The following is a 71,531-nucleotide window of genomic DNA, read 5'->3' as shown; positions in this document are numbered from 1 at the left end:
AGCAAACACTTTGTGACAATCTGGAAATTTCTAACTTACCATTTTTTAGCTCAAATATTAGGTCTCATAAGTGCTTTAAGAGCATTAACATCAGCACTTGTTTGACAGCCTGGTGGGAATTTCTAAAAAAAACTAACTCTTCAATGACACCATGTCGGCTCACCCCTATATGGAACAATCCCGATATCTTACTAAACAAAAATATGATTAATTTTACCCAGTGGAAAAATAAACGAATTAAACACTTAGAGCATTTAATTCATAATAGCAACTTTTTACCTTTACAAATACTCTCTTCACAGTACGGGATTAGCAGTAACAGATATCTAGAATATCAACAAATCAAATCCATAATAAGTACAAAATTTCCCCTCAATCAATCCAGCCTGGAACTTCCACAAAGTTTCACAGAATTCAGTAGTATTGGTGCTCCAAAGCTATTATCAAAAATATATAGATTAATTTCCAAAATAGATGACTCAATTTCCCTACCAACAGGAAAATGGGAGTCAGATCTACACATTAATCCCAATAACCAGTTCTGGTCAGAAATACTCTTAATCAACTTTAATATGACCAACAGCCTAAATCTGCAACTTATACAATACAAAATCCTCCATAGAACTCATTATACAGGTCAAAGGATGTTCAAGATGGGTCTTAACCAATCAAATATCTGCACGCAGTGCACAAGTAACTTACCAGATAACTACATACATGCTCTGTGGCTCTGTGACCCTGTTAAAAAATTCTGGATCAAGGTTTGTGAGGACTTATCAACATGGCTTAAGTGTAACATACCCACCTGCCCCAAACTATGCATCCTAGGTGATCTAAGTGACATCGATATAGAGATTAACAAGGCCCACATGGTCCTCACCACATTATCCATAGCGAAGAAAACTATCCTCTTGAACTGGAAGACTAAAAACAATCTAAGTATCAACCATTTTAAAAATCTCCTGTCGGATCATATCAGTATGGAGTCCATGTCCGCATGTAACAAATTCCAATCGGCTGACTTCTACTCTCTCTGGGCCCCGCTGATTAACTACGTCACCTAGCAGAAGGGGGGATGTGCGTTCTGCCCTGCTGGGGGCTGTGGGGGTCTGCGGTTGGGCCCCCCTGTTTGCTGTGGCGGGCGCGCTGCTGGTGGGGCCATGATCGGGACGGTCATCGGCCTCGACTGGGTGGCCGGGCTGACCTGGGCGGGGCGAGGGGGGCCTTGGGCCCCGTGGTTCGGGGGTGGCTCCCCTTCCCTTCCTGGGCGGGGGGCTTATCCGGGGCTTGGGGGGCGGGGCTGGCCCGGTCGTGCGGCGTCCGGGGTGGGCCGGCGCACGCCCGTGTGTCCGGTCACTGCCCCGGGACCCAGACCGCACCCAGAAGGGGGGGGATTGGGGGGGGGGGGGGGGGGGGGGGGAGTGCTATGTCGGGTGCATGGGGATTGGTGTGCGAGAGCTGTGTATGTGTGCGTGTTTGGGGGGGGCGGGGGGTGAATGAGGTGTGTGCATGTTTGGGGGGGGCGGGGGTGTATGAGGTGTATTTTGGGATTGGTGTGCGAGAGCTATGTGTGCGTGTGGGCATGTGTGCGTTTGGGGGGGCTGCATGAGGTGTAGGCGGATAGGTGGGCGAGAGTTAGGTGTGTGTGTTTGGGGGGGCTGCATGAGGTGTATGTGGATAGGTGGGCGAGAGCTAGGTGGGTGTGTGTGGGTGTGTGGGTGTGTTTGGGTGGGGGCTGTGTGAGGCTCAGGTGGGTTGGTGTGCAAGATGTAGATATGTATGTACAGGCTGATTAGAGGGGGGAGCGTGTGTTTAGGGTAGTATGGTGTGTGTGCTTCGGGGTGGGGGGGTGGGGGGGGCGCTGCCTTGTCCCGCTGGTGCCGGTCGGGTGGGCGACGGGGGCTCCCCTGGCCCTGGCGGGGCCCCGTGCCCCGATCCTCCTCCCGGTTTGGGTCTCTTGGCCGATGTGCTGCTGCTGTGGTTGGGCTGGGTTGCTTTGGGGGGTGTTGAGGTATGGGGCTGACGGGGGCAGAAGCCCACTGGGACGGTTCAGGGCCCTCTAGCTGCAGTCGGTGTGGGCTCTGGTCGTGGGGGTGGCCGCTCCTGTCCCGTGCCGGCCTCCGGGAACAGGGGAACCTTAAGGCCGGTAGCGGCTCGTCTTCTGGGGGAGGTCATCTGACCCCAGACACACATCCCCGGACCCCTCCCCTCCTCCAGCTGCCGGGGTCCCTGGGCGTGTGGCTTGGGCGCGGGGGCAGGTGCTGGCCCATCCCGGGCGGCCGTCTGGGGCGGCCTGGTCCTTGTGGGCGTCGGCTGGGCCTCGTGTCTGGTGGGGGTGGGGGGGTGCTGCCCTCGGGCTTGTGGGGCCGTGGACCCTGCTCCGTGCCTGTCCCGGGCGGCCGGTTGCCCGGGGAGGTCGGTGGCTGCCTTTCTTGGGCCGCCGGGGCCTGCTCGCCGCAGCTGAGGGGGGGGGTTCTGGCCAGGGGCCTCCTATGCCACCATCTGGATGGAGGCATGTCCCTCTGAGGTGTGGTGGTGGGGACACGCACCCTGGGGTTGCTGCTGGTGGTCGGGGTCCTGGGGCTTCCTGTCTATCCTCTGCTCTCCTTGGGGGAACGGTTGCACCATCACAGCCATCTTTAATGCACCATCACAGCCATCTTTAAGTCATCTTTAAAAACTCTTCACCCTCATTCTGCATGGTGACACAGTCACTGCATCCTCTGGTGAACATTTAAACCGTGTATACAAACCGTGAACATTAAGGACTACTGTGGTTTAGTTATCTGCTGTGTTATACAAACATGTATGTGTAGACTTAAACACGAGTGTATGAAACTTTTGTGCCATGGTTGTTGTCTACTCCAATGTAATCTTTCTCTGTAATCTTTCTCTTTTGTGTGCCTTTCAGTATTGTCAGCTTACTCTCCGGCCGGGCGATGATCATTGTTGTGGTACTCAACAGGTGTAGCAGTTGCTGCGTGGCGTATCCCTCTTTTTCTCTCCATCCCCCCCCCCCCCATCTTCTCTTCACTTTCTCTCTCCTTGTCAGGTTCGGCAATATTATGTAAAGGTCCATTCATCAACATGTATAAATAATAAAATTAAATTTAAATATGTTTAACTTAGATTATCAACAGGAGCCTTATCACCCATAAAGCTCCCCTTGGCAAAACAAAATTTGCTCAGCACAATATAATGAACAGACCATTATTCTGCTTGTTTCGATGCTGGACAGGACAAAAAAAAAAAGAAAAAAAAAGGAAGTCAAATATTACAAGTGTTGAGTTAGCTTGGCATAGCATAGCATTGACAGTCACATTTATCCGTTCTCATTCTCCAGATGAGATGAAATCTCTCGGTCGACTGATGTGATGAAGGTGACCAGTAGGGGGCGTGGTTTATCTACCTACAGACTGCATCTGTTGGTTCATGGCTCATTTTGACCAGAATGAATTCAGAGAGACATGGACGTGTGAACAGACTTTAAAATAGTCGTAACTGTTTCTCAGCAGAGTTTATGAAGAATTAAACCAACGTCAGACGATGTGAGATCACAGGCATCCTGTGGAGTGGTGGACAAGAGGACTCTGAACAAACTGTTATCAATCATGGATAACCCTGACCACCCTCTCCACCAGATAAGAGACAGACAACGGAGCAACGTCTCCAGAAGGCTCAGACAATTTGGTTGTCTCAAAGAACGCTACAGGAAATCTTTCCTGCCCCAAGCCATCAGTCTGTACAACTCCTCATCTGTGTGTGACACATGACTCTCTGGACTTGGGTTACTGCACATTTGTACATGGTTGCTTGGTTATAGGTTGTAAATTCATTACTTTTAATATTCACAAATCCATCTATCTATCCATTAAATTAATTAGCATTTAGCATTAAAGCAAAATAGTTTAACATCAGAGACAGTAGACAAGTCTGTTCATAGACCTCTACCAACTCTGATCAACCAATCAGAGCTCCAGTATTCTCCCTCACAGGAAGTTCTACTGATCAATACCAGTGATGTCATAAATCAGCTGTTTTAGACTCCTGGTGGGGACTTCCTCGTGTCTCCACTGGGGGGCACCACTGTTCCTTCACTTTACTGCAGCTGTTGTACAGGGACACTTGTCTCCTAGCAACTGATGAGTCATGAGCAGCGGGTGCTGTGATTGGCTGCTGAAGCCTGAAGGTGATTTCTGTTCATTCACTTTAGGCGTGTTGGACTTCATGCAGATCTGACTTGACGTGATGCATGCTGGGTTGAACAAGTTCATTTTAACCAATCATATTCGAGATCTATGAGCATGAACAACCCAGCATGCATCACGTCAAGTCAGATCTGCATGAAGTCCAACACGCCTACTCACACAAACAATCATTGAACTCTGCACCAGGAACTAAATACTTTAACTCAGGTTCTAGTGAAAGACACATTAATGTAACAGTTAGACTGATGCTCTACACAGTATTTATACTCTAACTAGTATACTCTAACAGAGTATTTATAATCTAATCTGGAGTATTTCTATTCCAATGCAGTAATTCTACTCTAACACTATTTATTGTCTAACACAATAATTACACTCTAATAGTATATATACTCTAACACAGTATTTCTACTCTATCAGAGTATTTTTACTGTACCAGTTTTCTGGAGGTAAATGCTCAGATGTACTTTAAACTCAGCTGATTAGCTTCAAGTCTGTCTCCTTGGTAACTGATGACTCGTCATCAGCTCTGTTTCTGATTGGCTGTCCTGATTGTATTTACACTGCCTGGCCAAAAACAAAGTCTCCACCTGGATTTAACTAATCAAACAGGTATTCACCTCCTATTGGATAATTACTGCATGGGTGATTATCTCTCAGCTGACAACAAGTTATTTAAGCCCAACTGACGCAATGAGTAGCTTCTCATTTCTTCAACAACCATGTCTAAAGACACATCCTGTGGTCGTCTGTTTGAGAAGGGTCAAATCATTGGCATGCATCAAGCAGAGAAAACATCTAAGGAGATTGTAGAAACTACTAAAACTGGGTTAAGAACTGTCCAAGGCATTATTAAAAACTGGAAGGATAGTGGAGAAGCATCAGGGTAAGAAGAGAGGCAGATGAAGTGATGCACCCATCATGCCTAGTGTCTACTGTACAAGCCTGTGGGGGCAGTGCTATGATCTGGGGTTGCTGCAGTTGCTCAGGTCTAGGTTCAGCAACATTATGAGGTCAGCTGACTACCTGAATATACTGAATGACCAGGTTATTCCATCAATGGATCATATTCCAAGATGAGGATGCCAGGATTCATGGGGCTCAGATTGGGAAAGAGTGGTTCAGGGAGCATGAGACATCATGTCCACACATGGATTGGCCACCACAGAGTCCAGACCTGAACCCCATTGAGAATCTTTGGGATGTGCTGGAGAAGGCTTTGTGCAGTGGTCAGACTCTCCCATCATCAATACAATGAATGAAACACTGGATGGAAATAAATGTTATGTTCTCATCTGTTCTAGTGAATCTGTCCAAAGAACCAGGGTCCAAACACCTGGATGTGTTCTGGCCCCGCCCCTTTAACATTAGCAGGTAATTAGTGTGCACTTGCTACAGCCAGGTATCCCAGAATGCATTTCGGTTCCAGGGTGACTGTCCTCCAGAGTCCAACTTCGTTCTAGGTGTTGATAATCTCCCAGAGTTCTCTCCTGAGTTCTTACCTGGTCAGGTGTTACTGTGTGCTCCTGTAGGGGGCGTCTGTTGATTAGCTTCAAGTCTGTCTCCTTGGTAACTGATGACTCACCATCAGCTCTTTTTCTGATTGGCTGTCCAGATTCCTGTTTTAGGGGGTGAGCTATGTGGGCGTGGTTATGATGTCACCTGTCCAGGTGGAGCTTCATGTTATTAAATAAAACCAGAGCTGGTGTTACTGTGAGGTGCTGTAGGGGGCGTCTGTCTCCTCCTCTCAGCTGCTGCTCAGCTTCGAGGTGTTCTCCTTGGTAACAGGTGACACGTCAGCAGCTCTGCTTCTGATTGGCTGACTGAACAGGAAGTGAAAGTAAAGAGTCGGGACTTTCCAGAGACGCTGTTTTCATGTGACTGAGAGAAAACTAAAACCATAAAGCTGTGGTGTTGACATCAGGTGACCCAGAGACTCAGACTAAGGGCTTTGGATGGAAGGAGGAGTTGAAGTTAAACCTGGAGTAAACTGATCTCTCTGGTTGATTACTGCAGCATTTTGAAGAGTGTGTGGAGGCAGACAGTAATGATGACAGTAATCCTCCCTGGAAGACACTAAAGCATCAACTAGTGTTTCACTCTGAGACAGGATGTCCCTGATGTTGACCTAGCTGATGCAGGAGAAAGAGGACAGTCCTGGTCTCTTTATGGGACAATTAAAGGACATGTCCTGGTTTCTCTCAGTAGGACTGGAGACCAAGGTGAAGACATCCAGAGAAACTAAGTCATTAGATAATGAATCTCTAATAATAATAATAATAATGCATTTTATTTATAGGCGCCTTTCTTGGCACTCAAGGACACCTTACATTCATAAAAGAAACAGTAGAGAATAAAATATAAAGAAAAAAAAAGGCAGAGTAATTGTCATCAAGTGGAGTAGGCAGTTTTAAACAGATATGTTTTGAGTTGAGATTTGAAATGGGGAAATGAATCAATATTTCTGAGTTGGGGTGGTAGTGAATTCCAGAGACGGGGAGCAGAGCGGCTGAATGCTCTGCTCCCCATGGTGGTAAGATGGGCAGTAGGGACAGACAGATGTACGGAGGAAGATGATCGTAGAGAGCGGGAGGGAGTGGGAACATGGAGGAGATCAGACAAATATGGGGGGGTGAGGTTGTGAATGGCCTTGAAAGTAAGCAGGAGGACTTTAAATTGGATACGAGATTGAACTGGGAGCCAGTGAAGCTCTTGAAGGACAGGAGTGATGTGGTGAATGGAGGGGGTTCGAGTTATGATGCGGGCAGCTGAATTCTGGACTAGTTGAAGTTTATGGAGAGATTTGTGTGGAAGGCCAAAGAGGAGAGAGTTGCAATAATCCAGACGGGAAGTGACAAGACTGTGAACAAGGATGGCGGCTGGGTGGGACGGAGGCGATTAATGTTACGTAGGTGGAAGTAGGCAGACCGAGTAATGTTATTGATGTGGGATTGAAAGGATAGTGTGCTGTCAAGGATGACACCCAGACTCTTAACCTGGGGGGAGGGTGAAATGGAGGAGTTGTCAATGCTAAGAGAAAAGCTGTCGATTTTGGATAGAATGGATTTGGTGCCAATGAGGAGGACCTCAGTTTTGTTACTGTTTAGTTTAAGGAAGTTTTGGGTGAACCAGGTTTTTATTTCAGAGATGCAATCAGTAAGGGAGGTGGGTGGGAGAGTGGACGAAGGTTTGCTGGAAAGGTAGAGCTGGGTGTCATCTGCATAACAGTGGAAGTGAATTTGTGGAAGATATTGCCGACGGGTCCACGAGGTTGACAGGTGTAAACAAACCCACTAGGAGTGGATTCATTCAGCTGTGAAAAGTCATTGGGCTGTTGCCATGTCTCGGTTAGACAGAGAAAGTCAAGCTTACGATCAACAATGAGGTCCTGGATGAGATGTCCCTTGCTTGTCAGTGAGCGGATGTTGAGCAGAGCGAAGTTGAGTGAGGTGTTGTCACAGCTGGTGGTGGTGCGAGCCGACCGAGCTAGGCGGGCTAGCACGCTATGGTCAACAGCCCGGCTGGTGGAGCGTGGAGGGCGACGAGAGCTGGACCAGATGGACTTTATAGCTGTTGAACTGTTGTGGAGGAAATGCCGGCGGGATCCTCGGTGGATATGATGTCCAAATCAAAAATATGCTTTAAACTTGTTAAAACAACATGTTAGATGTTTGTTTAAATGTATAGTTTGCATTTCTGTTGGTGTCATAGTATTTATGACATTTCTAACATTTTTAACCAATTAAAGAATCACAGTGCCATTAAATTGTCAAATGGTGTAACCACAAAAGCATGACAAGTATTAAATAATTCACCCCCCTAGAAGTTATGCAAGTGTACTGATGAAAATAAGTTATTTATTATGAAATATCATCTCAAAGTATATTTAAAATATCTTATTTCTAAACTTAGATAATATGGGTTTTTGTTGTACTGAGCAAGTCAGTATGCCGTAGACATTAATGTTTTCTCTCTATTCTTGGGTCAATTGGTTTAAAAACATTTTAAATTTCATTTTTACAGTGTAGTAGACTGCTAAAATCATATTCATAGTAACTTTTTTGCGCAATATCAGATTTTTATGAGAAACATTGGTTACACCAATTGACATTTATCGGTTACACCAACTGACCATACTATCAACGACAACCAATTGACACATGAAATTGAATAAAAAGTCATGGAGTAAAATGATTTAGGTATTTTAATAAATGTGATGTACACTCTAATAGATTTTTAACATTTTTAACATAAAAAGGGCAGTATCTGAGGAACTGTCGATAGGAGACTGCATGGTGTTTTAGGGCAGTTGTATTGTAGTTGGAGTGGAGGTTTTTCAGAGAATGAAGAAGTACTCTTCTTTGGTGTTTTATTTTATTTTTTGTAATTGTGTCTTTCTTACCCGACAGCATGCGGCTATTCTCGTCTCTACAGAGAAAGCTGACAACCCTCTCCTTTTTCTCCTCTGCAATTTTCTTTGTGTCTCTCTTTTTGTTTCTCACACTTACTTCCTTTCCTTTCTTTGCTTTGAGCTTATCAACTTTCCTTTGCAGCTTTTTTGCCTTCATTCTTTCACTCTTAAGCCCAAGTTATGCTTCTGCGTTGACACAGCGCGAGGGGGCGTACGGACCTATTACGTCCTTGCGGACCCCCGTACGTCCTACGCAAGGGCCAGACGTGCACCTCCCAAAAAGCAGCAACGCAGCAGCAACGCAGCAGCAACGCAGCAGCAACGCAGCGGCATTGGCTGTGATTGGTCCGCTAACTACATCCGCTGGAGACCGCTTTTCCGGTTTCCACTCATAAACACCGCCATTTTTAAAAAGTCTTCAGTTTGGTTGGTCTTTGAGAATGGACAACAGTCTCTCTGTCTCGGTGTCCATCGTTCACTGTGACTACGACAAAAGCCGGAAGGTAAATAACTATACGAGGCGAGATACGTCACAAGAGTCTCGGTCGGTCAGTCACAAAAAATCATAGCGCCCTCTACCGGTGTGGCATCGAATTGCATTTCGACACGTAAACCCCACGCAGAACCATCACGGTCTCACGACTGCGTCCAAGCAACTGCGTGGCCATTGCCTCTGATACTGCTTCCACTTTTCCCTCATCTGCACCTGTTTTTCCCTAGGCAAAAAAAAACTGTTAGCCTTATGTCCAGAGCCTTAATTCATCTTCCATTTTTTAGTTCTTTTTAGAATACATTTCAAGCTGCACATTATAGTATATTATCATTTTAATAACAGGCTAACAACAATCATGTTAATAATTGTATTGTTATTATTATTATTATTATTAGTGATGCAGTGCCTGCAATGCAAACTATTGACTCCCATAGCAAAGCTATGGGAGTCAATAGTTTGCAGTGCTACGCAATGCAAACTATTGACCCTCATAGCAAAGCTATTTGGTGAAATTTGGGGAAAAAAATTAAAAATCCCTCCCTCTGAGCCTCACTCTAACTTCAGAGTTTCGGTGATATTCTGAAAAAAAAAGGTTCAATCTCATGTGGTGGCCACAGTTTTTGAGGTACAGAGATAAAAAATACATAAAAACGTAGGGATTTTTGTTGGCTTTAAGATGGTGTTGGTTTGATTTGTGTGGGACGTACGGTTTGGACTGGAGGCTCCTCTGAGCGAGGAGTGCGGCGCCAGCTTTTCGAATTTTTCCCCATGTGTGTGTATGTGGAAATCGAGAGGGATTTCTCGACGATTTTCGTGTCGCATACTTTCTTTCCAAAACGACTACGGCCACAATTTTGGCAGTACGCGCGTGGCGACAACACTAAATTGTAGAAAACCCTTGGCTGACGCTCACGATGTGTTTGTTTTCTCGATAGCACTTGTAGTTTTTGAGATACAAGCATTTGTTCGGAGGGCAAATCCTAGTTTGCACTTTCCCTCTGACTCAGGCAGAGGTGAGAGGGAGACTTCAGCAGCAGTTGACCCTGGTAGCCATGACAACCAGACCCCAACCAGCTTACACACGCAGCAGAAGGGGACCAGAGGCGGGAAAAGAGCTCTCAGTGGAAAACATGATCTGCCAAAACATTAAAACCCCCCAAACCATTACTGCAGTACTGTAGGGGGCCAGAACCTGACATTATGACCTTTTCCTTTATTTTAAACACAAATTATATCTGGCTGCTTTGCTGAAACTCCTGACACAACATCCCTGACCCGTTTCCTTCATCTTATTAGGTCAGTGAATAGCTCAACTGGTAACAGACGCTAACTACTAGCCGCCCAGTGATTTAGCCGCCGACTAGCCTTCCAGCATAGCTCATGTATGTTAGCAAGCTAGCGGAGCTAACGGAGCTAGCTAGCCGCTAGCTAACCGCCGCGGACTCAACCGCGGAGTTAGCCTCGAGCTAACCGCGAGCTAGCCTCGAGCTAACCGCTAGCTAACCGGGATTTAACCGCGGACCCGCGGGAGTTAAACACGAATTAGCCGCGGCAGTTAGCCGTGAGCTAACGCGGAGGCTAGTGGGGTTAGCCGCCGGCTAATTCGCCGCCTTGCTAGCGGGTGCTTATCACAGTAATAATGTTGAAGTTTTACAATTTAAAGGGAAGATATTTTTAAATTAAACTGTGTCAAACTGAAAAATATATTATTCCACCACATAAAGTAGGAAACATTTATGGCTTGCAACAACATTAATGACAGTATATATATATAATTGGAGTAATTTAATATAATATGATGTTTTTAATTAAATAAATAATGAGCTGTTGAACACTCATAAGAGTTATATTAAATATGTTACATAACATTATTTGACATGTCTATTTGTCTGCCTATAGTTTTCCTCCAGCTGATCCAGACAGACTGCAGTGACGTCCAACATGAGACGAAGAGCTGGACTCGCAAGACAATTTGAAGGTCTTCACTTAATCGCTGATTCCTTGTTACAGCCTGGATGTGTTAAGTTTAATATTATTGTTTATCTAACTGTAAGACTGTGCCGTAAACTGTTAAACTATTGCTCAGGTAGGAGTAATGAGTTTTATTGTTAAAATTATTATGATTAACGATCAATTGTTACGATTTGCTCGTTCTTTGTCTGGGGATCCTAGTGAGATCCCTCCCACTCTCTTCCTTATTTGATGCTGGCTTTCAGGTGGAGCTGGGAGGGGTCTGCTGCCTGTACCTGCCCTTCAGTTTGTAGAAGGGCGTAAAGGACGACCCTTCTCAGTGTCTCTCTCTCTCAGCCAGGCCTACTGCATCCTCCTCATCCTGTTTGGTTTGTTGTACCCTGCATGACATCAAACTCACACCCATCCAGTCAGAAGGAACCAGGCCTTAAATGACTACTTGAGTTGTGCTTTTTGTTATAGCTGCTGCTCATGGTAGTAAAGACATGCTACTTAGTAAAGACATTCGCGACGTAAAAATGAAATGATTGGCGACGTTAGTCGCCAATCATTTCATCATGACTAGATAAACAGGTGAACAAGGAAAGTATTGAATATATACAAGTATGAAAGTATACTTTCATCAGGATTATATCATGACGAGATAAACGGATGAACAAGGAAAGTATTTGCGAGGTCAGTTGTAAATAATTTCATGAGGATGTCATCGAACTAGATAGCCAGGAAAAAAAGGAAATTATTCGCGACGTCAGTCGCGAATAATTTCATCAGGATTATATCATGACTATATGAACAGGTGAAAAATGAAATGATTGGCGACGTTAGTCACGTTAGACGTTAGTTCACCTGACTAGATAAACAGGTGAACAAGGAAAGTATTGAACATATACAAGTATGAAAGTATATGAAAGTATACTTTCATCAGGATTATATCATGACGAGATAAACGGGTGAACAAGGAAATTATTTGCGAGGTCAGTTGTAAATAATTTCATGAGGATTTCATCTTTAATAGACTATAGATAGACATCTTTAATATTCCCCTGCGGGAATTCGCGAGAGTGATGCAGTGGCCACAGCAGTCTGTGATATGATATGATGCTATGATGATATCATGCTACAATAATCCTTTGCTTTCATGATATAATTTAAAAAAAAGGATAGTATGAGTTAAAATAAATAGTATATATACTTATATATATATATATATACACTAAATATGTATATATATATATTTACATACATACATTTACACACACACACACATCTATCTATAACAGCATCATAGCGTAGCTCAGGAATCTAACCTGTGTCCATGAGAGAGACAGAGAGATCGTGAACGCGCATATGTGTGTGCGTGTCTGTGAATCTGTGAAGCCCGCGAAAAATTCATCCATCTGATTGGACAGTAGCAATGACGTGTTCACGGGGAGGACTCTGATTGGTCAGGTCCGTTACTACGGAGTTAAATACCCTCGTCTGATTCTGCTCCTCCCCTTTCTTCTCGGCAGAGGTAAGTGTACATTTCATTCCTCTTTAGATAACAAATATTTTATTAAATTGTTAAAGAAAAGTGATATTATTGAAGCTAGATATTTTTCTGTCGTTATTCTGTAAATGTATTTAATTATTTATGTTCGGTGTGTTTATATTAAAGAATATTAAGCCGCGGTAAAAGCTCGGTAAAAGTGACTGTGCCTTTTCTATATAAAACATTAAAGAAAGACAAAAGCAAACAGCTCTAACTGTGGTAATATGTATATATCTTTATCAAAAGAGAGATTATTAAAGCTAAATATTACTTTCTGGTGATTTTACGGTTGGTTTGTTTCAATACAAGAACATTAAACCGAGCTAACAAGCTAACGGAGCTAATTGGCTATAGACAGAGCTAAGCTAGCGGCCTGTACCGCCGCCATTATGCTAATGAAGGGCTAACGAAGCTCACTGGCTGTAGACGGAGCTCCGGTAAAGGCCCGAAGGGCCGCTACTGTGTTAATGAAAAGCCTACAAAGCTAACTGGCTGTGGCGCGAACGGCAGCCATTATGCTAATGAAAAGCTAACGGGGCTAACTGGCTGTAGATAGAGCTTGGTTAAAATAGCTAGGCTAATATGTTAAACACTTTTACATCATACCTTCATTAAATAGAAAAGCATTTTGATACAAGACTATTTTTTTTACTTTTGGTAATAAATGTTCATTCAGATGTTGATACAATCCTGTACATTTGCTGAAGTTAATGTTATCTTTACTTGTGTGGAATATCTATTTGTCATAGTAATTATTTGTTTTTATGAAAAAAAAAACTTATAATATGATACTGTTTAAAATAAATTAATATAGTAGTATAATTATCATCCATAGTTATTATAATATAGAAATATTGTGCCCAAAAACACACACTTTATGACAACTACAGATGTTTAACATGTGTCTGCTTTGTTATTAGCTTGTTGCTTACACTAACTTATAACATTTGAAAGACATTTCAATTTTTTTGCATTGTCTTTGATAGGATTAAAGGGTTCCTGTGCTTCGACAGCTGAGAGTTGATTCATCGCCCTCAACCATCGCAGAGCAGTATCGCCACCTCACCCACACACATACATTCACCACACCTTCATCTACACAGATTTAATTTAAGTATAACATATTACATTAATTTGTCTTAGATTAGATTATTTTACATTAGGTAGTTAGAGTTTAGGTAAAGGTTAGGGTTTAGGTTAGTTTGATAGGTTTGATAGCCTGTTAAGCTTTGAAAAGTATTTTGTCTTGTTTTTTTTTCCTGTCTATTTTTTGTCAGCAGGATGCCTAGGAAGTCCAGACGTTCCATGGCGGTGAAGCAGCGCTGGAGGAGGCTCGACCTGGAGGAGCTGAGGTCCACCCCTTCCCCCCTGGAGGTATTTACACAGTAGATAAGCTTCTGTGCCACAATGACATCTGTCTGCGTGAAAATGGCTCTAGAAATGTTACATCTATTGTTTTCTCCTTAACTGCTGAGTTCTGTATGTGTTTGGTCTTAATGTTTCATCAGACGTCCCCCCCGGCCGGAGAGGAGCCTTCCCACCGACCCTGCTCTCAAGCTCGTCCCCCCGTTCGTGCTCGTGAGTATCTCTCAATGATCAATAAATTCATTCATTCATTCAGCATTGTAGCATCTTGGCATAGTAGCATCATCGTAGCATCGTAGCATCATAGCATCGTACTATCACAGCAATATAGCATGGTATCGCAGACTGCTGCGGCCACTGCATCACTCTCGCGATTTCCCGCAGGGGAATTGTCTAGTTAGTGATGCAGTGCTACGCAATGCAAACTATTGACCCTCATAGCAAAGCTATGGGAGTCAATAGTTTGCAGTGCGAAGCACTGCAAACTATTGTTCTTCACTACGTTTTTTCTTCTTATTATTATTAAACTTTTTCCTACGGATTTTCGAAACTTTTCAACTCAAATACCGTTCGTCCCACACAGACACAAAATACATCAAAACGTGCGTCTCGATCGGACTCGGTGTGCTTCTATACAGTTCTTTCAAACAAGATTTTTTCGCGACGTAGTCGCGAAAAAAATGCGATAAATTTCCCATTGAAATGAATGGAGAAGCACGAAAAAAGCGGCAACATTCCAAAATTTACAGCTTGGCTTTGTCGAGTGATTACTCGGCCATGCTTTGTAGTAGAAACTTGCTTGGAAGTTTGTACGAGGCACGGGAAGTGTAGCTTTCTCTTCCTGAAAACGGCGTTTCGATACCTTTTACGGTTTGGTCAGGGTCGCAGTTTACGTTTTGGTGAAATTTGGGGAAAAAAATTAAAAATCAGCGTTTATAATGGGGCTCTATGGGCCCACTCTGACCGACACTCTAACTTCAGAGTTTCGGTGATATTCTGAAAAAAAAAGGTTCAATCTCACGTGGTGGCCACAGATTTTGAGGTACAGAGATAAAAAATACGTAAAAACGTAGGGATTTTTGTTGGCTTTCAGATGGTGTGGGTTTTATTTGTGTGGGACGTACGGTTTGGGCTGCAGGCTCCTCCGAACGAGGAGTGCGCCGACCAGTTTTCTAATTTTTCCCCATGTGTGTGTATGTGGAAAGCGAGAGCGATTTTTCGACGATTTTTCACGTCGCATACTTTTTTTCTAAAACGACTACGGCCACAATTTTCGCAGTAGGCGCGTGGGAACAACACTAAATTGTAGAAAACCCTCGGCTGACGCTCACGATGTGTTCGTTTTCCCGATAGGACTTGTAGTTTTTGATTTATGAGCATTTGTTCGGAGGGCAAATCCTAGTTTGCACTTTCCCTCTGACTCAGGCAGAGGTGAGAGAGAGAAGGAGACTTCAGCGTCAGTTGACCCTGGTAGCCATGACAACCAGACCCCAACCAGCTTACACACGCAGCAGGAGGGGACGAGAGGCGGGAAAAGAGCTCTCAGTGGAAAACATGATCTGCCAAAACATTAAAACCCCCCAAACCACCCCTGTCTCCCTTGGTGCTTTCACACAGCTGCTGGGCCTCTTAGCTATAGCTCTTCTCATTGACTGAATGACAATTTCTCAGTCATGTTTGACCTTTTCCTTTATTTTAAACACAAATTATATCTGGCTGCTTTGCTGAAACTCCTGACACAACATCCCTGACCCGTTTCCTTCATCTTATTAGGTCAGTGAATAGCTTAACTGCTAACAGACGCTAACGACTAGCCGCCCAGTGATTTAGCCGACGACTAGCCTTCCAGCATAGCTCATGTATGTTAGCAAGCTAGCGGAGCTAACGGAGCTAGCTAGCCGCTACCTTAACGCCGCGGACTCAACCGCGGAGTTAGCCTCGAGCTAACCGCTAGCTAACCGCTAGCTAACCGGGATTTAACCGCGGACCCGCGGGAGTTAAACACGAATTAGCCGCGGCAGTTAGCCGTGAGCTAACGCGGAGGCTAGTGGGGTTAGCCGCCGGCTAATTCGCCGCCTTGCTAGCGGGTGCTTATCACAGTAATAATGTTGAAGTTTTACAATTTAAAGGGAAGATATTTTTAAATTAAACTGTGTCAAACTGAAAAATATATTATTCCACCACATAAAGTAGGAAACATTTATGGCTTGCAACAACATTAATGACAGTATATATATAATTTGAGTAATTTAATATAATATGTTTTTAATTAAATAAATAATGAGCTGTTGACCAGTCATAAGAGTTATATTAAGTATGTTACATAACATTATTTGACATGTCTATTTGTCTGCCTATAGTTTTCCTCCAGCTGATCCAGACAGACTGCAGTGACGTCCAACATGAGACAAAGAGCTGGACTCGCCGGACAATTTGAAGGTCTTCACTTCATCGCTGATTCCTTGTTACAGCCTGGATGTGTTAAGTTTCATATTATTGTTTTTCTAACTGTAAGACTGTGCCGTAAACTGTTCAACTATTGCTCAGGTAGGAGTAATGAGTTTTATTGTTAAAATTATTATGATTAACGATCAATTGTTACGATTTGCTCGTTCTTTGTCTGGGGATCCTAGTGAGATCCCTCCCACTCTCTTCCTTATTTGATGCTGGCTTTCAGGTGGAGCTGGGAGGGGTCTGCTGCCTGTACCTGCCCTTCAGTTTGTAGAAGGGCGTAAAGGACGACCCTTCTCAGTGTCTCTCTCTCTCAGCCAGGCCTACTGCATCCTCCTCATCCTGTTTGGTTTGTTGTACCCTGCATGACATCAAACTCACACCCATCCAGTCAGTAGGAACCAGGCCTTAAATGACTATTTGAGTTGTGCTTTTTGTTACAGCTGCTGCTCATGGTAGTAAAGACATGCTACTTAGTAAAGACATTCGCGACGTAAGTCGCGAATACTTTCATACCTGTCTTGACCTGACCATTACTTTTTGTAGTCAAACATGGAATTATTTGCAACGTAAGTCGCAAATATTTTCACCAGGATTATATTATGACTATATGAACAGGTGATCATTAAAGCATCATAGCATCTTGGTATAATTGCATTGTAGCATCTTAGCATCGTAGCAACATAGTATCTTAGCTTTGTAGCATCTTAGTAACATAGCATCTTAGTATCTTAGCATCATAGCATTATAGTAGCATCTTGGCATAGTAGCATCATCATAGTATCGTAGCATCGTACTATCGCAGCAATATAGCATGGTATCGCAGACTGCTGCGGCCACTGCATCACTCTCGCGATTTCCCGCAGGGGAATTGTCTAGTTATTATTAAACTTTTTCCTACGCGATTTTCGAAACTTTTCAACTCAAATACCGTTCGTCGCACACAGACCCAAAATACATCAAAACGTGCGTCTCGATCGGACTCGGTGTGCTTCTATACAGTTCTTTCAAACAAGATTTTTTCGCGACATAGTCGCGAAAAAACTGCGACAAATTTCCCAATTGAAATGAATGGAGAAGCCCGAAAAAAAAAAAATTCAACAGACATTTTCAACAATGAACTGCTCTGGCATACTTTAACCGAGAGACTTCATTTAAACTTTAAAACGTAGGTACTCTTGCCTTCTCTTCAGAGATTCACTTCACTTATCGACAACTTTTACCGTTTTTAAACTATGAAGCCTCAGAGTTGTGTAGGTTTTTACTCAAATTTCAGGGTTTATAATGGGTGTGTATTGCGCGGAATGTTTGTGCTAGAGTGGATGACATCATCAGCTAGAGTGAGGAGGGGAGAAGAAAGTTAGTCAAAAAACTGCACAGAAACTGCTCCCGTGGCCACAAATTTCACACGACAGACATAATTTATACATAGAAACGTAGGAAAATGTGTCTTCTCACTCAAATTTGTATGCTAAAGCTGTAAGTCTTATAGTTTTGGCGTCAGACACAAAGATGCGCCAGCAACACCCACCCACAGCTCCATAGACTGCCATGTTAAAAAGGCAGGGAAATTTCTGGAGGAAAGCAGACGTAACCTTTCTTTGAATCGCTTTAAATAGGTCACATTTCTTCATTTTACCCACAAACTGCATATGTAGACGTTCAGGAAAGCCTCAAGATGCCCAAAGTTAAGTCGGTTCAATGATTGGAAATACGGTTTGGCCACAAGTCCTTCCTGTTCGAGGCGATTTTTCAGCATTTTCTCTCTCTCTCCCCGTCTTCCAACTGACATTCTAACAGGAGCAGTTGACCCTGGTAGCCATGACAACCAGACCCCAACCAGCTTACACACGTTCACACACGCAGCTGCTGGAAAACATGATCTGCCAAAACATTAAAACCCCCCAAACCATTACTGCAGTACTGTAGGGGGCCAGAACCTGACATTATGACCTTTTCCTTTATTTTAAACACAAATTATATCTGGCTGCTTTGCTGAAACTCCTGACACAACATCCCTGACCCGTTTCCTTCATCTTATTAGGTCAGTGAATAGCTTAACTGCTAACAGACGCTAACGACTAGCCGCCCAGTGATTTAGCCGACGACTAGCCTTCCAGCATAGCTCATGTATGTTAGCAAGCTAGCGGAGCTAACGGAGCTAGCTAGCCGCTACCTTAACGCCGCGGACTAAACCGCGGAGTTAGCTTCGAGCTTACCGCTAGCTAACCGCTAGCTAACCGGAATTTAACCGCGGACCCGCGGGAGTTAAACACGAATTAGCCGCGGCAGTTAGCCGTGAGCTAACGCGGAGGCTAGTGGGGTTAGCCGCCGGCTAATTCGCCGCCTTGCTAGCGGGTGCTTATCATAGTAATAATGTTGAAGTTTTACAATTTAAAGGGAAGATATTTTTAAATTAAACTGTGTCAAACTGAAAAATATATTATTCCACCACATAAAGTAGGAAACATTTATGGCTTGCAACAACATTAATGACAGTATATATATAATTGGAGTAATTTAATATAATATGATGTTTTTAATGAAATAAATAATGAGCTGTTGAACACTCATAAGAGTTATATTAAATATGTTACATAACATTATTTGACATGTCTATTTGTCTGCCTATAGTTTTCCTCCAGCTGATCCAGACAGACTGCAGTGACGTCCAACATGAGACGAAGAGCTGGACTCGCAGGACAATTTGAAGGTCTTCACTTCATCGCTGATTCCTTGTTACAGCCTGGATGTGTTAAGTTTAATATTATTGTTTTTCTAACTGTAAGACTGTGCCGTAAACTGTTAAACTATTGCTCAGGTAGGAGTAATGAGTTTTATTGTTAAAATTATTATGATTAACGATCAATTGTTACGATTTGCTCGTTCTTTGTCTGGGGATCCTAGTGAGATCCCTCCCACTCTCTTCCTTATTTGATGCTGGCTTTCAGGTGGAGCTGGGAGGGCTCTGCTGCCTGTACCTGCCCTTCAGTTTGTAGAAGGCGAAGCATAAAGGACGACCCTTCTCAGTGTCTCTCTCTCTCAGCCAGGCCTACTGCATCCTCCTCATCCTGTTTGGTTTGTTGTACCCTGCATGACATCAAACTCACACCCATCCAGTCAGAAGGAACCAGGCCTTAAATGACTATTTGAGTTGTGCTTTTTGTTATAGCTGCTGCTCATGGTAGTAAAGACGTGCTACTTAGTAAAGACATTCGCGACGTAAGTCGCGAATACTTTCATACCTGTCTTGACCTGACCATTACTTTTTGTAGTCAAACATGAAATTATTTGCAACGTAAGTCGCAAATATTTTCACCAGGATTATATTATGACTATATGAACAGGTGATCATTAAAGCATCATAGCATCTTAGTATAATTGCATTGTAGCATCTTAGCATCGTAGCAACATAGTATCTTAGCTTTGTAGCATCTTAGTATCATAGCATCTTAGTATCTTAGCATCATAGCATTGTAGTAGCATCTTGGCATAGTAGCATCATCATAGCATCGTAGCATCGTACTATCACAGCAATATAGCATGGTATCGCAGACTGCTGCGGCCACTGCATCACTCTCGCGATTTCCCGCAGGGGAATTGTCTAGTTATTATTATTATTTCAATAATAATAATAAACATTACAAAAGTAGAACTATTGTCCATAAATTGATCAGATTAGACTAGTAAATGAAGAGGTATAATGGTGTAACCCGGTTACACCACTTGACATTTCCAATTGAAACCAAAATTTGCAGGCATTATTGTGGACAACTATGTAAACACTTGACCTTGGTTTGTATATTTAAAGCTATTTTTCATATTAATTTTAATATTTTATGATAATTTATGTTTATTAACATTTTACTGAGGTCATACCATTTGACATGTATTCTAATCATACCTGACCATGATCTGAAAATGCTTTATTTTGTCAAATGTTAGAGAGAGTTACAAACCTTGACATGTGGCAGTTGGGGTCTTCAGGGGTCCTTCTGTTTGACATCACATCCTGTCACATGATCTTCTAGCTCAAAATTTTCAAAATTGCTCCAAAAAGGGTGGTTACACCAGTTGACATACCAGAATTTTGACTTAGCAGACATGATTCCCCATATTAATGGAAATATTCAGAACTGCCATGTTTATCTTTTACTATCTGGTATTAAAAAATACTTGTTTAAAATTATGCCAATGTATTTCAGAGGCTGTTTAGAACATTATTACACATTTTTTCAACAACTTATATTATTGGTGCTGCATTTTTATGGTTACACCATTTAGACAATTTTACCCTTATTCTCTCAATATTATCTCAAAACTTAATAAAAATCAGGCATTTTAAGATAGGGGGCCAAAGAAAAATATATTTTTAAGTAAATTATAACTTTATTGTGAAATTTTCACATTTTTAAAGTTTTTCAAACCTCAGGGACAGAAAAAAATGAGCGGCACGTCTTTCACCCCTCTATATATGTCTGGGTGAAGGTGGAGAGCTTCTGGCGCAGGTCCAGGCAGGTGGCAGCGCAGCCGCAGCAGGTCGTTGGCCGAGTACTGAAGCATACCCGTCACTAGCTGGTGAACAGGCAGTAGAAACAGCCAGGCGCAGACAAACAGGGTGTATGTCCTACCGGCCCGCATTGTGGATGAGGACTTAGGCAGCATCGAAACGCCAGGTGAGGCTCAGACCGGGGAACAGGTGAGCTAGCAGTGAAGGCTCACACAAACGGTAGTGCCGACAGATCGTTTCAGTATTCCAAATGAAGGCAATTACATTCACCGATTAGGTCATAAAACCATAAAATGATTCAGAAGAGTCTGGAAAGTTAAAAAGTTAAAAGGTGACCGGCGAGCAGCGGCAGCAAGTTGTACCAGCGTTCACTCACGCAATTTTGTTATTGTATTATACCCTCTGAGATGTTTAGGGTCAGATACAACGACTGGTGTTTAGTCTGAGTTTTAGAGGAGGAAGTTCCAGGTCCTCCTTTATGTCTTTAAAGAGTTTAACCAGCTGATAGATAAATACACCTGGGTGTTATCTGTATAGAGACGGAGGTTGATGTTTCCTGATAATATTTCTTAAAGGCAACATGTATAATGTGAAGAGTATTGGTCCTAGTACAGAACCCTGAGGAACTCCATGACTACCTTTAGTAGAAGAGTCATAGTTGGACTCTGTCTGACAGGATTCAAACCTTTAATTTAATATCATGATGAATAGAATCAGATGCAGCAGAGCTGGTTCTGTTCTATGATGAACTCTTCAGATCATTCCTGTTTCAATCAAAGGAAGAAGAATCCTTGAATCCTTGAAGCATCTGTCTCTACGGGAGCTTTGTTTAGGGTCGGATCTGGTCTAGAGCTCAAACACCTGTCTCTACGGGAGCTTTGTTCAGGGTTGGATCTGGTCTAGAGCTCAAACACCTGTCTCTACGGGAGCTTTGTTCAGGGTCGGATCTGGTCTAGAGCTCAAACACCTGTCTCTACGGGAGCTTTGTTCAGGGTCGGATCTGGTCTAGAGCTCAAACGTCTGTCTCTACGGGAGCTTTGTTCAGGGTTGGATCTGGTCTAGAGCTCAAACACCTGTCTCTACGGGAGCTTTGTTCAGGGTCGGATCTGGTCTAGAGCTCAAACATCTGTCTCTACGGGAGCTTTGTTCAGGGTCGGATCTGGTCTAGAGCTCAAACATCTGTCTCTACGGGAGCTTTGTTCAGGGTCGGATCTGGTCTAGAGCTCAAACATCTGTCTCTACGGGAGCTTTGTTCAGGGTCGGATCTGGTCTAGAGCTCAAACACCTGTCTCTACGGGAGCTTTGTTCAGGGTTGGATCTGGTCTAGAGCTCAAACATCTGTCTCTACGGGAGCTTTGTTCAGGGTTGGATCTGGTCTAGAGCTCAAACATCTGTCTCTACGGGAGCTTTGTTCAGTGTTGGATCTGGTCTAGAGCTCAAACGTCTGTCTCTACGGGAGCTTTGTTCAGGGTTGGATCTGGTCTAGAGCTCAAACGCCTGTCTCTACGGGAGCTTTGTTCAGGGTTGGATCTGGTCTAGAGCTCAAACACCTGTCTCTACGGGAGCTTTGTTCAGGGTTGGATCTGGTCTAGAGCTCAAACACCTGTCTCTACGGGAGCTTTGTTCAGGGTCGGATCTGGTCTAGAGCTCAAACATCTGTCTCTACGGGAGCTTTGTTCAGGGTCGGATCTGGTCTAGAGCTCAAACATCTGTCTCTACGGGAGCTTTGTTCAGGGTCGGATCTGGTCTAGAGCTCAAACACCTGTCTCTACGGGAGCTTTGTTCAGGGTCGGATCTGGTCTAGAGCTCAAACATCTGTCTCTACGGGAGCTTTGTTCAGGGTTGGATCTGGTCTAGAGCTCAAACATCTGTCTCTACGGGAGCTTTGTTCAGTGTTGGATCTGGTCTAGAGCTCAAACGTCTGTCTCTACGGGAGCTTTGTTCAGGGTTGGATCTGGTCTAGAGCTCAAACATCTGTCTCTACCGGAGCTTTGTTTTGTTCAGGGTTGGATCTGGTCTAGAGCTCAAACACCTGTCTCTACCGGAGCTTTGTTTTGTTCAGGGTTGGATCTGGTCTAGAGCTCAAACACCTGTCTCTACCGGAGCTTTGTTCAGGGTTGGATCTGGTCTAGAGCTCAAACACCTGTCTCTACCGGAGCTTTGTTCAGGGTTGGATCTGGTCTAGAGCTCAAACACCTGTCTCTACCGGAGCTTTGTTCAGGGTTGGATCTGGTCTAGAGCTCAAACACCTGTCTCTACCGGAGCTTTGTTCAGGGTTGGGATCTGGTCTAGAGCTCAAACACCTGTCTCTACGGGAGCTTTGTTCAGGGTTGGATCTGGTCTAGAGCTCAAACGTCTGTCTCTACGGGAGCTTTGTTCAGGGTTGGATCTGGTCTAGAGCTCAAACGTCTGTCTCTACCGGAGCTTTGTTCAGGGTTGGATCTGGTCCAGAGCTCAAACATCTGTCTCTACCGGAGCTTTGTTCAGGGTTGGATCTGGTCTAGAGCTCAAACACCTGTCTCTACCGGAGCTTTGTTCAGGGTTGGATCTGGTCTAGAGCTCAAACACCTGTCTCTACCGGAGCTTTGTTCAGGGTTGGATCTGGTCTAGAGCTCAAACGTCTGTCTCTACCGGAGCTTTGTTCAGGGTTGGATCTGGTCTAGAGCTCAAACACCTGTCTCTACGGGAGCTTTGTTCAGGGTTGGATCTGGTCTAGAGCTCAAACACCTGTCTCTACCGGAGCTTTGTTCATGGTTGGATCTGGACTAGAGCTCAAACACCTGTCTCTACCGGAGCTTTGTTCAGGGTTGGATCTGGTCTAGAGCTCAAACGTCTGTCTCTACGGGAGCTTTGTTCAGGGTTGGATCTGGTCTAGAGCTCAAACACCTGTCTCCGTGGGAGCTTTGTTCAGGGTTGGATCTGGTCCAGAGCTCAAACGTCTGTCTCTACGGGAGCTTTGTTCAGGGTTGGATCTGGTCCAGAGCTCAAACGTCTGTCTCTACGGGAGCTCAAACGTCTGTCTCTACGGGAGCTTTGTTCAGGGTTGGATCTGGTCTAGAGCTCAAACGCCTGTCTCTACGGGAGCTTTGTTCAGGGTTGGATCTGGTCTAGAGCTCAAACGCCTGTCTCTACGGGAGCTTTGTTCAGGGTTGGATCTGGTCTAGAGCTCAAACGCCTGTCTCTACGGGAGCTTTGTTCAGGGTTGGATCTGGTCTAGAGCTCAAACATCTGTCTCTACGGGAGCTTTGTTCAGGGTTGGATCTGGTCTAGAGCTCAAACACCTGTCTCTACGGGAGCTTTGTTCAGGGTTGGATCTGGTCTAGAGCTCAAACGTCTGTCTCTACGGGAGCTTTGTTCAGGGTTGGATCTGGTCTAGAGCTCAAACGTCTGTCTCTACGGGAGCTTTGTTCAGGGTTGGATCTGGTCTAGAGCTCAAACGTCTGTCTCCACGGGAGCTTTGTTCAGGGTTGGATCTGGTCTAGAGCTCAAACATCTGTCTCTACGGGAGTAGAGTAGTAGTCATATTTCCAGACCATGAGAACGTCTCCAGGTTCTTTCAGCTCTGAACTGATCAGCCTAGTTCTGGCAGGTAGATCTCCTCCTCCATTCACTGAGCCATGCTGCAGTGATCAGTCAGTTAGTGTTGGTGGTAAATAATGATCTAGTTACAGCAGCATCAGATCAACATCTACTGTAATGAAAGCTCCATTATTATAAATAATGATGTTATGAGGAGATGATCAGAGAGAAGAGGGTTTTGAGTGAATCCTGTCAAACCTCCAGTTTCTATTAGCGATGGGCGATATGGACTAAAAATGTTATCCCGATAATTTCTGGTATTTATCACGGTAACGATAAAAATGACGATAAATAAATACCAATTCAGCCTAATCTTTTTGATTTTTGGTTTGTGCTTGTGTTTGAGGTGGTGGAACGAATTACCGTCCTTTTTATGCACTATTTGTTTGCAAACCTTGCATGTTGTAATTCGCAGACTTTTTAACCCCTTCATGCCCTTCGCAAATTCGCGACACACTGTTTCCGGTCAGACTGCAGCCGAAATAATGCATGTAATACTTAAATGTCGGTTTGTGCAGATTCAAAAAAATCCTAGGAACCTTTTGCCAGCACTGAAAAATTAATTCAGGTGTTAAGGGGTTAAAAACCTGTCGAAGGAGGATTAGTTCCCTCTCCTTCATCCCAAGTTCTTTATACCTATTGGAAAGGTTAGTCCAACTATGAATAGATCACCCGACAACTTCTCTCCAATCAACAATTTATTTGACACGCAGAGAATAGGTCCAGAGTCAGCGCTGAGACTTCAGCTTAACCACCTTATGGCTAGAAAAGGAGAAGTTTGATTCTATCTGGGCTCCACCCGAGGACAATAGGAGGAGCGCCGCCTTTAGTGGATCAGTGGTTTTCCATGTGTAGCCGAGGCCGGCTCTAACTGGTTTCTACAAGGTGAAATATTAGAGTGTGGTGCATCTGATCTAGTGAGCAAAGCTGCAGCAAAGCAGTAAATAACCCCGTATCTGGTATGATAGAAGAAGAACATTTCTTTCTGTTTTTTCCCTACCATAACTCTTTTATATCTAACAGTGTTTTTCAACCACTGTGCCGCGAGAGATCGTCAGGTGTGCCGTGGGAAATTATCCAGTTTCACCTAATTGATCTAAAAAACATTTTTTGAAATCCTCTAATATTGGCCTGTATTCCATTAGCGGCCGGGTCTCGCTGTCAGCGGAGGTAAATAAAGGCCGGTCTCTAATAGCGGCCGGGGCTATTATTAGAACCATCTCGGCGGGTCAGGATTTCGTGGAATCAGTGCTCACTGCGCCCTCTCTCTGTGCGGGGAGGGACGGGGCCCCCTCGCTCCCGGCGGTGGACTGTCCTCAGTGCGCTCCGACCGCGTCGCGCCGCTCATTTGTTGTTAATGTTCTTATACCATGTTATGGTTACTGTACGTTTTCAATAAATGAACCCAGTATTTTATAGGTTGAAATAGACACAAAATCTTGTTTTTATTAATTCTACTGGTAGTTCGTTTTGCTCAAATAGAAATTAAGGCCTGATCTAATTCTGGCCTCCTTCCAATAAAGGCCTGGACCGCGATGTGCTTGAGTAAATAAAGGCCGGGGCCTGTATTAGAGGAAATACGGTATAAGACTTTTTTCTTTGTGTTTATTTGATTCATATTCAAGACACTTTGACAAGAATGACTTTATATTGTTACTTTAGGCTACAGAGCTTATTTTTTAACATTTTCGGTTGATGGTGTGCCTTGTGATTTTTTCAATGAAAAAAATGTACCTTGGCTCAAAAAAGGTTGAAAAACACTGGTCTAACAAACCAAACCAGATAATGGAGGTGGAGCCTCGTTTAGGAACGAGCTCCTCGCTGCCCAGCGTATCTGCTCCACCTACCGCCATTGTCAATTTGTCAATATTCCACACGTGTTGGGCTGCGAGTGTGTCGCGCACATATGTACGTCATCAATGGGAATTTAACGTTTTTATCGCAGGATGACACATTCTTACCATGGGGAATGTTTTTGACAATATATCGTAAACAATGAAATATCACACATCCCTAGTTTCTATAAACGACATCTAAGATGTGATTAAAACAGTGAGTTGATCTGTTTCCACCCTGAGAAAAGATAAATGAATCTGAATCTGAATGAAAATGAAGAGCTGAGGCTGTCACTGACAACATCAACATCTCCTCCTATAATGACTTGATGAGTTCTCAGCTCTAGGTCACAGTCAGATGTTCTTCCTCTTCAAGGAGTTCTCAGGTTCTGGTTCTTGTTGATGCTGTAGAGATCAAGTTGGACTGAGAAGGAGGACACGTTGCTTCCTGCAGCAGAGACATGAACATCCTAAAGTATGACATGATGTTAATGTGTTTCTAACTCCACTGGTTGTTGTAATGTGACCCTCAGTCTGAGCCGTAGTCCATGAAACCAGGAAGTGGTGCAGCAGAAACCAGCGTCTTTAAATGAACATGTTGACTCAGTGATCTGAGTTTACTGGAGGAGTCAGAGGATGAAAAGCTTCTGATCAGGACGTTCATCACTGCAACTAAGACATTAAAGCTCTGCTGCTGAAACATGAAATAAAAGAACAACAGCTGATCAGTCTGGAGACACTCACTCTGCTGCTTCCTGTTGATTCAGCAATGACAGCAACTAGGATAATGACAACGACGACGACGGCAATGACTACAGCAACTACAACAAAATGTCAAGAGCAACAACAAGAACGATGACAATAATAGTCTCATGTAATAATAATAATGATATTAATATTGTTATTGTTATATAATACATTATTATTACAGGATAAATAAAGTTTCTATCTACAGGAGCCATCATCTCTTACGTTCTAACCAACTGTTCTCCTGGTAACTGATGACTCATCACCAGCTCTGATTCTGATTGGCTGCTGATGGTGAAGTGAAAGTAAACAGAGGGACTTTCCTCAGAAGCTGCTGCTGCTGCGTTCAGGTGCTGCAGGAAAACTCAGCCTCCTCATGTCAACAGGACGTCAGAGCTGGAGGATGCAGTGAGTTCTGGTTTTTACAGAGACACCTGAAGGCATCATGTGGTCAGAGACAAAGGGAGACATGTTGGACAGAAGACAGTTCATCAGGACTGATCTGATCTGTGAGGACAGATGAGACGTTTCAGACTCTGATCATAGAGACAATGATGTCCCATGATGCAACAGAGGACGACCTCTTATTATAGGACGTTTAGCATTAGCATTAGCATGTGTGGACAGATTCAGAGTGTGTCTGTCTTCAGGATGTCTCAGCTCCGTCCTCATCTCTGGTCTCTGTAGGACCATCATCATCATCATCATCATCTTCATCAGGACCTGTCTGTGTGTAGTCCAGTACTAGAGTAAAAGTACTCAGTTACTTTTCTATTTAAATCAACCTAAAGAATCAAACATCATCATCATCATCATCTTCATCAGGACCTGTCTCTGTGTGTAGTCCAGTACTAGAGTAAAAGTACTCAGTTACTTTTCTATAAAGCTCTTTTATTGTTTAGAGTCAGATGAACTGGTTTCTTGCTGGTCTTTTATTTTGAAAGGCCTCTCAGTATGGATCAGCTGTGAGTCTTCTTCCTCTGCCTGCTCTACCTGGACACCGGTGACATCAGAGCAGCTCTGCTCTGTGATTGGCTGCTGTGTGAGTAGGAGCTGGGCTGCTGCAGGAGTTTCAGTCACTTTGAGAGAGTTGACTTCAGGTTGACAGTTGAACAGAGACTCTGAGAGCTGCTGATGAAGACCATGGAGGTGATGAAGGTGATGAAGCTGCTCCTCTTCCTCTCCTCTGTCCTCTGTGTCTCTGCTGATGAGGGTGAGTTTCTGTCTCTTTACACTGAGGACACTTTTCAGAGGGACAGTCAGCTGATCACTAATCTCTTCTTTCTCCTTCAGCTCTTCATCAGGACCTTTATATCTTTGGATGTTCAGACTCTGATGGAGAGGACATGTACACTCTGGATGGAGAAGAGATCTGGTACGCTGACTTCATCAACAAGAAAGGAGTCGAGCCTCAGCCCAGTTTCACAGGTCATATGACCTACCCAGGAGGTTATGAATCCGCTGTGGCTAATCAACAGATCTGCAGATCAAACCTGAAGAACAGCCGTATTGGTATGAAGGACAGCCCAGTGGAACAAGGTGAAGAACATTTAATTGTTGTCTGTGATGTTTGTGTTTCAGTCTGGAAGAACTTATTGATCCTCATCAGGTCTGAACAAGCTAACAGGCTAACAAGCTAACAGGCTAACAAGCTAACAGGATAACAAGCTAACAGGCTAACAAGCTAACAGGATAACAAGCTAACAGGCTAACAAGCTAACAGGATAACAAGCTAACAGGCTAACAAGCTAACAGGCTAACAAGCTAACAGGATAACAAGCTAACAGGCTAACACGCTAACAGGCTAACAAGCTAACAGGCTAACAAGCTAACAGGCTAACAAGCTAACAGGATAACAAGCTAACAGGCTAACACGCTAACAGGATAACAAGCTAACAGGCTAACAAGCTAACAGGATAACAAGCAAACAGGATAACAGGTCTGAATCAGGTTGATCAAGTGAAACAAGCAAACTTACTGTCAACATGATGCTAACACCTGCAGCAGGAAGAACAGTCTAACAGGCTGACAAGCTAACAGACTAACATGCTAACTATCTTTTCCTCTGATCTGATCTCTCAAACATCACATGACGTTGTTGTCTTCAGATCTGATCAGTGATTTATTGTTCAACATGTATTAGTGTCAGATGTGACTTGATGATATATTTATTAACGATCAGCTGATCTGATCCAGAGAATCAATGATGTTTAGATGTGATGATAACTGATGTTTATTGTGTTTGTGTTCAGATCCTCCTTCCACCCCCATGATCTACACCGAGGACTCTGTGGAGGTTGGAGTGTCCAACACCCTCATCTGTCATGTGACTGGTTTCTTTCCTGCTCCTGTTAAAGTCTCCTGGACCAAGAACAGCAAGAACGTGACCTCAGGGTCCAGAATCAACGTTCCCTTCCCCAACAAAGATGGTTCCTTCACCCAGATCTCCAGACTGGTCTTCACCCCACAGCTGGGAGACATCTACAGCTGCTCAGTGGAACATCTGGCCCTGACCCAGCCCCTGACCAGGATGTGGGGTGAGACCTGGAGTTAACAAGACCACTGATGTCTCTGTGTCCATGTCTCTGTGTCCACGTCTCTGTGTCCATGTCCCTGTGTCTAGATGTGTAGCCTGACGTGTCTCCGTCTCTGTGATGTGTAGCCTGACGTGTCTATGTCTCCACGTCTCTGTGTCCACGTCTCTGTGTCCATGTCTCTGTGTCCAGATGTGTAGCCTGACGTGTCTCTGTCTCTCCTCTGTCTCTGCCTCCATGTCTCTATGTCCACGTCTCTGTGTCCAGATGTGTAGGCTGACGTCTCTGTGTCCACGTCTCTGTGTCTCTGTGTCCACGTCTCTGTGTCCATGTCTCTGTGTCCACGTCTCTGTGTCTCTGTGTCCATGTCTCTGTGTCCATGTCTCTGTGTCTGTGTCCACGTCTCGGTCTCCACGTCTTTGTGTCCATGTCTCTGTGTCCATGTCTCTGTCTCCATGTCTCTGTCTCTGTGTCCAGATGTGTAGCCTGACGTGTCTCTGTCTCTCCTTTGTCTCCATGTCTCTGTCTCTGTGATGTGTAGCCTGACGTGTCTCTGTCTCCAGATGTGTAGCCTGACATGTCTCTGTCTCTCCTCTGTCTCCATGTCTCTGTCTCTGTGATGTGTAGCCTGACGTGTCTCTGTCTCTCCTCTGTCTCCAGATGTGGAGGACCAGACCCCCCAGCCTGGTATTGGACCCTCTGTCTTCTGTGGAGTTGGTCTGACTCTGGGTCTGCTCGGTGTTGCAGCTGGAACCTTCTTCCTGATCAAAGGAAACGAGTGCAGCTGATTGGATGGAGGGGATGACGTCATCAGGGAGTGATCCAGCTGTTAGAAACATCTGGATGAGTATGTTTGTACAGAAGATACTGGTTACAGTGATAACCTGTAATAATAACCAGTGATTGTTCAATTGTCTCATTTCTGTCCAACAATAAAAGTGTCTCCATCAGTCTCTGGTCTTCATTCATTACTGATCAGCTGTAGCTGTAAAAGTAAAAAAACAAGTAAAAATACAGCTGTTCAGATATATACATGAATAGTCAGCAGCAGCAGCAAACCTTGTGAATAACAGTGGCCTGAGATCTTATAAAATCTTATTAAAGAACAAGCTACTATGAAGGTAAGAAAGGCTTTTATTTTGACAGTCCGGTTGTGTATATATCTGTGTAATTGATGCATGAACAAGAGTGTTACAGGGATCATGGTGGGGGGGTGTGAGGGTGTGATTTCACCCTCAAAGTGAAATCGCATCAAACTGACGGGACGTGGTGTACAGGATGATATGACGTTGATGTTAAACTGTTGTTACAGCTTAAAGGTGGACAGGTGACATCTTCACCAAAGGTATGAACAAGAGTCATTTGACCTTTGACCTTTCCTTTATTGGTCCAATTTTTCATTCACAATAAAAGAACATAAGGAAACTAAATACACAGGTTATATTTTATTTTGAAAAAATAGATTCTGATTAACACAAAACAAGTTGAAATGAACTCCTTTAAATCAGTGTTAAAATTAAAAATGATCAAGTCTATCAAAAAACTTTTCTTGATCAACATCCAGTTCCAGTAATTTAGACAAGTTGATGATGTCTCCAATTAAAAACAGATTCTCCATCACTGTGCACCAGGAACACAATATGAACTCTATCACTGAGTTGCTGTTGAATTGTTTTAATGTATTATTGAGTTTGTGGAACACCAGCGTTGTGTCCATATACTGTACGTACATTCTACTCAGCTCAGCTGACACTACTCTCTTATTCCCTCCCTCTATTAATGTTTAGTTGCTATTCATAAACTCTCCATGAGGAGCAGAGAGAGGAAAACCAGCCTTTTTACTGTCGAGACTTTCTCCTGTTTTTCTTCGTATCTTTTTAAGTCTAAACATTTTCTGTTTGTTCAACTGATCATACCTGTTTTCTCATTTATAAGACAGAGTTGATGAATTAGTCAACATCTGGGAAAAAGTCTGTTATTTCAGCTGTTGTCTTTTATATGTTTATTAAGGAAATGATTGATCTCCTGTAAAAAACACTGCTGTGAATCATCATGTAGGTGGACTACTGAATCGTTTCCTGATGAGCTGGCTCTCCTATGTTGGTACATGGATGCGTTTATGGATGGGTTGTTTGGTCTGTACACTCCTCACTGCACTGAACAGCGTACACCACATTACTCTGTCTCTGCCTGGGTGTTTTGTCTTTAGGATGAACCAGTCTTTGCCCTTTTTTTAACGTTTTTGGATTTAACGTGACCTGGATGACTGAGAACCTTCACAGACAAAGGAGTGACACCTGTGAGTGGGAAGGAGGAAGCTGCTGACACAAGCAGTAAGGAGGAGAACAGAGAGGAGTGAGAGGAACAAAGAAAGCAATTCAAGTTCATTTAAATCTGACTTCTATTTGAAGAAAATATTGTAAAAAGAAAAAAAAACAGCAATGGAAAAAAGTGAACCAGTTCTCCTTTTAACACAGTAGTGTGTTGGACCTCTGAGGGGTATTGCACAAAACCAAGATAAGGGATTAAGCCGGGATATGTTGGTTATCCCGGCTTAATTTAGCCTCAAGTCGGTTGCATGAAAGCAGCTCAGACTTAACCCGGCCAAGTTACTATGATGATTTATTCTCTGCTGCTAGCCTGCTCCAGACCAGGCTAACAGCCAGGCTAAGATTAATCCTGGTGATCCACCTGTGTTTCCACCGTCAATCCTGTGAGGAATTAATGTGTTTTACAGCATGTCCATGGTCTTTCTAAGTATGTCGCATCATTTTAATTATCCTGTATGTTGGCTGTTTGTAATTGCAATAGTCTTTTTATATTGATTTAAGTGGTAGTATTATTACTCAGGCCAAGTGTTATATTGCTATGCTAATGAAGACTGCTTGTCAAATTGCCATCAGAGGCAGGGGCGCCGCTAGGGATTTTGGGCCCCATGACAAGAATCTTTACAGGGCCCCCCAACACAGCGGCGAATTTTTTTGACGCTATTTTACATACAATTATACATTTTAATGGTATTTTTGACTATCATTACCATATTTGTGAAAGAAGAACAACATGACAGTCGACATGTACAGTAGGGGAAGAACTGAGCACTCTGAATACAATGGAATTCATTTTGATTCATTTATTTGCTGCAACACTGATTCTTAAATTGGAAATAAACTCTTCCATGAAAAAATAGCAATTATAATCAGTGGAGAGAAAAAAACCTCAGCAAAAACAAAAACACCATCAAAATACAAAATGGGAATATATGATTTCTCATCATTTAAGTAGAACTTAATATATGAAAGAATGGCAAATATATAACGTTGCCAACTGAGTCAAGCTTCCTTTTGCAACCTTTCAATCACTGGTCCTTGATCAACTTTTCTCACCAAAAGCCCAATGCCGAGCCTTCTCACGTGCAAAATCACTTATCAGGTCTTTGAAGTCCAGCTTTCTAGCCAACTGACTCTCAATTGACAGCATGCAAGACTGCAAAGTCTTTCCTGAGACATTGTGGACCTCAAATATTTTTTTTTTTAATCATTTTTAGTTTACTGAACGCTGTCTCACCACCAGCAAAAGTAACTGGCTGGCTGTGGCACTGTGTGACAAACCGCCGGTGCGCTACCTGCAGCTGATCCAGTCGAACCATTTTCCATAAATAGAGAGGGGGGGGGGGCCCTGCAGGCATTGATGTTTCCAAAACAAATAAAGTTATTGTTACCAGGACATTGAAAATAAAACACTGATTATTTGTTAGTTAATAACTTAGTGTCATTATTTTTTCTGTATTATAATTTCATCATCATTAGGGGCCTCTCTGGGCCCCCCTCAATCATGGGCCCCTAGAATCCGTCTCCTTTACCCCCCCTTTTCAGCGCCCCAGATCAGAGGTTTCATAAATATGTGTTTTATTGCAGTAACTGAGATTACAAAACACAGCTGATGAAGTTGCAAAGGTGTTTTCAATGAAATCTGTGACAAGGGCAATATAGTATATATAGGTCCAACTCCCATTCACCTGTTCCCTCTTCATAATGGCTTGCCCTTTATTGGAGGATGTGCTGGATGAGGAAGCCCTCATCCTCAGACGAGCATTTAGGCGTGAAAGAGTCTTCTGGGACAGGTCAGACCCGTTGGCCTTTGGAGATGACTATCTCATTGAAAGATATAGATTCTCAGGTGATGGACTAAGATATTTATGTAGGCTGCTGGGTCCAAAAATACTGCACCAGACGGCGCGAAGCCATGCTCTCACTGTACCACAGATGGTCTGTGTTACATTGAGATGGTTTACAAGTAGGAGCTTCCTTTATTCTGTTGGGGATGCAGAAGAACCTCAATTAAGGAACCATTTGCACAATAAGACGTGTTTGTCTGGCGCTGAAATCATTTAGCAACATATTCATCACCTTCCCTGACCACAGAAGACCCCTCTACATCAAGGAGGAGTTTTACAAGATTGCAGGTAACCTCAATTTCAATGTGCAACCATTAGTTTCTAATTTGATCAGTCACAGTTGGATACTCACTATTCTTTGTTACAGCTTTCCCTAACGTCATTGGTGCAGTGGATTGCACACATGTAAGGATCAAACGCCCCTCAGGAGAACATGAGGGAGATTACATTAACAGGAAATCCTTCCACAGCATCAATGTTCAGGTCAGAGTGATTTGTGGTTATGGCCTACAGAAATTAATTCTGTGCATTTAATGACCTTAATACGTTACAACTTAACATTTCAGATGATCTGTGATGCTGACCGCCTTGTGAGCAATTTAGAGGCAAAGTGGCCTGGCTCAGCGCACGACTCCAGAGTCTTTCAGGCTAGTCCAATTTACGAGTGGCTTTCACAAGGTAAGCCACACATTTATTTTATTTTTATTTGATACTGTAAGCACCTTGGACATCGTGTGTGTAACTCTGCTGTGTTTTCTAAATGATATCTTGTATTGTCAGGTGAATTCTCTGGTGTGCTGCTGGCAGACTAAGGATACGCCTGCCAGTCAATGTCAATTAGCACAGCAGGATTTGTGCATAATGTACATTTACTTTGGCCAATACTCACAATGTTACCAGGCTGCTTAGGAGACTGTGCAGCATCTGGGTCCTGTTACACATATTTTCTATTAGCACCACATCACTGATTTCATATCCTGTATGGAATAAATAAGCAGGATATTTCCATAAAGCTTTCTGACATACCTCAAGCCTTCTGGAGTCCAGTGACACAGTCTCCTCATCTGCTGAAGTGCATTCTGCAGCTGCAGATGGATTTCTTTATTCTAGTTTTATGGAATACCCCTCTGGAGAGGAGACCAGACACAACACAGGGGAAGACACTCTTGGCTGTCAGCAGCGCAAGAGTGTGGCTGCGAGTACACCTATGGATGTGTAAATGTGTTGTGATCTAAAAATAAAAGAACTACAAACGTCATTGCTCTCTACCTCTCTGCTGAAGAACCCACAGTGGCATCAGGCTATGCCACAAACCCGTATTTTGACTGATTAACTTTACAAGAAAAAAATCTTAAGAATTTGATTTGTAGTTTGGGTTTGGGTTACACATTATCTGTTGCTTCTTTGAAGTAACATAAGTCTGATTTATATATTAGATGCTCTTTGATTTATATTTATATCTTTTGCTCTATGATTTATACTCACACTTGATATGTTAATTTCTCCACAGATATTCTGTCTGTAGGTAGGATATCCTGTCTAGCAGGTAAATTTCTATAGGTCACCCTCACACCTAAATAATTAATCTGGTTGGATTATAGTTCTACTTTGTATTAATCTCCTGTCTGGTGCCCAACCCAACTATTAACTTGATTCATGTTTCATTAATAGGCTGATTCATCTGGAGCAGACAGAGTTTAGAGAAACTAAGCTTAGTTAAAGGGTTAGATGATCAGATCATAGTCAGAGTAGTCTGCCTGGTAACAGCTGATGCTGGTCATGTGACCTCTCCTCTGGTTTTTAGAGCTGCTCTCAGTCAGACTCTGTTTCAGTCAGTGTTTGTCAAGTCAACACAGGAACATGGCTTCATCATCCTTCATCAGCGTCTGCCTCCTCTTCATCACCATCTACACTGCAGCAGGTACCAGCTATCAGCTATAGATATATAATATATAATATATAATCTACATTAGTATAATCTGTAACCTATCATCTATAATCAATCATCACTAATATGTATTATAACCTCTAACCATTCATCTATCATCCGTTATCATCACTATTATAATCAGTGATCAGTTCTCTGAGGTTCAGTCTGATTCTGTTTATTTCCAGATGGATTCAAGGAGTATCAAGTGGCTCGTTGTAACTTTAACTCCAGTGAACTGAGCGACATCGAGTTCATCTTATCTTTATATTACAACAAGCTGGAGTATGCCAGGTTCACCAGCAGTTTGGGGAAGGTTGTTGGATACACTGAGTACGGTGTGAAGAACGCTGAACGTTTGAACAAAGATCCTTCAGAGCTGAGCAGGTTGAAAGCTGAGAAGGAGAGGTACTGTCAACACAACATTGGTATTTACTACGAGCAGTTTCTGACTAAATCAGGTGAGTTGATGTTTGTGTAACGTCTTCAGATCATGTTGAACTTTAACTAATGACTGACTTTAAAACTTTAATCAGTAATTATTGATCATTAATAATCATCTGAATATTGTTGATGAAGAGTCTCCACCTGCTGGTCAGACCCTGCTACTACACCAGCTCATTATAATAATAATAATAATAACATTTATAAATGATTAAAGGATGATCTCATCATGTCTGTCAGTAAATAAAGAACAGAAATAAATGATGATGATGATGATGAAGAGTCTCCACCTGCTGGTCAGACCCTGCTACTACACCAGCTCATTATAATAATAATAATAACTAGAAAATTCCCGCGGAAATTTTTGAAGTGCCGAGTGGGCTGTTGCCGGGGTTGTGTATTGAAAAAGCACACCTCAAATAGTAATTTTTAACATGTATATTTACACACATGAGCCACTAATTCTACCATTAGCCACAATTGTTAGCAATTAGCATGTCTTTACATGCAGTCAAGCATTAGCTGCTAATGTTAGCAATTAGCATGTCTTTACGACCATGAGCAGCTAGCACGCTGGCTGCTCTTGGTAGTAAAGCATTAGCCACTAATGTTAGCAATTAGCATGTCTTTACTAAGTAGCATGTCTTTACTACCATGAGCAGCAGCTATAACAAAAAGCACAACTCAAATAGTCATTTAAGGCCTGGTTCCTTCTGACTGGATGGGTGTGAGTTTGATGTCATGCAGGGTACAACAAACCAAACAGGATGAGGAGGATGCAGTAGGCCTGGCTGAGAGAGAGAGACACTGAGAAGGGTCATCCTTTACGCCCTTCTACAAACTGAAGGGCAGGTACAGGCAGCAGACCCCTCCCAGCTCCACCTGAAAGCCAGCATCAAATAAGGAAGAGAGTGGGAGGGATCTCACTAGGATCCCCAGACAAAGAACGAGCAAATCGTAACAATTGATCGTTAATCATAATAAGTTTAACAATAAAACTCATTACTCCTACCTGAGCAATAGTTGAACAGTTTACGGCACAGTCTTACAGTTAGAAAAACATCAATATTAAACTTAACACATCCAGGCTGTAACAAGGAATCAGCGATGAAGTGAAGACCTTCAAATTGTCCTGTGAGTCCAGCTCTTTGTCTCATGTTGGACGTCACTGCAGTCTGTCTGGATCAGCTGGAGGAAAACTATAGGCAGACAAATAGACCTGTCAAATAATGTTATGTAACATACTTAATATAACTCTTATGAGTGTTCAACAGCTCATTATTTATTTAATTAAAAACATCATATATTAAATGACTCCAATTATATATATACTGTCATTAATGTTGTTGCAAGCCATAAATGTTTCCTACTTTATGTGGTGGAATAATATATTTTTCAGTTTGACACAGTTTAATTTAAAAATATCTTCCCTTTAAATTGTAAAACTTCAACATTATTACTGTGATAAGCTCCCGCTAGCAACGCGGCGAATTAGCCGGCGGCTAACCCCACTAGCCTCCGCGTTAGCTCACGGCTAACTGCCGCGGCTAATTCGTGTTTAACTCCCGCGGGTCCGCGGTTAAATCCCGGTTAGCTAGCGGTTAGCTAGCGGTTAGCTCGAGGCTAACTCCGCGGTTGAGTCCGCGGCGTTAAGGTAGCGGCTAGCTAGCTCCGTTAGCTCCGCTAGCTCGCTAACATACATGCGCTATGCTGGAAGGCTAGTCGTCGGCTAAATCACTGGGCGGCTAGTCGTTAGCGTCTGTTAGCAGTTAAGCTATTCACTGACCTAACAAGATGAAGGAAACGGGTCAGGGATGTTGTGTCAGGAGTTTCAGCAAAGCAGCCAGATATAATTTGTGTTTAAAATAAAGGAAAAGGTCAAACATGACTGAGAAGTTGTCATTCAGTCAATGAGAAGAGCTATAGCTAAGAGGCCCAGCAGATGTGTGACAGCACCAAGGGAGACAGGGATGGTTTGGGGGGTTTTAATGTTTTGGCAGATCCTGTTTTCCACTGGGAGCTTAAATAGTGGCTAGCGCTGACGCGCTAGCTGCTCTGCTTTCTCTGTCTGTCATTTTACACGCGCATGTTCAAATTAAGTGCTAAGAACTACTAAAATGGCTGCCTAATGTTAGCATTAGGTTAATGCATGTCTTTAATTTTTAGTGGCAAGAAATTAGTGGCTAGCTATTCGCTAACATGCTAATGGTGCCACTAATGCTACCACCAATTTCTACCACTAAAAATTAGCATTAGCCGCTAATGGTAGCAATTAACATGACCCGCTAGCCACTAATTTTAACATTGGTTTAGTGTTAGCATGTCTTTTAAGCCACTAAAAATTAAATACATGCTAATTGCTAACATGCTAATTGCTAATATGCTATTCGCTAACATGCTAATGCTGCCACTAATGCTACCACCAATTTCTTGCCACTAAAAAGTAGCATTAGCCGCTAATGTTAGCAATTAACATGACGCGCTAGCCAATGACAGACAGACACCTGTCATTGTTCAACTTAGGTGCCAAAAGCCAAAATGGCTGCCCCACATACCAGTTACTTATGTCAGTTGGAAGTTTCCCGCCTCTTTCTGTGGAGACCCTCCTCTTCTGCTGCGTGTGAGCGTGTGTATGCCCGTTGGGGCCTTGTTGTCACGGTTACCAGTTTGAATTTCAGTTAGAAGATGGAGGGAGAGAAAATGCTGAAACGAACCTCCTCAAACAGGAAGGCCTTGTGGCCAAACCGTGTTTCCAATCATTGAACCGACTTCACTTTGGGCATCTTGAGTCTTTCCTGAACGTCTAGATATGCAGTTTTTGGGCAAAATGAAGAAATGTGAGCTATAAAGAGCGATTCAAAGAAAGGATTGCTTCTGCTTTGCTCCAGAAATTTAACATGGCAGTCTATGAAGCTGTGGATGGGAGTTGCTGGCGCATCTTTGCGTCTCACGCCAAAACTATAAGACTTTACAGCTTTAGCAGACGAATTTGAGCGAGAAGACAAATTTTCCTACGTTTCTATGTATAAATTATATCTGAGGTGTGAAATTTGTGGCCACGGGAGCAGTTTCTGTTTTATTTTTTGCCTAATTTTCTTCTCTCCTCCTCACTCTAGCTGATGATGTCATCCACTCTGGCACAAACATTCCGCGCAATACACACCCATTATAAACCCTGAAATTTGAGTAAAAACCTACACAACTCTGAGGCTTCATAGTTTAAAAACGGTAAAAGGAGTCGATAAGTGAAGTGAATCGCTGAAGAGAAGGCAAGAGTACCTACGTTTTAAAATTTAAATGGAGTCTCTCGGTGAAAGTATGCCAGAGCAGTTGATTGTTGAAAATGTCTGTTGATTTTTTTTTTTTTTCGGGCTTCTCCATTCATTTCAATGGGAAATTTGCTGCGTTTTTTCGCGAATAAATTCGCGAAAAACTCGTCAATCCCTTATAAAAGTAATAGCACGGGATTCGGGATCAAAACACACGTTTTGATATATCATGTGTTGGGGTCCTCTCGCCGGTTCGGGCCGCATTAATCGGCGAAAAAGGGCGGAAAATGAATAAGTAAAAATAAAACTGCAAAGAAACACGCAGAAGATCAATAGTGGCCTCGTGCCATAGCTTGCTATGGGAGGAGTGGCCTCGTGTCATAGGCACTCGGCACTAATAAGAAAACATACAATAACAATAGGCTTCCAGCAGCTTCGCTGCTTGAACCCTAATAATAGGGAAGAAAACGTAGAAACACAATAGGTGTCCTACGCAAAGGATGATCTCATCATGTGTGTCACTAAATAAAAGAACAGAAATAAATGATGATGATGATGAAGATGATTTCTATTTAGTCTCAGTTCATATCAGGTCCTGTCTGATCAATGTTTAATGTTTTATTAGTTAGAATATGAACTCAGATCAGATAAAGACTCACTCATCATTGTTCTGATGTGTTCCAGCTGAGCCCTACGTGGTGATGAGCTCCACTACGCCCCCTGGTGGTCATCACCCTGTCATGCTGGTCTGCAGCGTCTACAACTTCTACCCCAAGAAGATCAGAGTGAGCTGGACCAGAGATGGACAGGAAGTCACCTCTGATGTCACTTCTACTGAGGAGATGCAGGACGGGGACTGGTACTACCAGACCCACTCCCACCTGGAGTACACACCCAGGTGAGTCCTGGTCCTGGTCCTGGTCTAGGTCCTGGTCCTGGTTCAGATCCAGGTCCAGTTCTAGCTACTGGCCCTGGTCCTGGTCCTGGTCCTGGTTCAGGTCCTGGTCCTGCTCCTGGTTCAGGGTTAGGTCCAAGATCAGGTCCAGGTCCAGTCAGATCCAGTTTAATCCAGTTTGTGTTTGTGTTGTAACAGTGTTGTTGTGTTGTATATGTTGTATATACTGTGCATATAATTTTTGTATATCTGAGAGCCGAGTTTCAATATTTTATTTTATTTTATTTGTTTTTATTGTTTTTATTGGTTTTATTGTTTTTATTTTACACCACCCTAACATAGAACGAGAACGTCCTAGCGTCACGTGAGTAAGCGTATTGCGTCATTTCCTGCTTCTGCACCGTGTGGTATTGCTGTTTACAGAGTGTTAGCGTCGCTCAAACTCCAAAAAACGTTCTGTTTATTGCGGGGAATTCTTACGTATCTTCAACCACCTGTCCTCTATAGCTACTTTTTGAACCACTCATACTCTTTCTTCTAATCAACTTTGTCTGCTAACGTTAGCGAATTAACCATGGCTTCTCCCTCTGCTTCCCCTTCTCTCTCCTGCATCTCGTGCCACATGTTTAGTTACTCCTCTGCCTCCTTTAGTGGTAATGGTATGTGTAACAAATGTAGTTTATTCGTAGCACTGGAGGCGAGGCTTTCGGAATTGGAAGCACGGTTCTGCACCATTGAAAACCAACCAGCAGCTAGCCAGGGCCCTGTAGCTGGTGCGGACCAACCAAGAGTAGCTCCTGTTAGCATAGCTCCAGTTAGCATAGCTCCTGTTAGCATAGCTCCAGTTAGCTGTCCCCCAACAGCTCCCGAGCAGCCGGGAAACCAGGGAGGCTGGGTGACGGTTCGAAGGAAGCATAGTCCCACAAGGCCCGTGGATCACCACCAAACCCTTCACGTCTCCAACCGGTTTTCTCCACTCAGCGACACGCCCGCTGAGAAACCAACTCTGGTGATTGGCGACTCTATTTTGCGGAACGTGAAGATAGAGAAACCAGCGACCATAGTTAGATGCATTCCAGGGGCCAGAGCGGGCGACACTAAATCTTATCTCAAACTGCTGGCTAAGGCTAAGGTTAAATACAGTAAAATTGTTATTCACGTCGGCAGTAACGACACCTGGTTACGTCAATCGGAGGTCACAAAACTTAATGTGGAATCGGTGTGTAAGTTTGCTAAAACTATGTCGGACTCCGTAGTTTTCTCTGGTCCCCTGCCCAACCTGACCAATGATGACATGTTTAGTCGCACGTCGTCATTCCATCGCTGGTTATCTAGGTGGTGTCCAGAAAACAACGTGGCCTTCATTGACAATTGGCACACTTTCTGGGGAAAGCCTGGTCTGATTAGGCGAGATGGCATCCACCCCACTTTAGCGGGTGCTGCGCTTATCTCTAGGAATATGGCCGATTTTATTAACCCCCCGAAACCATGACAACCCAGAGTTCAGACCAGGAGGCGGAGTTGTAGTCTTACACACTTCTCTGCCGCTTCTCTAGGACTGTCTCACACCCTAAACTCTATAAACTCTATAGATGTTCTGTCTGCTCCCAGATTATTTAAACCAAAAAATAATAAAAGAGGAGTTTCTCATAGGAACCTTATTCAAATCAGTACAAGTTCATTGGTAGAACAGAAAAATAGGAAAATTAAATGTGGTCTTTTAAATGTCAGATCTCTCTCATCCAAATCTCTTTTAGTGAATGATCTGATAACTGATCATCAGATTGATCTATTTAGTTTGACTGAAACGTGGCTACAGGATGATGAATATGTTAGTTTAAATGAGTCTACGCCACCCAGTCATAGTAATTATCATATTCCTAGAAGCACAGGTAGAGGAGGAGGAGTGGCAGCAATCTTCCACTCTGATTTATCTATTAATCCTAGACCTAAGGAGAGCTTTAATTCATTTGAAAGTCTTACTCTTAGTCTTCCCCATCCAGACCAGAAAATACAAAAACCAATTCTTTTTGTTGTGGTGTATCGCCCACCTGCTCCTTATTCTGAGTTTTTAGCTGAATTCTCTGAGTTTTTATGTGATTTAGTTCTTAGAACAGATAAAGTCATTATAGTAGGTGACTTTAACATCCATGTTGATGTTGTCAGTGACAGCCTTAGCTCCTCATTTACATTATTATTAGATTCAATCGTCTTTTCTCAGAATGTAAATGGATCAACTCACAGTTTTAATCACACCTTAGATCTTGTCCTAACATATGGCATAGAAACTGAAGGTTTAACAGTATTTACTCATAACCCTCTTTTGTCTGATCATTTCCTCATAACTTTTGAATTTACAGTAATGGATTACACAGGAACTGAAAAGACATTTCATTACAGTAGATGTTTATCTGATGATGCTGTAACTAGATATAAAGAATTAATTCCTTCTTTATTTACCTCAGTGCCATGTGCCAATGTTGTGGACGACAGCAACCACAATTTAACCCCTGCACTAATAGATTATTTTGTCGATGGCACTGCAGCATCGCTTAGTTCAACTCTAAACTTAGTTGCTCCTCTGAAAAAGAAGGTCATAAATCGGAGGAGGCTAGCTCCCTGGTATAATTCACAGTTGCGCTGTTTAAAACAGGCAGTCCGAAAGCTAGAAAGAATTTGGCATTCCACTAATTCTGAAGAAGCTCACATAGCCTGGAAAGATAGTTTAACAACTTATAAAAAAGCTCTCAGTAATATTAGAACAGCATATTATTCATCATTAATAGAAGAAAACAAGAACAAGCCCAGATTTCTTTTCAGCTCTGTAGCCAGGCTGACAAAGAGCCACAGCTCTGTTGAGCCATCTATTCCTTTAGCCCTCAGTAGTAATGACTTCATGAGCTTCTTTACTAATAAAATTGTTGGTATTAGAGAAAATATTCAAGGCATCCTTCCAACAGCTGTTAAAGATGTAAGTACAGCGACATTAGAAACTTTTGTAGACCTTATCAATATCTGGAATCCTTCTCCCCAGTAGATCTTCTTGAGCTCTCTTCAACAATGACAGCATCTAAACCATCAACCTGTCTTCTAGATCCAATCCCAACTAAATTGCTCAAAGAAGTTTTTCCAATAATTAACACCTCCATATTGAACCAGATAAATTTATCTTTATTAACAGGATATGTGCCTCAGTCTTTTAAGATTGCTGTAATTAAGCCCTTACTCAAGAAAGCCACTCTAGATCCAGATGTTTTAGCCAACTATAGACCAATCTCCAACCTTCCTTTTATTTCCAAAATTCTAGAAAAAGTTGTTGCTAATCAGTTGTGTGACCACTTAAACAGGAATGGTCTGTTTGAAGAGTTTCAGTCAGGTTTTAGAGTTCATCATAGTACAGAAACAGCTTTGGTTAAAGTTACCAATGATCTCCTCATGGCTTCAGACAGTGGACTTGTCTCTATACTTGTTCTGCTAGATCTTAGTGCTGCATTTGACACTATTGATCATAATATTTTACTACAGAGACTTGAAAGTGAGGTCAAGATTAAAGGAACTGCATTAGACTGGTTTGAATCCTATCTATCTGACAGATTCCAGTTTGTTCATGTCAATAATGATTCCTCCACTTATACAAAAGTAAGTTACGGAGTTCCTCAGGGTTCTGTGCTAGGGCCAATACTCTTCACGTTATACATGTTGCCATTAGGCAAGATTATTAGAAAACATGGCGTAAACTTTCATTGCTATGCAGATGACTCCCAGCTATATTTATCCATGAAACCAGATGAAACTAATCAGCTGGTTAAACTCCAAGCATGCCTTAAAGACATAAAGGCTTGGATGACCTGTAATTTCCTACTCTTAAACTCAGACAAAACAGAAGTTATTGTATTCGGTCCTAAGCATCTCAGAGATTCATTATCTAATCACATGGTGTCTTTGGATGGCATTACCTTGGCCTCCAGTACTACTGTGAAAAACCTTGGTGTTATATTTGATGAGGATATGTCCTTTAAATGTCACATAAAGCAAGTGACCAGGACTGCCTTCTTTCACCTGCGTAATATCGTCAAAATTAGGAACATCCTGTCTCAGAGTGATGCTGAAAAACTAGTTCATGCATTTGTGTCGTCCAGACTGGATTACTGTAATTCATTACTGTCTGGCTCCAAATACTCTTTAAAAAGCCTCCAGTTGATTCAAAATGCCGCAGCAAGAGCATTGACAGGAATTAGCAAGAGAGATCATATTACTCCAGTTTTAGCTTCTCTTCACTGGCTCCCTTTAAAGTCTAGAATAGAATTTAAAATCCTCCTCCTTACATACAAGGCCCTTAAAGGCCTAGCTCCATCGTATCTTAAAGACCTCATTGTACCAGATCATCCCAACAGATCACTTCGGTCTGAAAGTGCAGGCCTACTTGTGGTTCCTAGAATTTCAAAAAGTAGAATGGGAGGTAGAGCTTTCAGCTATCAGGCTCCTCTCCTGTGGAACCAGCTCCCAGTTTGGGTTCGGGAGGCAGACACTCTCTCTATTTTTAAGGTCAGGCTTAAGACTTTCCTTTTTGATCAGGCTTATAGTTAGGGCTGGACTAAACCATCCCTTAGTTATGCTGCTATAGGCCTAGGCTGCTGGGGGACGATGCACCAAACACATGGCCTCCTTCTTTCTTCTCTCTCCTCTCTCTCATCCTCCACTTTCTTTTCTCTGGCACAGAGCTCTTGTCCTCTAATTTCCTATATACTACTAGTCATGCAATTCTGTGCTATTACTATGTAGAATGTTTACTGCTGTGTGTGTCCCACCCCCCTTCCCCCCTCTTCCCCCCTCTTCTTGTGAGTATCTCTGGCCTGGAGTGGTGTGTTTCCTGTGGAGCTCTATACTACATCTGTTGTCGTGGTCTCATCAGCCTGCCCAGTCTTCATGGAGTCCTGCAGTTATCCACTCCTACCTGAATGAACAATTCTCCAACCTGCCTATGATTCCTCTTACATTTTCAAACTGTCATGTAACATCATCAGTTTGTATCATAAGATTCCACATGTACACTTTAGTCAGATATGTGTATCTATGACAGATGGATGTTTATCTTGCTGTTCTCTTCTCTCTTTCTTCTGTCTGTACCTGGCTGGCCTTAGGCAGATGGGTTCCTCCATATGAGCTGGGTTCTGCTCGAGGTTTCTTCCTGTTAAAGGGAGTTTTTCTTGCCACCGTTGCCTTCAGGCTGCTCTGGGGGTTTCAGGACGGGTTTTTGTCAAGCGCCTTGAGACGATTTGTATTGTTATTGACGCTATATAAATAAAATTGAATTGAATTGAATTGTTTATGCGTAATGGGTGCAACAACGCCAAAGCAAATTCCTTGTATGTACAAATATGCTTGGCAACAAAGTATTTTCTGATTCTGATTCTGAACAGATCTGGAGAGAAGATCTCATGTGTGGTGGAACACGCCAGCCTGAAAGAACCGAAGATTACTGACTGGGGTAAATACCTGTCTGTCTGCTCACCTGTCTGTCTCCTCACCTGTATGTCTACCTGTCTTTCTCCTCACCTGTCTGTCTACCTGTCTGTCTCCTCACCTGTCTGTCTACCTGTCCGTCCTCTCACCTGTCTGTCTGCTCACCTGTCTGTCTCCTCACCTGTCTATCCGTCCTCTCACCTGTCTGTCTCCTCACCTGTCTGTCTACCTGTCTGTCCTCTCACCTGTCTGTCTGCTCACTGTCTGTCTACCTGTCTGTCTCCTCACCTGTCTGTCTACCTGTCCGTCCTCTCACCTGTCTGTCTCCTCACCTGTCTGTCTACCTGTCTGTCTCCTCACCTGTCTGTGTACCTGTCTGTCTACCTGTCTGTCTCCTCACCTGTCTGTCTACCTGTCTGTCTACCTGTCTGTCTCCTCACCTGCCTGTCTACCTGTCTGTCTACCTGTCTGTCTCCTCACCTGTCTGTCTACCTGTCCGTCCTCTCACCTGTCTGTCTACCTGTCTGTCTACCTGTCTGTCTCCTCACCTGTCTGTCTACCTGTCCGTCCTCTCACCTGTCTGTCTACCTGTCTGTCTCCTCACCTGTCTGTCTACCTGTCTGTCTCCTCACCTGTCTGTCTACCTGTCTGTCTCCTCACCTGTCTGTCTACCTGTCTGTCCTCAGAGCCGTCCATGCCTGAGTCAGAGAGAAACAAACTGGCCATCGGAGCCTCAGGACTGATCCTGGGTCTGATCTTATCTCTGGCTGGATTCATCTACTACAGGAGGAAGGCCAGAGGTCAGTTCACACGGTCTAAACCAGTTCACACCAGTCTAGACCAGTTCATACCGGTCTAAACCAGTTCACACCAGTTCACACCGGTCTAGACCAGTTCACACCAGTCTAGACCAGTTCACACTGGTCTGAACCAGTTCACACCAGTCTAAACCAGGTCACATTGATCTAAACCAGTTCACACCGGTCTAAACCAGTTCACACTGATCTAAACCAGTTCACACCGGTCTAAACCAGTTCACACTGGTCTAAACAAGTTCACACTGATCTAAACCAGTTAACACCGGTCTAAAGCAGTCCACATTGATCTAAACCAGTTCACACCGGTCTAAACCAGTTCACACCAGTTCACATTGGTCTAAACCAGTTCATACTGATCTAAACCAGTTCACACCAGTTCACATTGATCTAAACCAGTTCACACTGATCTAAACCAGTTCACACCAGTTCACACCGGTCTAAACCAGTTCACACTGATCTAAAACAGTTCACACCAGTTCACATTGGTATAAACCAGTTCATACTGATCTAAACCAGTTCACACCAGTTCACATTGGTCTAAACCAGTTCACACTGATCTAAACCAGTTCACACTGGTCTAAAACCAATTCACACCAGTTTGAGATCAGTTTGGACCATTTTACACAGTTTATATTAGTGTTAATTTTAAAACAGTTTTAATCCACTTTCAGACCCTTCAATCCAGTTTGATGCTGCATTTAAACCAGTTTGGACCAGTTCTTAGTTTCATTCTAGTTTCAGTCCAGTTTCAGATTATTCTTTGGTCTTTTCTAGTTAATGATGTTTCATAGTTTTAATGATGTGACTCTGTTCTCTTCCCTTTTTACCAGGACGGATTCTGGTTCCCTCTAACTGAGAAAAGTTCCTGGTCCTGGTCCTGGTTTTGTCAGTCAGATGGAACAAAAAGCATCTGCTGCTTCAACCTGCTTCCTGTTTTCAACTCAGTAAACTGGTGATCCCTGATAGAACTCTAAACCTGGTCCAGGACTGGCCTGGGTCCTGGTCCAGGTCCTGATCCTGGTCCTGGACCAGGTTTAGTGTGGATCACGGTCTCCTTCCTGCTGCCTCTATAACTCTGGTTTTAATCACATGTAATCAGGTCTCTGGATGATTTGGGTCTCAATGATCGTCTGATTAACGTTCAGACATTTTTCCTGAAAGTTTTCAAACGTCAATAAACCGTCTCAAAACTCTGTGGTGGTCTCTACACCTTTATTGACAGCGTTGGTATGTGGAGCAGCTGGTCTGGTTTCAGGTGGAGCAGCTGGTCCAGTTTCAGGTGGAGCAGTGGTCTGGTGTCAGGTGGAGCAGTGGTTTGGTTTCAGGTGGAGCAGCTGGTCTGGTTTCAGGTGGACCAGTGGTTTGGGGTCAGGGGTCACACTGCCCCCTACAGGCTGAACCTCCACCAGCAGGGGGCGCTGCATGGAGATCATCTGAAGGTGAAGGTGGAGATAAAGGTGAAGCAGAGAATTCAGCTGCAGCTTCAACCTTTGACCTGATGAGTTTTCATTGGTCAATAAATCATTGATCTGAAGCTGAGGTCAGATACAAATAGAAAAGATTTTATTGTCACTCTGTCAAGCAGAATACAAACAAACATAAAAACACAACATTTATTACATTAGATTTATAAAGCAGCTAAAATAAATTCTAATCGTCTCTAGAGGTTTAACAGAGTGAAAGTAGAGATCATGTCCTGGAGTAAAGATCTGTTCTAGTTGAACCTGTTGACCTCTAGTCATGTGGAGGAAGGTCAAAGGTCGTCTGTCATGTGAATCCTGATCCAGAATGATGAAGGCTGAGTTATAAACCAGAGTCTGGACACATACATGGAGGATGATGACATGATGACATGTGTTGGCTTTTATTTAGTGATGCATTCATGTGTTCATCACATCATTATTTATTTATTGATCTGAATAATGTGTAACTAAAGCTGTCAGGAAGTGAGGAGAGATGTGTCTGGATGTTACCTCTGACGTGTAGAGGTCTGGAAGTAGCAGAGACGTCATGACCATGTGTGAGGGGCTGAGCTGGCCAAAGCAAGAGAATACTGAGGTGGTTAAAGAAAAAAGAAAGTTTTATTTAACAAAAATGCAAAAAGTAATTTACAAGAAACGATTCAAACTCTTGGGCCCATAAAAAAGGTCAAATTAATAGAACTCTGTGTGTAACTGAAAAAAAACTAACAGCAACAAACTAAACAAACAGACCTGACAAAATTAACATAATGTGGCACATATATAGTGGCTGATCAGACCACGTTGAAACATAGGGGGAACTGAAAGACACTACACTAACCTCACTAAGACATACTATAACCATTAACATCTAACAAAAAAAACAGAGAATTCTCTGAACAAAGGCCTTAATAAAGAAATACAAAAATTCTAAATACCCAAAGAAACAAAAATAGCCAAACTAATCTAAATCCTCCTCCCTGGGGGTATTGGGGAGATGGTGAAGCCCAATCGGCCCAGGAGACCATTTAGCAGGCTCGACCCTTTTCCTCAGCCTTTGCTCCCGGCCTCCTGCAGCAGCACCACGAGGGGACCCCACCAGCACTGGTAACTCAAGAAATAAAAATTAACATTACAACTAATGACTCTGCAACATAATATAAATGTTATATGTAAAACAAACATGTGTCCTGTCTTTTATCTGTAGATTATGTGCAAAATAAACCAGCTAAAGCAAACTAACACAAATGTACTACTAACTAAAAGGTGTCAGTGCTAGGGGGTTACCGACTTTTCACTCCTGTGTTCACTCCTGTGTGACAGGAGGCAGCAGGTGAAACTGGGTAACTTCACATCCAGCACTCGGTCCCTCAGCACTGGCGCCCCCCAGGGATGTGTTCTCTCCCCACTGCTCTTCTCCCTTTACACCACTGACTGCACCTCAAGGGACCCTTCTGTGAAACTCCTGACGTTTGCAGATGACACCACCGTCATTGGACTCATCCGGGACGGAGACGAGTCTGCGTACAGAAGGGAAGTGGAACAGCTAGTTCTCTGGTGCAGTCAGAACCATCTGGAGCTAAACCCACTCAAAACTGTGGAGATGACAGTGGACTTCAGGAAGAGACCCCCATCACCCCCTCCTCTCACAATCCTCAACAGGCCAGTCCCAACAGTTGACTCATTCAGGTTCCTAGGGTCCACAATCTCACGGGACCTGAAGTGGACCTCCCACATAGACTCTGTGAGGAAGAAGGCCCAGCAGAGGCTGTACTTTCTGCGCCAGCTCAGGAAGTTCAACCTGCCTCAGGAGCCGCTGACCATGTTCTACACTGCAATAGTCCAGTCTGTCCTGACCACATCCATCACTGTCTGGTTTGGATCCGCCACCAGGCATGACAGGGACAGACTGCAGAGAACAGTCAGGTCTGCAGAGAGGATCATAGGTACTGATCTTCCCTCCATCCAGGACCTGTACCGGTCCAGGGTCAAGAAGCGGGCCAGGAAAATCTCCTCAGACCCCTCACAGCCTGGTCACAATCTGTTCAGACTCCTCCCCTCAGGCCGGCGCTACAGAGCACTGTACGCCAAAACCAGCCGACACAAGGACAGTTTCTTCCCCCGGGCTGTCGCTCTGATGAACTCTGAGCAGTCACAGAGTGTGAGACCATTCACATGAACAATAGACAATGACTCTGCACTGTATATACTCACTGTATAATAACCCCGGTTTGGTGTATATACTATCCTATATTTTATATCCTATATTTTATATGTACAGAGTGAGATTTATTTTATTTTATTGTGTTTTATTTTATTTTATTCTATTCTTATTTCACCTATTTAAGCTGTACTTTACTAGAGAGAAAAGTTACCGGAGTCAAATTCCTTGTATGTGTACATACTTGGCGATTAAAGCTGATTCTGTGGATGCAGCCACACACCATGGATAATAAATTAGTGTAAACACCGAGTTTATTTATGAACTACAGATGTTTCTAAACCTGGTACCAGGTAAAACTGATGGACCACAATAAATATTAAATAACAGGTTTGGAGGCTGAGGACATATTATGGTCTGTGGAGCTGCTGCTGGATCCTCTGAGGAAATCAGCATTAAATGAGCAGCAGGTATTAAAGGATCAGGTTTACCAACCATCCCTGGACCTGGACCTGAACCTGGACCTGGACTACACTCAACAACCTTAACGTCAGACTCAGATACACGGAAGGATGATGTTCACATCTTCTGGTTCTAATCTTTTGCTCCAACGGATAAAGGGTCCATTAGCATGCTAGCCATGGCTAGGATTAGCATGCTAGCAGTGGCTAGCTTACTGCTGCTCAAATAGACACTGGAACCAAAGAACAACACATCAGATTCTTGGAGGCTTTCACAGGCATTGCAATGAACAAGAGTAACCTGGACCTGGACCTCTATTTGGACCTGGATGAGAACCTGAAGCTGGACCTGATCCTGAAACTGAACCTGGACCTGGACCTTTCTGTCTGTACTCGGCCTCCAGCTGATGATCATCCATAGGAGCTGCTCATGTTCAAGGTTTGTTCCTCTTAGGGTACGTTCACACGTAGCGTCTTTTTTTGACAAAAGAAGTTGTGCAGACCGTTTTTTTCACTTAAAAAAAAAAATCTGCCAGCGTTTTTCCAAAAAGCAGCCGGAAGCGTCTTTTTTTGCCGGAAGCGTCTTTTGCGATTTAAAGCAACGTTACGTCGCGGATACAAAGTGGATACAAAGTACAACGGATACAAAATGTCGCGGAAGAGAAAATTGGCGTTAGCTATTGCTTTGTTTGACGAGGAGGAAAACGTTTATCCTCCTAAACGTATATGGGTAGATGACATAATACGGGAAAGAGGGCAGTATGGCACATACCATCATTAACAGCTATCAGCTATCATGTGTTAACAGCTATAATGTTACATTATAATGCTAGCTGATAAACCCGCTAAATCAATGGACACAGGTTATCACAATAATCCATTTAAAATAATGTTACATTAGCGCTATAAGGTTATGTTCGACCGGCACCGTCTCCATTTTTTCTCGTTGTCATGGGTAACCACAGGTCTCATTAAAAGGCTTGTGATTGGTCAGCTGTAAAAAAAGACAGCATGACGTATGGCGTTTTTCCGCTAGAAGTTGAACATTTCTCAACTTCGAGCTGCAGAAAAAAGACGGTTGCAGTCGCGTTTTAAAAGAAGCCGGCAACTTTTTTGAAAAAACGGTCTACTCCATAGGGTTATAATGTAAAACAGACGCCGGCAGCTGCAAAAAAGACGCTTAGTGTGAACGTACCCTTAAAGGAGCTGTTCTTGTTCTGGAGGTTTCATGCTGAAGGTTCTGAGTTCCATAAATTAGCCTGGACCTAATCCTGATCCTGAACCTAATCCTGATCCTGAACCTGGACTTTAGTACTGCAGGACTTCAGGTCTTGATCTGATTTAAAGAGGAGACTTTTAGAAACATTCATCATGAAGGAGAAGCTGTGAACAATGAACAAGTCAAGGTCAGTTCAAACTACAACACAGAGACAGGTGGACCATGAGGACAGAGGACATAGACAAACCACGAGGCAAGACAGGAAGGACAATAGACAGACACAGGACAAAGAGCTTTTCAAAATAAAACAGGAAACACTGAAAATAATGATTATAACAAGGAGGTCTGGATTGGTGGAGCCTCTAGTGGCCGTTAGAGGAAGTTCAGGGTTAACCTTTGACCTGTGGAGGTGGGAGCTTAGTGTTTGATGATCATGATCAAATTGTAAAATAATTTCATCACTAAACTGAACTCTTTTTTTTACCTGTCCACTTCTTAATCAGAGCTCCAGACTAAAGCAGAGGACTGTTTTTCTGCTGGGTCTTTCTTTTTCTCTCAAGGAGGATCTCATACCTTTTCAAGACTATATTTTGCATTTTTTGATTTCTTCACTACAATGGTCAAACGTGAAACTGAAATTAAATTCCCTTCTTTCTGTAAACTGAAGACTTCAATATAGTCTTCTGACAATGAGGACACTATTGTTGTAGTACTTGAGAACGGTGTTGGTCTCGAGACCACATTTTCAAGGTTTTGGTCTTGTCTCGGTCTCGGTCGTGCTGGGATTATTTGCCAAGACCAGTTGAGACCATGTGATTTTTGTAATGACGCGAGCAAATTAAACCACGGCCAGCACGGGCTAGCCTGGAAGGGCCAACGTGTCTGTGGTGTGGGCTATTCAATATATCTGAGAAAGACTCACAGATAGCTATTTGCAAAATGTGTAGTGCTGACATTTAAAGCAGAAGAATTTCTCCACGTCGGGTTTACTTTATCACCTGAAATCCAAACATCGAGATCGCTATGAATATGAGAGGGATGCAGCACAGAAAAGTAAAATCCCTCTGAGCACGCCCCACTCCACAATTAGAACGCCAGTTATTTGAATGAAATTGCATTAAAGTTACACATGACCCACAACATGAATAACAAAGAGCATAAGCTCAGGAACAGATAAAAAATAAATCCATCTGAGTATTTTCAAGAGCAGCGCAGGTGGCTCAGCTAGGTGCACATATACAGTACGTAGAAGAAGATAATTTCATCTCCACCATTACATTTTTCAGCTTGCACACCCCCACCACACTTTGGGAATCCCTGCCTTAGATGATCAGCTGTTCTCTGTTTTAAAGTCAAAGTCAAAGTCAAAGTCAGCTTTATTGTCGATTCTTCACATGTTCCAGACATACAAAGCAACCGAAATTACGTTCCCCTCCATCCCACGGTGAAGACAAGACATGTAGTTAAAAAAGTAACCTAGAATTAAACATAACTAAAAAAAGATAGCTAAAAAAGATAAATACAATAAATAGACATTTGAACAAGTTTGTGCAGTAGATGGCATTGTAGTGCAAAGACAGTATGGTCTTAGAGGCATAATGGCATTGTAGTGCAGGACAGTTCTGTCGTAGCAGCATGGGTGTGCAAAACAGTGTGCAAAACAGTCATTCAGTCATTTGGGGGGGGGGATAGAAGATGTGGGATTTCGTTTGCAAGACAATTTCTTTCTGTGTTTTGTTTTTCGGTTTTCTGCCTTGGTTTCCTCATTTTTGGTTTTCGGTTATAACATAAAGATAATTAAAATTGTTCCACCAATGTATAGGCCTATGTGTGTGTATAACCATCTAAAAACTTAGTTATACCCAGGGCTCTCAAGTTATGAACTTAGCTTGGAGATTTTCTTTTTGTTTGTTTTTTGACGGGGCCAGGGTGAAGTGTGTTTGAAGATTGGCCAGTTGGCCTTACCAACAGTTTGAAATAAATTTAGTTTTCAATATGACAAGTAGACTAATGCTTCTGTTTAGACTTGGTCTCGCCCCCTCAAAGTCTTGGTCTTGTCTTGGTATGCTCTGGTCTTGGTCTTGACTCGGTCTCGGGTCAGGTGGTCTTGACTACAACACAAAAGGACACATTCACAAAAGGGACAGACATTGTGATTGTGAAAGAAGGAGAAGACATCATGTTTCAGTGTTACATGAAAAAGAAGTGATCACATGTGATCTGAAGGATGTCCCATCTGTGGTTGATATGCTGATGGGACTTCTTTTTGTCCTCAACACAGCTGAGACACACTTTTGAAGTCAGAAGGTCCCCATGAACATCACTGGAGGACAGTGTTCCTCTCTAGTTCCTGGTTTAACACTGACCTTTGAGGATTACTGTAATGCCAGCAGAGTCTGAAAATTACATAAGTTAAAGTTTTTATTTGATGTCTGTTGGAATAAAAATTCAGTTTATTTTTTACTAATTGAGCAAACTAACGGCAGAAGAACACCAGAGCTGTTGCCATGGTGATTATTTCCAATGAGTCCCTCTCTTTGGGAATGAAAAACCCCCCTGCCCTGCGCCATGCCTTGGGAATAACCTGTTTCTTCCATACCACTTTCATCAATTTCCACAGGAACCTCAGCACATCTGGTGCACTCTTATACAGCCGGTAGGGGACCCCATTAGGTCCCAGGGCTGAAGAGGCTCTTGCACGTCTTACCACTTCTTGAACCTCCTTCCACTTTAGTGGGCTATCATCACACTGGCTAACAATTTCACCAATAGGTGGAATATCAGAGGGTAGTGCCAACTTTCTAAACCTGTCCGTATCTTTATCCACCTCCTCCAAGTACTCCTCAAGCCTCTCTTTTGGTACCGTGAGGCTACCATTCTTTTCCTTGCTAAATAGCGACTTCACAAACCTAAATGGGTCCTTATAAAATGCTAATCTAGCCCACTCTTTCCTTTTCCTATTTTTCCTAATGTTCTCCGCCCTTCTTAATGCTGCCAATCGCTTCCTAACATCTGCCTGTAAACAATCAATACCTTCCTTCTCTTCAGCTGTAGCTTTCCTCCACTGCTTCTTAAGGAGTCTCCTCTCCTGTACGAGCCTATCGATCTCTTGCTGACGCCTCGATCTAACCACCTGTCCCTCTTGCTTCTTCTGTTTCTCAACCACACCAAATCTTTCCTTACCATAACCATAAATAAGATCTCCCATTTTCTCCAACTGAGGTCTTGTGAAATGTGTTTCCTGTCAGATGGAGGAGTTGCTTCACTCAGACAAACACCAGGATGTAAACACGTCATGTGACTTCAGGGTCCAATCTACCTGTGGCAGCCTCACCTGGTTCAGGTCTGGTTCTTCTTCTTCTTCTTCACCACAGAACCACTTCTGGACCAGGTCTTTAGAATCTCCAGGTGTGACACTGACCTGCTGCTACGTTCAACACCATAAACAACATCAGCAGCTCTGTCTCTCTGCAGGACGTCCCCCCGTTGGTCTTGACTGATATCAATCATTTTCTAACCTCACTCCAGCCTTAGACCTAAAAACACTCTGAGCTCCTCACACACACACTGCTGCTGTAGATCAGCTGTTGTTGTTGTTGTTTTGGTTGATGGGCGGGGGGGCGGGAGGGGGCATGGCCGAGGCCGCCATGATGACAGAGGACACTTCCTGTCCAACCCAATAAAACAGAAGCTCCAGCAGCGTCTGGACCAGATCAGCTGAGTTCGTCCAGGATGTGGACATTAGTGATGATGGTGGCTCTGCTGGACCAGAACCAGGCTGCTCCTGTAAGAACGCTTCCTATTGGTCACCTGATCACCTTGGTGCTCTCACCTGTGACTGATCAATGTGTTTGTTTGGTAAACAGTCACCAGGACAACATGGAGGCCGTCAACTCCTTCAGGGTCTGCTGGACCAAACAGCTGTGAGTCAGAACCAGAACTGATCCAGAACTGATACAGAACTGAACCAGAACTGATGATCGGAACCAGAACTGATCCAGAACTGATAAACGGATCGTCTGCTGTTTATTGTTGTTGATGTTTATTGTTGTTATTTACTGTCATTGTTAATTATTGTTGTTGTTTATCATTTATCTCCAGCTCTCCGCCACCCCTGCTGTCCCTCAGCAGCAGCCCTCCTCCTCGTCTTCATCCTCATCATCAGAGTCCAGTCAGAGGTCAAAGGTCAGCTAACTTAAATTTAATCCTTAATTTGATGAAAACATGAATGGAGTCTGGTGCTGGCGTCCAGCTCTGAACCAAGCGACTACATTACCCATAAGCCTCCATCCAGATGATTTCCTGGTTCCTTATTGGACGCCTTCCTCTTTAGTTGAGCAGCCTCTAGTGGACACCCAGCCTAGACCAGACAGGAAGTGACATCATAGCACCATGTGACCAATCAGCTGTGTTGTTGAAGCTCTGACTGTGATTGGCTGATATTTACAGGGTCTTCAACCACTGAGAGAACCGGAGAACCTGGAGAACACGGTAACACACACACACTCACAAACATGTCAAGAGGCGCGTTGGACTTGATGCAGATCTGTCTGAGTCTGACTTGACGTGATGCATGCTGGGTAGAACAAGTTCATTTTAACCAATCATATTCGAGATCTATGAGCATAACAACCCAGCATGCATCACGTCAAGTCAGACCCAGACAGATCTGCATCAAGTCGAACGCGCCTATTGACTGTGATGTCATAATGTGTCTGTGATGTCACTTCCTGCAGGCCGTGGAGCAGGTGGAGTCTCAGGAGGTGAGCTGTCATTTAAATAAAGTTTCATGATTCAAACGACAGTTACTAGGCGCGTTCGACTTGTCTGCGCCTGTCTGAGTCTGACTTGCTTACGTCAGCGTGATCTTACGCCGACTGTAGGGGTGGAGCATAAAACGGCTGCAGACAAGTCGGACACGGTCAACTTCGTGTAAACAATGGCGGATCTCGCGGCGTTTGCATTCGTTGTTGCCGACGAAATAGAAGCTTTGGAGTTACCGGAATTTATACCCGTGTTACAACAAGCATGCTGTATGCAAAGAATTGTGAATAGCAGCTACTGAATAAGGATTAAGTAGCATAGTGCTTTGGTCTCCAATCTTGGCGAAAATGAACTGTTGATTAGGCTACTTATTTGAATATTTACTTTTACACCCAAAGTCGTTTAGCACCTGTAACTCAACCATGAAACGAATTCACAGAAAGATATTGAGATGGAGATTAAATGCCATTTGTTTTCATTTTTGGACAGACAGGTGTGAAGAAGAACCCCAAAAATCTACTAACCGTTAACAAGACTTGAACTACGGACGGCCGATCGCCAGACTGACGTGTTACCCACTAAACCAATTTAGGATGATACTGAAGAAGCAGTACTACGATATAAGTAAAGGATAATGGACGACACTTCTACAAATTGAATGCACGCGTTCTAGATGGTAAAACGGCCCAACGCGCAGCCTTAGAATGTAACCTGCGTGATTCAGCTCTGCACACGCCCGGACTCGAACCAGCAGCGCCTCGGATCGGGAGGCGAGCGTGCTGACAGTTGAGCCAATAGCCCAGGATAGTTTTATTTTCGGATAGTCTAATGGAGTGAAGTCCATTATCCCGCTTATTCTACTGTTACCAACATGTTAAAAAATGAATTTTTACTGTTTAATGGAAGAAATGAACACTGCATTGAACTGCAGTCAGATGTACAACGTTTTCAGTAGGCCAGCCTACCATTGTTGCAGAAATCACATATAAGAAGGTATCCCTTCCATTTCTGTTCATTTTCTCATATTCCATAAGGATAAGGAAGCGAGAAACGTCAAAATCGTCATGAGGAGATTCCTCCCAAACTGCCCAATCACGTCTTTGATCTGACGTCATGAGGGCGGGTTTCCGGTCGTGCAGTTCGTTGGAGAGCAACTGCAAGATCTGTCTGCAGGCGAAGACTCCCGCGATATTTTAAGGTCATGTGACATGGTGACGTAGTGGTAAGTCCCTCCCCGGCTGACACAAGTCGGACAGGATTTCTAACCAGCATGCATTGCGTCCATCCCAGCATGCATTGCGTCCATCCCAGCATGCATCACGTCAAGTCAGACTCAGACAGATCTGCATCAAGTCGAACGCGCCTAATGTGTGTTAATGTGTGTGTGTGTGTTAGTCTCCTAGCAACAGCAGCTCTGATCTGAGGCTCCATGAACTGACCTCACTGGGAGAGAGAGCGGGCGAGCGAGAAGACGACAGAGAGACGGGAGAGGACAGCGTGGAGGGACGACACAGGGTGACATCATCATGACATCATCATGACATCACACATTTAGAGTAGGCGCGTTCGACTTGATGCAGATCTGTCTGAGTCTGACTTGACGTGATGCATTCTGGGATGAACGCAATGCATGCTGGGATGGACGCAATGCATGCTGGTTAGAAATTCTGTCCGACTTGTGTCAGACGGGGAGGGACTTACCACTACGTCACCATGTCACATGACCTTAAAATATCGCGGGAGTCTTCGCCTGCAGACAGATCTTGCAGTTGCTCTCCACGAACTGCACGACCGGAAACCCGCCCTCATGACGTCAGATCAAAGACGTGATTGGGCAGTTTGGGAGGAATCTCCTCATGACGATTTTGACGTTTCTCGCTTCCTTATCCTTATGGAATATGAGAAAATGAACAGAAATGGAAGGGATACCTTCTTATATGTGATTTCTGCAACAATGGTAGGCTGGCCTACTGAAAACGTTGTACATCTGACTGCAGTTCAATGCAGAGTTCATTTCTTCCATTAAACAGTAAAAATGCATTTTTAACATGTTGGTAACAGTAGAATAAGCGGGATAATGGACTTCACTCCATTAGACTATCGGAAAATAAACGCATCACGAGGTTGAATAGCCTGGGCTATTGGCTCAACTGTCAGCACGCTCGCCTCCTGATCTGAGGTGCTGCTGTTTCGCGGGTTCGAGACTGAATCACGCTGGTTAAATTCTAAGGTTTCGCGTCGGGTCGTTTTACCATCTAGAACGCGTGCATTAAATTTGTAGAACCGAATGGCGAGTCGTCCATTATACCTTACTGATATCATAGTACTGCTTCTTCACTATCATCCTAAATTGGTTTAGTGGGTAAGTAGATTTTTGGGGTTCTTCTTCACACCTGTCTGTCCAAAAATGAAAACAAATGGCATTTAATCTCCATCTCAATATCTTTCTGTGAATTCGTTTCATGGTTGAGTTACAGGTGCTAAACGACTTTGGGTGTAAAAGTAAATATTCAAATAAGTAGCCTAATCAACAGTTCATTTTCGCCAAGATTGGAGACCAAAGCACTATGTTACTTAATCCTTATTCAGTAGCTGCTATTCACAATCCTTTGCATACAGCATGCTTGTTGTAACACGGGTATAAATTCCGGTAACTCCAAAGCTTCTATTTCGTTGGCAACAACGAATGCAAACGCCGCGAGATCCGCCATTGTTTACACGAAGTTGACCGTGTCCGACTTGTCTGCAGCCGTTTTATGCTCCACCCCTACAGTCGGCGTAAGATCACGCTGACGTAAGCAAGTCAGACTCAGACAGGCGCAGACAAGTCGAACGCGCCTAGTGTAGCTGGCCGCAGCATAGGTCATAAGCCCCGCCCCTCTCTGTTAGTGGGCGGGGCCTGGATAAACTTTAGTGAGATTGTGATTAGCTAGCTACGTTAGCTATGTTAGCTCTGTGAGGAGTTAGCATCTAGATTTAAATGTTGTTAGTAACTGGTGGAGTAGAGCAGAGAACAGTTGATGGATCATCAGAACCTGGATCCAGTTCTAGACTCAGTTTGACCAATGGGAGGAGGAGGAGGAGGAGCAGGAGAAGAGGGAGGAGGAGGAGGAGCAGCAGGAGCAGCAGGAGGAGGAGACACTAGGCGCGTTCGACTTGATGCAGATCTGTCTGAGTCTGACTTGACGTGATGCATGCTGGGTTGTTCTGCTCATAGATCTCAAATATGATTGGTTAAAATGAACTTGTTCTACCCAGCATGCATCACGTCAAGTCAGACTCAGACAGATCTGCATCAAGTCGAACGCGCCTACTATGAAACACACAGTTCACCTGTCCAGATGTCCCCTGCTTTAACCCCGCCCCTCCTAACACCTACCACTGTAATATGATGTAATCTAACCCCGCCCCTCTAAATATGACCCCTCCCCTTTTCTGTTATGACTCCGCCCCTCTCAGACTCTCCTGTTGATGTACCACCACCACCTGAGTCTTCGACATGGACACAGTGAGTCGAGCCCGCGTGCAGAAGTGGGCGGGGCCGAAGAAGAAGAAGGCGGGGCCAGAGAAGGAAGAGTTGCTCAACTGTCAGACGACAGCAGGGAGGGAGCAGACGGGCTGACCTTTGACCTACTGGGACACGGTTACCATGGAAACGAGGCAGGGCTGGAGCTGCAGCTGTAGAGTCTGTCATCATGTATGATGCAATAAACACGTATGAAATAAACATGTACTCTGTGTGTGTGTGTGTGTGTGTGTGTGTTAATGTGTGTGTGTGTGGACAGACTGAACATCAGCGAACAGTGAAGCAGCAGCTGATAAAGTCTCTTTATTGTGAAAAGATGACGTGTCACTTCCTGTCTGCAGACAGCGTCCAATCAGGGAGCAGAGATGAGTCACATGATGTTCAGAGCTGCTCTGTCTTTGATCAGTATCTGTGACATCACAGAAACATCACCATCACCCACAATCCTTTGCTTCGGCCCGAGTGTCTCATCCAGTCAGATCCAGTCCAGACTCCACTGTTCAGCCAATCAGCTCCAACCTCTCCATCTCCATGGAAACGAGTGTCCCATCCTGTCTGGGTGAGCTCACTTCCTGTGGGCGGGGCCTTTGTGGAACAGGTAGATGGGCCGCTGGTTACCTGGAAACACACACACAGCTGGTTGAGTCAGGTGACTGCAGGGACGCTGTCAGTCATGTGACTAGAGAGCAGGACCAATCAGTGATGAGCATGTGGGACCATGTGACCTCCTACCTGAGTGTCTGAGGAGTCTGTAGGAGCTGAAGCCGATGCTGTCAGTCAGGTAGGAGGTGAAGAGTTCAGGTCTGAGCTTCAGAGTCCTGAAGTGATGATAGGTGTCCTCCTGCAGCAGAGATCACACGTTAGAGCTTAGTTATGAATATATGAATATATAAATATATAAACATATAAGCGTATAACCATATAGACATATAAACATATAACCATATAAGCGTATAACCGCTGGTTACCGAGGCCCTCTTCCTGCGGCCGTAGCTGCTCCACAGCTGAGGCTCCAGGATCAATAATCCGCCCGGCGACAGGCTCTCATAGGCTCGTCTGAACAGTCTGACCACGCCCCCGTCACCTGACTGCAGCTGAACCCACATGGCCACGCCCAGACACATGATGACGTCATACTGACCCCGCCCAGGCCACGCCTCTTCTGACACGTAGTCGCCCTGTGGGAGGAGTCACAGCTGAGGTTACCTTGGCGACAAGTGCTTCCAGCCACAAAAGGAGGAGGAGGAGGAGACTCACCTGGATGAAGGTGACGTTGTTAGGGAACCTGGAGGAGGAAGAGGAGGTGGGGAGGAGGAGGAGGGGAGGAGCAGAGAGAGGACCTCGACTCACCCTGAAGGACAGGGGGAAGGAGAGGAGAGAGACAGCCTGCTGGACCTCCTCCATCACCTCCTCGTCCTCCTCCTCTCCTCCTCCCCCCTCCTCCCTCTGTCCCTGTGGTAAAGGAGGCGGGGCTAGCGCTCCTCCCCTCCCCCTCCTCTCCTCCACTACCAGGTCATGTGACAGGAAGTGTCTGATGTTCTGCTTGGCGGCATGGACCAGTCCCTTGTCTAGCTCCACCCCCAGGATGTGGGCGGGGTTAAACCTGCGTGCGACGGCCAGTGTCATGTGACCAGCGCCACAGCCCACGTCAAGCACAGTCTTGTCTCTGAACCAATCAGCTTCCAGGAGGTGGAGCCGTGCGTCCTCTTCCACCCCGACCCGCCCCTCCCACCGGTCGCCGTAGAACCCGTGGTAGCCATAGTAACGGCTGTGGTTGCCATACTGGTAGCGGCGTTTGTCCTTCTTCTTCTTCTGTGGTGGCCAAGCAGAGCTGGTCTGAGGTCCTCCACACCTGAGGGAGGAGGTACAGAAGTCATGTGACCTGGCCATCCAGTCAGGATACAGAGTTTAACTTCAGGTGAAACACCCACCTGCCGGCTTTAGCCCCTCCCACCAGCGGCGTCTGGAATTTGGTTGGCAGGGCTGTGGTTGTCATGGCGACTGCTACATCCGCTGACCTCGTCGAGGTAGTGCGCCGCCGTCTCCGATGGCGACCATCGCCTTGGCTGCCAGGCCTGTGGGCGGGGCCTGGCGGAGGGTGTGTGTGCCTTCTGGGGAGGATAGGGGGCGGGGCCAGGTCATCTCGACAGGTGATGGCTGTGTTGAGTTCACAGGGGAGAGGAGATGCAGGAACGCTGCCCCCTGTGGTCAACAGAGGAACTGCACCCAAGGAAATAACATGAATGCTGCAAATTAGCATGTTATTAGCATGTAATTAGCATGTTATTAGCTTGTTATTAGCATGGTATTAGCTTGTTATTAGCACGTTTTAGCTTGTTATTAGCATGATATTAACACTTTATTAGCTAGTTATTATTACAGTATTAACACATTATGCAGGTCTTATTAGCTCTTATTAACACGTTGTTGGCTTGTTATTAGCATCTTATTGGCACGTTACTAGCATGTTATTAACATGTTATTAACACATTATTAGCTTGTTATTAACATCTTATTAACGCGTTATTAGCTTGTTATTAGCATCTTAGTAACGCGTTATTAGCTTGTTATTAACATGTTATTAACACGTTATTAGCTTGTTATTAACACATTCACATGTTAAAAAACAGTATTAACACATTACGCGTGTCTTATTAGCTCTTATAAACACATTATTACATCATCAACATTACTACTGACAACCAGCTGGTTATTATTGTTTATTAACAGTTATTAACAGATATTATTATGAGTTAACAGGTTATTAAACTGATCACATGTTTCTCTGTGGTCAACAGAGAAACATGTGATCAGAGGGTGGATGGGGGGGGGGGGGTACTATGGAGGGGGGTACTATGGAGGGGGGGTACATAACGTCTGAGGTTCCTGCTGTGACCACTAGATCTCCAGGTGTACCAGACTCACCTGTCAGTCCAGCTGTGGGAGGAAACAGTCGAGCTGGCATCACCTCCTTCTCTCCTGCTCCTGCTCCTCCTCCTCCTCCTCCTCCTCCATGGTGTCTGGTCCGGTGTCTCTTCCTGGACTTCAGGGGGGACAGCAGGACTCCCCCTCCTCCCTGTCCCCCTCCTCCTTTCAGGTTTAGTGGATCGGTGATGTCACGAGGAACCAGGATCTCTACGGGGTCTCCGCCCCGAGACGGCAGGGGCGAGCACTTTGGTGTTTCCTGATTGGTCGCCCTGAGGTTAGAGGTCACAGGTCAAACACAAACACACACAGATACTTCAGGTGTTTCCTGTCTGTCTCCACCTGGAGACACGTCTCACCTGTTCACTTCCTCGTCCAACAGCGAGTTCAGGTTCAGAGGGTCGAAGATGTCCCCCCCCAACAGGAAGTGGCTGGGCAGCACGGGCTCTGATTGGCTGTCGCTGTTGACGCCGCGCCGACGCTTGGCCGGCCCCTTAAAACCGACCCCCACGGAGTAACGCCTCTTAGTGATCTGCTGTGTGGGAGGAGGGGGGGCGTGGAGGGGGGGCTGGGTGCGTTTGAGGGGGCGTGTCTTGGCCAGCGGCGCCTGCTCTGATAGGCTGATGGCAGAGGGGAACACAGGGCTGAGTTGGACGGGCACCTCATGAGGGAGGACGCCGTCTTTATCCAGGGACATCCTGATCATAGTCCACCTGGGGCACGATCAGCCAATCACAGCCAGCTACAGGGAACGATCAGCCAATCACAGCCAGCTACAGGGAACGATCAGCTAATCACAGCCAGCTACAGGGGAGAGGACACAGCCAATGAGATTCAACCGTTCCACTCATCGATGAAACACTGGAGGAGTAAATAATTAATGAAACTGATTATTCAGCAGCTGGTTTCAACAACATCCAATAAAACCAGTGAAGAAGAAACTCTTGGTTTCCTGTTTCCTGTTTCTGCAGAGTTCAGACAAAACTAATCAATCACTCTGATCGATCATACTCACTGTGTCCTGCTGTCCTCCACCGCTCTGTCTGTCTGTGTCGTGGCTAACTCCGCCCCCACCATACCCTAACCCCGCCCCCACCGCTCACTCCACCAATCCCGGAGTGTCAACATGAATAAATCAAACAGACTTCTAGACACAAACAGGTAAACAGTTAGCTCCTACAGCTAGCCTCATGCCGCTAACACACAGGAAGTATCTAGCATGGAGCTAACACACACACACACACACACACACACACACACACACACACACACACACACACACACACACACACCCTTCTGAAGAAAAACAACTTCCAAAACACCACCGGAAGTCCGCTCAGGGCATGAGGAACGAGCCCGCGTCGTGCGTGTGTCTGCGTGTGTGCGCGCGGGACGATAATTCTCGACTTCCCCTGAAACAGTTGATTAATATTAGTGAAAACTAAATGCTAACTGCTAGCTTCCCCCTCCGTGCTCTGTAACCCGAGGCCGAGCTTTTATACGCAGGCAACGGCGCCACGTGAGTGACTCCGGCGCTGACCAATCGTGTGTGAGATAAGCTCCGGCCTCTCCTTGACTGCGACCAATCAAAAGCCTGAGACTGGTTGAGCAGTCGTGTGATTGGTCGTGGCAGGGCGGGAAGGAGGGAGGCCCTAGAGGAGAGGTACCCGGAGCTGTGCCTGACTGAAAATACGACCCCCGCTGAAAATAAACCGCTTAACGGTAAAAAATAACGGTTTAGTTCCGTGGCTACAAGTGCGGAGTCACTCCGTTAACGAGTCCAATTAAGTTTTAACAAGAAACGTTTCAGTTTGGCGTCTTTTAGCTTCTCACTCATGTTACACTCGCACTTTTTTTTTTTTTTTTTTACCCTGATTAGGTTCTGCAGGAAACTCCATGTCTGCTGAAGTTCTCCAACTACCTGTACCAGAGAACCCTACAGAGCTGAGAGGGTTACGTTTAATTAGAACTAAAGATATGATCTTATTATATTTACAGACATTAATATTTACAGACTAGAAACTAGTTGAGACATGATGTTTACCTGAGAGGTCAAACTGAGGGCTGAAGGAACCCTAATGATGTTGTTACTGCTGTTACTGGTCACATATTAAAACCATCTAGTAATCAACCAATCAATCAATCAATCAATCAATCAATCAATCAACCAACCAACCAACCAATCAATCAATCAATCAATCAATCAATCAACCAATCAATCAATCAATCAATCAATCAATCAATCAATCAATCAACCAACCAACCAACCAATCAATCAACCAATCATCTTCATGCTCTTCTGGAGACAGTGAAGCTTGTACCTGTCTGTACCTGTACTCACCTGCTTTACAGCCAGTTCAGACTCTGCTCTGTGATTGGCTGAGAGGCGCTGGTTTGGCATTCCAGTGGTGTCATCAGCCGCTGCTAGGCAACTGCTGTCATCCAGAAGTCAGCCATGCTAACAGTTAGTAAACGATAAAATGATAAAGATTAAATAAGAACGTATCTCTGGACACGTCAACTCAACTGATCAGGTCTAAACAGAACCTGCTGCTTCAGTCTTATGGGGCGTTCTATTTGTCCACCGAACTCGTTTTCCGAGTTGTTTTCCCGAGTTACGAACCGGAAGTTGCAAATAGAACGCCCCCGAGGTCGTATTTACAAGTCGTCAACTCGTCGAGGTTCAGAGGACCCCGAGTTCAGTTTCCAAGATGGCTACCACGAGCATCACACGTAGTAAACATTGTGGTTTTCTACTATTTTAAGCACTTTTGTCTTTGTTGTAACCAAATGTAGAAGTCGTACACATAGCAGTGTATACGGTTACCTAATAGGCAGCTAAATACCGCTTAATAAGTTATTTTGTAGCTTGTGCAGTTTAAATTGGCTAGAGACGCTCCATGTTGCTATGACAACAGTGCCGAGTCTTGAGCAGAAAGCGGAGCAGTAGCCTATCGTTAACGTTAATCAAAACGGAATATTCAGATATCAAACTGTGAAATATGTTTGTGTAATATGTAATGAACATGTGAAATCCGCCGTGGTTGCACTGTAAACGAGATAAACACTATAAACATCTTTTCTCCGACCTGTCGTGTTGTGTACAAAACAGAACGCAAAAACCCGCTGTAACTTGTTTTCCGACACGGATGTGACGTCACTCCCGAGTTGCAAGTCGCGCTTACAAGACAAATAGAACGCACCATTAGACTCGTTATTTTTATTTGTTGTAGTTTTTCACCAATTTTTGTTTTGAGGAATTTAAATCATTTTAAATTCTAATAAGTTTTGTTTTTCTATTTAATTCTATTTAAATAGTTTTGAATTATTTTATGATTTTATTTGTTAGATGTGGTTGATTTTTATTATTTCTCTTTGATTTAACTGAATTTAAATAAACCTGACAAACTGTCTTAATGTCAATTCAGAGCTGTCAATCAAACTGAGGCTGAGGGCGTTGTCCAATCATGTGGGCAGGACTATGGGGGTGGGTGGGGCTTGACCGTAGGGCGACAACAGCAGAGGGCTTAGGACTCCATTACCCAGCATGCACTGTGCGTGTTTGTAAAATCCCTAAAGAGGATTTGTGTGGATCAGAGAGACGACATGCCGCTGAAGAGAGAAGGTGAGAGCGCTGATCAACAACTGTCACTGTCTGTCTGGTTGTTTGTTATTGTTTGTTATTGTTTAATGTGTGTGTGTGTGTGTGTGTGTGAGTGTGTGTGTGTGTGTGTGTGTGTGTATGTGTGTGTTGAGTTGTTCTCAGACTCTTCTTCAGTTTCATTTCTTGCTGTCGTCACTGAGATCAGTTCAGTCTCCTGTTTGTGTGACCTTTGACCTCTGACTGACTCTACTGGACTATTAGAGTTCACTAGAGACTAGACGAGTCCAGTAGAGACTAGAAGAGTCCAGTAGAGCCCAGTATAGAGCAGTAGAGAGCAGTAGAGTCCAGTAGAGACCAACAGAGACCAATAGTCCAATTAGAGACCAGAAGAGACCAGAAGAGTTCAGTGGAGATCAGTAGAGACTAGACGAGCCCAGTAGAGAGTAGAGATCAGTAGAGTCCAGTAGAGATCAGTAGAGACCAGCAGAGATTAGTAGAGACCAGTAGAGATCAGTAGAGACCAGCAGAGATCAGTAGAGACCAGCAGAGACTGGAAGAGTCTGATAGAAACCAGTAGAGAACAGTAGAGATCAGTAGAGAGCAATAGAGAGCAGTAGAGTCCAGTAGAGATCAGTAGAGTCCAGTAGAGTCCAGTAGAGAGCAGTAAACCCTGTGCTGCTGTGTGTCCTCAGATACTGAGCGTGCTCTGCAGGTCATGGAGGCCTGTCAGGCTGGAGCTGCTGAAGGGGTCAAAGGTCGTGCAGAGAAACTACTCAACATCTTCCAGAGTGACCTGTTCCAGGCTCTGCTGGGTAACACATGTTAGCTTATACATGTTAGCTTATACATGTTAGCTTATACATGTTAGCACACACATGTTAGCTTATACATGTTAGCTTATACATGTTAGCACACACATGTTAGCTTATACATGTTAGCTTATACATGTTAGCTTATACATGTTAGCACACACATGTTAGCTTATACATGTTAGCTTATACATGTTAGCTTATACATGTTAGCACACACATGTTAGCTTATACATGTTAGCTTATACATGTTAGCACACACATGTTAGCTTATACATGTTAGCTTATACATGTTAGCACACACATGTTAGCTTATACATGTTAGCTTACACGTGTTAGCTTATGCATGTTAGCACACACATGTTAGCTTATACATGTTAGCACACACATGTTAGCTTACACATGTTATCTTAAAAATGTTAGCTTATACGTGTTAGCTTATACATGTTAGCTTACACGTGTTAGCTTATACATGTTAGCACACACATGTTAGCTTATACATGTTAGCACACACATGTCAACTTACACATGTTAGGACACATGTTAGGACACACATGTTAGCTTACAGCTGTTAGCAAACACATATTAGCTTATACATGTTAGCACACACTTGCTAGCTCACACATGTTGGCACACACATTAGCTTATAAAGTTTCAGTTTGAACATTAAATATCTTTGTAGTTTATAAAATCGTGTTTTATTCATATTTTATAAAACACGTCACCTTCATATGAGCTGGGGTTTGTAATTACTCATGCTACTGTTAGCTTGTTAGCCATGCTAATGCTGAATGTATTTAGCATCAACGTATTAGCAGCGCTAACAGCTGAGATGTTACTTGATGTTACTAATTACAGCGCCATGCTAACATTAGCATTGTATCAAACAGCTAACATTAGCATCTGGGCATGATAACATAATGGTATGCTAAATGTTATATGCTAACAGCTAAGCTAATTAAAGACGAGCTACAGTCCAGACAGCAGAAGGTACAGGTGTAGGTCTAGGAGGAGCGACGTGATTGGTCCAATGACACCTGTGTGTGTGTGTGTGTGTGTGTGTGTGTGTGTGTGTGTGTGTGTGTGTGTGTGCGTGTGCAGACATACAGGAGTTCTATGAGCTGACTGTTTGTGAGAACCAGACGACGAGTCGACCACACACACCTGCACAGGTACGAACACACACTCTGATCCACATGGCAACACCCATCACTGTTACTTAGCAACAGCTGCATAACACCATGGCAACAGGAGCCCAACCCCCACCTCCTCTCTCTCTCTCTCTCTCTCTCTCTCTCTCTCTCTCTCTCATTCTGTCTCGATGTCTCTCAACCTTTTTCTCTCTCTCTTCTTGTTGAGTGACTCAAGGTAGTGCCCCTCTACCCCCCCACCCCTTCTTCTTCTTCTTCTTCTTTTGCGCTGCTCGCTCGCCCTCCTCTCTCTCTCTCTCTCTCTCTCTCTCTCGGCACTGACAGACAGAGGGGTAGAAGAGGCGAGAGAGCGGGCGAGGGAGGGAGTATAGACAGACAGACGAACGAGGAGAGAGAGAGAGAGAGAGAGAGAGAGAGAGAGAGAGAGCATGAGTGTGTGAGTGTGTGTGTGTGTGTGTGGAAATGTGTGTGTGTGAGTGTGTGTGTGTGTGAGTGTGTGTGGATATGGACTGCCTCTGCATTGTCACCACCAAGGTAAGATGAGACCGCCAGCACGCAACACACACACACACACACACACACAGAAACACACACACACAGAGAAACACACACACACGTGTCCTGTGTAACACGTGTGTGTGCGCGTTCATAAACCGTCTTCATGTGTGTGTTCGCTGCTTCCATCATGTTTTCATTCACCCTCTCTCCCTCTCTCTCTCTCTCTCTCTCTCTCTCTCTCTCTTCACGTGTGTGTGTGTTAGCATAGCCACATTAGCATGTATGCTAGCTCAGGCTGTCTGCAGCCTGTGGCTAGCTGTTAGCATGTCTGCACTGTGAGTTGAGGAGCAGTGGAAACAGCCTGTCCCATGTCAGGAACATGTGGAGATGTTAGGAACATGTCAGGAACATGTTAGGAACATGTCAGGAACATGTTAGGAACATGTCAGGAACATGTGGAGATGTTAGGAACATGTCAGGAACATGTTAGGAACATGTCAGGAACATGTCAGGAACATGTGGAGATGTTAGGAACATGTCAGGAACATGTGGAGATGTTAGGAACATGTCAGGAACATGCCAGGAACATGTGGAGATGTTAGGAACATGTCAGGAACATGCCAGGAACATGTGGAGATGTTAGGAACATGTCAGGAACATGCCAGGAACATGTGGAGATGTCAGGAACATGTTAGAAACATGTCAGGAACATATGGAGATGTTAGGAACATGTCAGGAACATGCCAGGAACATGTGGAGATGTCAGGAACATGTTAGGAACATGTCAGGAACATATGGAGATGTTAGGAACATGTCAGGAACATGCCAGGAACATGTGGAGATGTCAGGAACATGTTAGGAACATGTCAGGAACATATGGAGATGTTAGGAACATGTCAGGAACATGTGGAGATGTCAGGAACATGTCAGGAACATGTGGAGATGTCAGGAACATGTTAGGAACATGTCAGGAACATGTGGAGATGTTAGGAACATGTCAGGAACATGTCAAGATGTCAGGAACATGTGGAGATGTCAGGAACAGGTCAAGAACATGTGGAGATGTCAGGTACATGTCAGGAACATATCAGGAACATGTGGAGATGTCAGGAACATGTCAGGAACATATCGGAAACATATCAAGATGTCAGGAACATGTGGAGATGTCAGGAACTTGTGAATATGTCAGGAACATGTGGAGATGTCAGGAACTTGTGAAGATGTTAGGAACATGTCAGGAACATGTGGAGATGTCAGGAACATGTCGGGAACATGTGGAGATGTTAGGAACATGTCAGGAACATGTCAAGATGTCAGGACCATGCCAGGTACATGTCAGGAACATGTGGAGATGTTAGGAACATGTCAATGTGTCAGGGACATGTCAAGGTGTCAGGAACATGTGGAGAACATGTGGAGATGTTAGGAACATGTGGAGATGTGGTCATGGACGTGAAGGAAAGCGCTGACAGGTCAGATCAACAGGTGATCAATGAAGGTGAACGAGGATGTCCAGGAACACTTCCTGGTTCTGATATTGTCTTTGGTTCTGGTTCAGTCTGTGTCTCTGATATCTACCAGACATTAACTCATTTATTGAGTTCTATATTGTTGAGCTGATAGACGTTCTCATGTTCTAACCCTGGTGGCCTCTGATTAGTTTAGTTAGATTATTATATTTAAAGAGTTTGATCTGTTCTGTAGATGTTTAATCTTCTTTTAGACCGGTTTACATGGACTCCTTTAAACCACATTCAGACCTGTTGCCTAACAGCAGCAGTTCTTATCTCCAGATTTCTATAAGAGTTCAGTTAAACTAATTCGGGTTTAAATCAGAGTGTAAACAGATTCAGATTAGAGTAATTCAGATTAGAGTTTAAACAGGTTTAAATCAGATTGTAAACAGATTCAGATTAGAGTGTAAACAGATTTAAATCAGAGTGTAAACAGATTCAGATTCGAGTGTAAACAGGTTTAAATCAGATTATAAACAGATTCAGATTAGAGTGTAAACAGATTCAGATTAGAGTGTAAACAGGTTTAAATCAGATTGTAAACAGATTCAAATTAGAGTGTAAACAGGTTTAGATTAGAGTGTAAACAGATTCAGATTAGAGTGTAAATAGGTTTAAATCAGATTGTAAACAGATTCAGATTCGAGTGTAAACAGGTTGAAATCAGAGTGTAAACAGATTCAGATTCGAGTGTAAACAGGTTTAAATCCAATTGTAAACAGATTCAGATTAGAGTGTAAACAGGTTTAAAGCAGCTGAGACTAATATGAACCAGACTGCTGATATAAACCAGTTAAACTGATCTGGTTTCAGT

The 71,531-nt window shown here is 43.9% G+C and overlaps 4 protein-coding genes across 4 annotated transcripts; 3 read left to right on the top strand and 1 right to left on the bottom strand.

Moving 5' to 3' along the window:
- The first annotated feature begins 27,982 nt into the window (after positions 1-27,982).
- On the top strand, positions 27,983-30,585 carry LOC311491107 (mamu class II histocompatibility antigen, DR alpha chain-like). The gene is made up of 4 exons (XM_084548972.1): positions 27,983-28,314; positions 28,395-28,640; positions 29,354-29,638; positions 30,296-30,585. The coding sequence occupies exons 1-4, from the start codon at positions 28,236-28,238 to the stop codon at positions 30,421-30,423; spliced, it is 738 nt and encodes a 245-aa protein (XP_084405098.1). The 5' UTR covers positions 27,983-28,235; the 3' UTR covers positions 30,424-30,585.
- Positions 30,586-35,626: 5,041 nt separating this feature from the next.
- LOC311491021 (H-2 class II histocompatibility antigen, E-S beta chain-like) lies at positions 35,627-47,818 on the top strand. The gene is made up of 6 exons (XM_084548855.1): positions 35,627-35,730; positions 35,925-36,197; positions 40,134-40,347; positions 45,765-45,832; positions 46,494-46,607; positions 47,456-47,818. The coding sequence occupies exons 1-6, from the start codon at positions 35,670-35,672 to the stop codon at positions 47,479-47,481; spliced, it is 756 nt and encodes a 251-aa protein (XP_084404981.1). The 5' UTR covers positions 35,627-35,669; the 3' UTR covers positions 47,482-47,818.
- Positions 47,819-55,676: 7,858 nt separating this feature from the next.
- Positions 55,677-60,418, top strand: LOC311493027 (uncharacterized protein; the record flags this gene model as incomplete). The annotated part of the gene is made up of 6 exons (XM_084551520.1): positions 55,677-55,712; positions 56,028-56,111; positions 56,376-56,417; positions 56,663-56,689; positions 58,086-58,205; positions 60,150-60,418. 6 exons carry the CDS (start codon positions 55,677-55,679, stop codon positions 60,372-60,374), a joined length of 534 nt encoding a protein of 177 aa, XP_084407646.1. The 3' UTR covers positions 60,375-60,418.
- An 85-nt stretch (positions 60,419-60,503) lies between these two features.
- Positions 60,504-64,601, bottom strand: mepceb (methylphosphate capping enzyme b). The gene is made up of 8 exons (XM_084548607.1): positions 64,157-64,601; positions 63,501-63,945; positions 63,142-63,413; positions 62,148-62,436; positions 61,474-62,068; positions 61,185-61,394; positions 60,949-61,057; positions 60,504-60,834 (listed from the first exon to the last, which is right to left on the bottom strand). Exons 2-8 carry the CDS (start codon positions 63,845-63,847, stop codon positions 60,782-60,784), a joined length of 1,875 nt encoding a protein of 624 aa, XP_084404733.1. The 5' UTR covers positions 63,848-63,945; positions 64,157-64,601; the 3' UTR covers positions 60,504-60,781.
- Positions 64,602-71,531: the final 6,930 nt, after the last annotated feature.

This window comes from Chelon labrosus (genome assembly GCF_963514085.1).
Source record: "Chelon labrosus genome assembly, chromosome: 1".
Lineage (NCBI taxonomy): Eukaryota > Metazoa > Chordata > Actinopteri > Mugiliformes > Mugilidae > Chelon > Chelon labrosus.
The sequence above is the reverse complement of the archived record's forward strand: the minus strand, read 5'-3'. Positions and strand labels throughout refer to the sequence as shown.

Excerpts from the sequence above, each read along its gene's own strand:
- LOC311491107 (XM_084548972.1), top strand. The coding sequence starts at position 28,236 with ATGAAGACCATGGAGGTGATGAAGGTGATGAAGCTGCTCCTCTTCCTC. Across the intron at positions 28,315-28,394 it reads CTGTGTCTCTGCTGATGAGG|CTCTTCATCAGGACCTTTAT; the intron begins GTGAGTTTCTGT and ends TTTCTCCTTCAG. Across the intron at positions 29,639-30,295 it reads GCCCCTGACCAGGATGTGGG|ATGTGGAGGACCAGACCCCC; the intron begins GTGAGACCTGGA and ends CTCTGTCTCCAG.
- LOC311491021 (XM_084548855.1), top strand. The coding sequence starts at position 35,670 with ATGGCTTCATCATCCTTCATCAGCGTCTGCCTCCTCTTCATCACCATC. Across the intron at positions 35,731-35,924 it reads CACCATCTACACTGCAGCAG|ATGGATTCAAGGAGTATCAA; the intron begins GTACCAGCTATC and ends GTTTATTTCCAG. Across the intron at positions 40,348-45,764 it reads CACCTGGAGTACACACCCAG|ATCTGGAGAGAAGATCTCAT; the intron begins GTGAGTCCTGGT and ends GATTCTGAACAG.
- mepceb (XM_084548607.1), bottom strand. The coding sequence starts at position 63,847 with ATGATCAGGATGTCCCTGGATAAAGACGGCGTCCTCCCTCATGAGGTG. Across the intron at positions 63,414-63,500 it reads TTGGACGAGGAAGTGAACAG|GGCGACCAATCAGGAAACAC; the intron begins GTGAGACGTGTC and ends CTCTAACCTCAG. Across the intron at positions 61,395-61,473 it reads ACAACGTCACCTTCATCCAG|GGCGACTACGTGTCAGAAGA; the intron begins GTGAGTCTCCTC and ends CTCCTCCCACAG.